This window comes from Copadichromis virginalis, linkage group LG15 (assembly GCF_057382275.1).
Source record: "Copadichromis virginalis isolate Kocher_CV1m ecotype Utaka linkage group LG15, C_Virginalis_male_GT1.1, whole genome shotgun sequence".
Classification (NCBI taxonomy): Eukaryota; Metazoa; Chordata; class Actinopteri; order Cichliformes; family Cichlidae; genus Copadichromis; species Copadichromis virginalis.
In genome coordinates, this window is record NC_140632.1 from 6,995,143 (window position 1) to 7,056,090 (window position 60,948).

The 60,948-nt window shown below is 41.2% G+C and overlaps 6 protein-coding genes, 1 long non-coding RNA gene and 2 pseudogenes across 7 annotated transcripts in view; 2 read left to right on the forward strand and 7 right to left on the reverse strand.

The window, feature by feature from the left end:
* Positions 1-332, reverse strand: part of LOC146691666 (terminal nucleotidyltransferase 5A-like) — a 3,003-nt gene extending 2,671 nt beyond the window's left edge. Inside the window, exon 1 of the mRNA XM_085431588.1 lies at positions 1-332. This exon is cut by the window's left edge and continues 782 nt beyond it. The gene's annotated coding sequence lies outside the window, so the exon portion shown is untranslated.
* A 23,429-nt stretch (positions 333-23,761) lies between these two features.
* On the reverse strand, positions 23,762-25,359 carry LOC146691667 (leukotriene B4 receptor 1-like; annotated as a pseudogene).
* Positions 25,360-25,707: 348 nt separating this feature from the next.
* Positions 25,708-29,257, forward strand: LOC146691668 (inactive serine protease 35-like). Its single transcript, XM_085431589.1, has 2 exons — positions 25,708-26,295; positions 26,767-29,257. Exons 1-2 carry the CDS (start codon positions 26,267-26,269, stop codon positions 28,208-28,210), a joined length of 1,473 nt encoding a protein of 490 aa, XP_085287715.1. The 5' UTR covers positions 25,708-26,266; the 3' UTR covers positions 28,211-29,257.
* A 1,985-nt stretch (positions 29,258-31,242) lies between these two features.
* Positions 31,243-32,271, reverse strand: LOC146691669 (leukotriene B4 receptor 1-like). The gene has a single exon (XM_085433529.1). It carries the CDS (start codon positions 32,242-32,244, stop codon positions 31,267-31,269), a length of 978 nt encoding a protein of 325 aa, XP_085289655.1. The 5' UTR covers positions 32,245-32,271; the 3' UTR covers positions 31,243-31,266.
* Positions 32,272-33,594: 1,323 nt separating this feature from the next.
* Positions 33,595-34,883, reverse strand: LOC146691670 (uncharacterized). Its single transcript, XR_014915083.1, has 2 exons — positions 33,794-34,883; positions 33,595-33,702 (listed from the first exon to the last, which is right to left on the reverse strand). It is a non-coding gene; the product is annotated as an uncharacterized LOC146691670 (long non-coding RNA).
* Positions 34,884-42,188: 7,305 nt separating this feature from the next.
* On the reverse strand, positions 42,189-43,393 carry LOC146691671 (leukotriene B4 receptor 1-like). Its single transcript, XM_085433530.1, has one exon. The coding sequence runs from the start codon at positions 43,391-43,393 to the stop codon at positions 42,461-42,463; it is 933 nt and encodes a 310-aa protein (XP_085289656.1). The 3' UTR covers positions 42,189-42,460.
* Positions 43,394-48,735: 5,342 nt separating this feature from the next.
* Positions 48,736-50,855, forward strand: LOC146691672 (uncharacterized). Its single transcript, XM_085433531.1, has one exon. It carries the CDS (start codon positions 48,888-48,890, stop codon positions 50,328-50,330), a length of 1,443 nt encoding a protein of 480 aa, XP_085289657.1. The 5' UTR covers positions 48,736-48,887; the 3' UTR covers positions 50,331-50,855.
* Positions 50,856-52,345: 1,490 nt separating this feature from the next.
* On the reverse strand, positions 52,346-53,581 carry LOC146691673 (leukotriene B4 receptor 1-like; annotated as a pseudogene).
* Positions 53,582-57,688: 4,107 nt separating this feature from the next.
* LOC146691674 (C-C chemokine receptor type 8-like) lies at positions 57,689-59,490 on the reverse strand. Its single transcript, XM_085433532.1, has one exon. It carries the CDS (start codon positions 59,456-59,458, stop codon positions 58,475-58,477), a length of 984 nt encoding a protein of 327 aa, XP_085289658.1. The 5' UTR covers positions 59,459-59,490; the 3' UTR covers positions 57,689-58,474.
* Between the last annotated feature and the right edge of the window lie 1,458 nt (positions 59,491-60,948).

Consider the following 60,948-nt stretch of genomic DNA (forward strand, 5'->3'; position numbering starts at 1 on the left):
GTAGTGCTCTGACGCAGCTATCTCAACCGAAAAATCCACTGGAGAAGTTTTACTTCTGTCTTCTTTGACTCGCTTTTTGTCTTTTTGATACGCACAGCTTATTGCGTATCCATGCTGAGCAACTTTACGCTCCGTTTTTTTTTTTTTTTTTGTTTTTTTTGTTTTTACAATGCGCGTTTCCGATCCCCACCTACTTTTCAAAAGCGGTGAGCGACTGCTGTTTGTCTTTTACATTTTGGCCGTTTTGGAGCTCGCTGATACTGCGCGATGCACGGAGGTCCCACTCCACGGCTGCTGGAGAGGTTGTGAACAGATCATTTCCAGTCCGAGAAGCGATGGGGCGGCTCGGTTTGATTGACAGCCCACACCAACTAACACCACCCCCTCCACCCCCTCCGCTTCCCATGGTTAATTTCAGTGGCTTCAAGCTCGAATGCTGAGGCGTGTCTAAAGAAGAATAAAAACTTTTAAATTAAAGTTCTAGCCTTCAAAATCGGGGATTCGTATCCACAAACAGTCACTTTTACTCAAAATCCCATCATTCCGGAGATGCAGCCAGCCTACACTTGTCTTCCTGCAGAGGGGAACCCTGGTCTCACTGGTCCAGTATCAGCTCCCCCTGTTCAGTTTGACATAAATCTATGCACGTTATCAAAATCGGGTACTTAGAATTCTTTCCAACCTTCCAAACAGATAAATTTGTGTAAATTACACAAATATAAAACACTACAATTTTACTACTACGCGAGGTTTCACATGCACCCTCTCTAGAGATGTTTGTTTTTTCTTCACTAGTTATCATCTTATCTCCAAAGTCACACATCGTGAAACCACATTTAATGCGCAAATTTAACAACAGTTTCTGTTTTATTTGTCCTCTTAACACCAACATGAATGTTTAATTTAAGCATATATGTGCGATGAAAGTTGTCGGTCATGTTCTTGACTGCGGTCCAGCTTGGGTATGGGCCACAGTCTCTCGGGTTAGTTGTCATAAAGAATCTGTCAGTGCGGAGCTGGGCGCGCATATCTGCGTCACTGCAGACGAGCCCATAAACCAGCTTATCGCAGATTACCCTCTATGTGCAGTGTCACACATGTTAACACCGACACACAGGAAGATGCGCTGTTAGCAAGTGCACTTTCACACATGAGGGTGAAGGTATTGTTATCCAAGAATTGTTTTTGTGCATGCGCAAAAAGCTAAAACACCGAAAAGAAGGAGAAACGTGATGATAACCGTGAGCCAAGTTTTGAGTAAGACTGAAGCAAAGATCCAATACCATCTGTCAGAAAAAGGGAGGGATGTAAATATGAAAACGCTACATTTTACAGAAAAAAAATAAGATATTTGTATCTGTTTAATATCTATTTGTTATTTTAAAGTCCGACATATGACTCGAGTGAATAATCCATGTCAGTTTACAATCTGATAGGCAGCATTGAGATCAAGTTTACTTTAACTATTCGCCTCAGTATCATTGTCAGTCGTTGATGCAGTGAAGCATATGGCAGCTGCTTTCACTTCTTTGTATTGTTGATGCATTAACAGCAGCTACTTAACATTTAAATAATACGGGAAGAATCACATTTATGTGCAAATGCAAAACTTTCAGCATTAGTGCTGCTGCTGCATTACAGGAAATACTGTGCCATTATTTCCACACTGCAAATACAGTACGTAGCTCTGTAGGTTAAGACATAACAACAGCAGGTCAGTCACACTCTTCACTTCCCCATTCACCATTTAGCTCAGTTTAAGCCTTACTGCTTACTGTGAAGCAACTACTTACCTGACCTTTGACCTGCCAAGTGGATGACACCGGATTGGTTTCCGATGTCTAACGACTATCCAGGATTTCAGACAGACCGCATGCCTGGCTGCTAAACTTATCTCCATATATGGAAACAAATTTATGCACACAAGAGTATCTTGAGGTGTGCACTAAATTGTAACCTATCTGTTTATGTGTGAATTATTATTGCACAGTGCCCTCTTTCTATTCAGGAACATGACAGTAAATGAATCAGAGAGTTTTTTTAATTAAAAAATTCAGATGCAGACACATGAAGAAATCTCGGCACCCAGGATTCTGATCACACTTAAAATATCTTTCCATATCTTCTGCATATTCTTTTGAAATGTTTCCATGTTTTCCTATTAACCCACTATGTCTTCAGTCCCTCTATCCTTTCCTGCTCTTTGCTCATCCTCTTCCCCTTTCCTGTTTTTACCATTACTACACGTGGAAGTTCATTAAGAGATTACAGTGAAGTAGTTAGGTGAATGTCCATCCGCTCGCTTCCTCCCACTCTTAACACCTTCTATTATTTTCATATATAGCATGCTGGATCATTTTAGTATCTCAAAGATTTTCCATTAAAAAAAGAACAAAAAAAATTTCCACATTTAACCCACATGTATTAGCAGCGTGCAGGCCTGCTGACCACCTCCAGATGTAAGACATTGAGACATTGTCCTGTGCTGAAGGTCACATTGACAGGAAAATTAGCCTGGCACAATTATGATGGCAGTTCTGTGAGTAGCTGCAGACATAGCAGCAGGGTGTAGAAAAATAAGTAAAATAAGCGTATTAATGTTGATGAAAGACCTCCAACCATCTGGGATATTTGCTGTTTTGGTTTTCTGGGTGTTGGAGAATCTCCTAAAATACCACAGGCTGCATGAAACTGCTAGGCTGAATGAAAGTATTCAAACCTATATGCATTTATAGTGCACCGTGTGAAAATGGCAAAAGTAACCAAAATACATTTGCAAGATTCAACACCTTCCCCAGGCAGCCAGGCATAAAAACTTTAGGCTAACAAGATAATAAGGTAACAGGATAACAGGCATAAAGTCTACTGTCTACACGGGCAGCTAAGTCAAGTGTAGGGATATGTACGGCTATCTAAATGGTCTCTGTGGTGAGCAAATGGAGCTACGGGAAGCCTGCAGGGCAACAGTATTTATCAAATAAACTAATTACGCAATTACAAGCTAAACTTTGTCACACAGTACTTAACTGACCGTTTAACACTACTGAACATTGTTTATGCTTCATTGAATGGGAGTTAGGGGGAAGAGTTTGTGATGTGCGACAAGAGTGTTTGCATTTGTTCTTGAATTGTTATTTGTGTCACCATCAGTTCTGGTGACTTCAGTGTGTTTTTTCTTTCTTTTTTTTCTGGTACATTTGCACAAAGAACTAAATAGTTCCCCAAAGAGATTAAATAATACAAGTTTTTATGATGAGGATTATTTCCTGGAGTATTTATTTATTCTTTTGCCAGGATCAACACTACATTAAAACCTCAGTGTTGGCGCTGCTTATTGGGAGGTGCTTTAGGGTCATTTGTAATTACATCAAACTCGTTTTAGCTCATGGGCCATATGCAGCCCAGTTGGATCCCAAATGTTTCAGACCAGTAAAACAATTGCATAATATATGTGTTAAGCAGTAGAATCTAAAATTATTTACTAGAGCTGAGGCTTCTTTAAAAAGCTGAAGTCAAAAGTAAGACACCTGTATCCCACACTTTAAACAATTTACCAGATATCAAAGGCATGAAACCTCACAGAAAAGTCATATTTGTTGTCTTTATAATTCAAACGACCTGTCAAGAGATAGAAATACATTTAAATTGCCAGGCACGTTAACAGTAGAAAAGCATTTTATTTAAAAACCAAAGTATTTAATAACAGCAATTTAATTTAAGTGCTTCATCCGAAAAGAACCACTTAAATTAAATCTGTCACTGAAAAGTAAAATATATAAAAAAGCTTCCTTTGCCTTCCTAAACCAAAAAAGAATCTTGTATCTCAGTGTTTTATTCAATTTTCTATGACATTTTTTGTCTGTTATGTCACATCAGGGCCTACTGAAATATTTTGCATGAGTTCCTGTTGTTTTGCCCACAATAACTGTTACAACTTTTAACAAACACTTCACTTTAGCACTGGCGGTGATGCAATCATGCAATTGCAGGCCACCCTGTTTCTGCTACTTGGCATGCAACGCTCAGTCTTTAGCCCGTTGCCCGATCACATACATATAGCACTGTAGATGTATAGTGGGTATCTGCTAATGTCGACAAAGACAAAACTCAGCAGTATTTCCAATCAGTTTTAACCTTGACCTTCTGAAGTGACCTCTGTTGGCCTCAATCAACCCTAAAAGAATATGCTCAGTAGCGTAAGCCCCCTGCTAAACTCTTCCACAGCCACTAATGAGATTCATTGCACTGCTGGAGTGTAAGTCATGCAGCGCAGCACTCGGAGAAGGTCCTCCACATGGTACTGTGCTAACAACAAGTTTAAGAATTTGTTGAAAAGAAGCCCTACCAGTAAAACCACAATGAACCTTTCCCCTCCTTTTATGCATTTCATACGATTATAGATTAAGAGATTTCATGATTAAAAGTTTCCATTTTTGAATTTAACTTATAGACGATGTGTTCTCTTATCAGTAAAAAACGACACACACTAAAAAGCCGACCACAATCGACTGTGTCACAGTGTCACAGACGTGCATTGCTCAAGAAAGAAAAAGATGTAAAATGGTGTTTAAAATAGTTCAAAGTTGTTCAATAACCATAAATATATTTTTACATATATGATTAATTGACCACATTAGACTTTTTTTGTACAAGGCTCCTGCTTTGCTTTTGGAAAAATGAAATGAATAATGTCTGTGAGCTGAACTCAGGTGAATGTTTTAGTGCAGCCCCCCAAAAATCACAGAATAGCCCACCACCCCGCAGTTTTTCAGACTGCTTTCTTGACTTGTCATAACAAGGGCCAAAAGACTGCTCTGATAAAATAAACAGGAAGTGAGTCGCCCAATCTGTGACTCAGCTTCCTGTATGATACCGTCGTTGGAGATGTTAATACCACAGCAAATTTCTCTGATGGTTTCTGTGTAAACAGTTGTACCGCTTGCACACACATTCATAAACATAAAATTGTGTGCATTAGAAGCCAAAGACTAAAATTAATTGGAAGTAGTGACAACATGCAAACATGTTGCAGTTTACACCTCATGAGGCCAGCCTTCCTAAAACAACTTTCACGGGTAGTCTAAAAACACAAAACAAAACTTGGTTTATTAGTTCCAGTTAATGATCATCAGTTCAACTTTAGTTAGAAACCGCCCTAAACCGGTGGTTTCCACAGTGCACAGTGCAGTAGTACACTAAAGTGAACTAATGATTTTTATAGTATACATTTTATTCAGCCTCTGAATGTGTTGAATATACCCAGGTTAACGTGTTTAATCATAGGGCCACAGAGTAAATTCTACTGTCAGGAATTATAGAAGCTATATAGAAAGAAATGTGAGACATAAAGGTTTTTAAACTCCTCTGTAGATTGATTACATGGCCTCACATGCAAACGGAAAATTATAAGAGAACATTACGTTGTATTAAAATGCCACAAGCCAAAAAGTTTGGAAACAGAAAAGTACCTGATGTTTTTTTCTTTAAATCTACTTTTTTTGTGACTGATCATTCTCACGCTGAAGTGTCAGCAGCAACCAAACTGGACATAAAGTGGACCAATCAGAAGCAGTACACATATAGGAAACTCACTCTTTGTCTGATAAATTTGCTTTGATCTCCTTCTCACATTGTTCTTCTACTTTCATGAGGAAACTGGAAAACCCCTGACAAATCCCAGCAAAGGTCATGCTTACGCAGCATCAAGGTACCACAGCGCCATCTGCTGGACCACCACAAACAGCCCGGGCTGAGCTGATCTGAGACTCAATCAGCAATTCTATTCACCCCCCCGTAGGTGGCGCTCTTTTCTACAAGTTAAAGTTAAGCGTATCTGTGTCAGTTTCTCAGTTTCCCACATAGCCGCACGCACAGAGACACATTGCACAGCTGTGCTCGGTAAACAGTGTCATTCAAGAGTCAAGTTAGGTCATTTGATCCCTTCATGCGGTGTATGATGATTCCGTTATTAAAAGCTGATTGAGTGAAATGCACTAATTAAATGCACGCAGCTATGACACAATCAAGCGCATTAGTCATCCATCTTTTGAAGCACGTCTCTTCTTCTCTCTGTTCATCATTTGCATCATATGTGCAGAGTGACTTGTTCTGTTTAAGATAGTGCTGATGCTCTAGATACTGTGGGTATCTGCTGTGGGAAATCTGCGTGAGCACTGCTGGTGTTGCATTTGATTCTAATATTGTTCCTAACCAATTAAACTTTGATACACGAGACCTGTGTCAGCGTTATTTGGTAGCTTTGTCTGCTGCTTTTCTGTGGGTCGGATGACTCAGACGACTAGTTGCACGTGCAGCAGAGGCGAATGCTTGGGATCAACCCCGTTTTGGCTCCGCAGCGTGATTCACGGGGACAAACTGTGCAAAAGTGGGAGGAAAGAAATTCCCTTGAGATATCTGTGAGGGCATATTTCCCAGATGATAATTAAGGCTTTTGATCAGCAGCATCTTTAAGTCAGGATTTCTTGCGTGTGCATGTGAAAATTGAGTGAAAAATGATATTTCCATTGAGCTTCACTTTGAAGCATCTGTAACCGGTTAGCTGCCACTACGCGTGAAAACCCCTTTTTCTCCAGTATCAGTGACAGGGAATGTTGAAATCTCATACAGAGGGGAAATCGAAAAAAAAGAAGAGGACAACAAACGCACATGTGCAGTCACACCCTGCTGCTGATAGCAGTCAGTCTGCTTTATAGGCTCAACATTGACGATGTAAAGTCAAAGTTAGGTTGAGGCTTATTGGTTGGGGGCTCCGGAGGAACAAAGAGGTTCTTAGTGGGAAGATCTCAGTGCAGCTGCAGGTGATGTGGCAGTAATTTTGTGTCTCGGTCAGTCATTTGGCACTTTGCTCTGTCATGAAAGGTTTAGGGTGGAGATCCACTCCTCTGCTCTTCTGAGTACGTCTTGACTGAGCAGTGATTTATTCAGGGTGAGGTGTACTTTTCTCACACCCACGGAGCAGAGCAGTGGTGGGAGATGTGAGGTAGCAGGTCAGTAAATGGAAGATAAAAAGAGAAAAATGCATTCTGGTGTGTAATTGAGGTCTTGGATGAAGACATACATGAGTGAAATACAGAGCAGGAGATGGGAAGAAAGCGTGCAGTTGGATGTCTTAGAAGGGTGGGGAAGAGGAGGTTGGAAAGCATAAACAAAACATTATGAGCAGAGGTGGATAAATGATAAAGAGAACCAAAGCCCCTGCAGACCACATGAATGCCTCACATTCAGCATCCAGCCTGATGTCACACAACACAGCTCTTTTCATTTACCTTACATGGGAGTGCTTTCCATTCTTACTAATACTGGGCGGTTTCTCATGTCTCTGCTTTGAGCTTTTCTCTACCTTTTCCTCTTCCTTGTGAGCCAACTTTTATCTTCTGCCTACTCTCCCTTCCTTTCTTTGTGTCCTTCAGAGAGGTATTTATTGTATCAGAAAAATTCTGATTAAAAGAACATCCAAAACACCCGAGGGACCTCATCCAGGTTTAACAAGCCACATAACACACATGTGGCATGATGCCTCAGTTTGTTCCTCACAGGTGTTAGCACAAGATTTTATTAAGAAACTAAGTGTTTTTCACAGCAAGTAAAACTGATACATATGCTTCAGAATCCTTTAATGCCCTCTTTTATTCATTTGAAACTGTAAATAACTCCATCTTTTTAATGTAAATATCTTATAAGCAAATAACATGGCAGCAACCCAGTGCATTTAGATGTGTACGCATTGTGGCTGAAGTCCAAATCGAGTATTAGAAAAAGAGAGAAAATATCCAGTGACATTTAAAAACAGACAGAGAAGAGGCCTGTCTAATGTGCAGAGGTGAATTGTTCCACACTTTAGAAACTTCAACACACAGGCGGTCCCCTCTGAGGTTATGCTTAGTTTTAGGTATGTGCAGGAGTAGCTGATCAGATGACCTGAGAGAAGAGGAGGGTGCATAAGGCTGACCATGGCTTTATGACTACAGGGCACCCAGCGTCTGATGGCTGCTTCCAGCAGGGTATCACTCCATGTCACAAGTTCACATCATGCCAAACTGGTTTCTTGAACACAACAGTGAGTTAACTCTACCCAAATGGCCTCCCCAATCACAAGATCTCAGCTAAATTAACTGCCTTTGAGAACAGGAGATTCATATCGTGGATGTGCAGCTGACAAATCTGCATCAGCTGTGTGCTATCATGCCAATATGGATAAAAATATCTGAGAAATGTCTCCTTGTTGAATCTATGACATTAAGAATTAAGGCAATAATAATAGTAATAATAAGCGACTGGTGAGTGGAGGTGTATAAGTTCTTTTAAGGAAAACAATATCTTGATGGTAATGAGGTCAAAAGTGATTACCAAAGTATTGATCACAGGGCCAGATGGAGGTTTTTGCAGTTTCTCTTAATCAGTCTATTTGATAAAGTGAGCAACAACTCTTTGGCTCTTGTCTTTGGATTCAGAAACATTGCTGAAAACCTTCTCACCACCATCCAGTGTTGTTTTCAGAAAATCTGACACTAAATGTAACAGTGATAAAGGATGTCTGTGGTTCATGTCCCAATTTCAAAGCAGCTGTGTGTTTATGTGACAGCATGTTTGTAATCTTTAATACACTGAAAAAATGGCCAGAATTCAACATTTCAGTGATCAATCACATTTCACAATCAACTCTTTCAACTATTTCTTTCTTTGCTCTTGAAAAATGTGCATTCCTGGACTCAGATAACAAAAAGTATTCTTTGCTTTTGCCTCAATAATTGTTACAGTCTGTTTGTAATCAGAGCCTTTCCTGTTTAGGGCAGAGAGGAATAATTCAGGAAGCCATCTTGGAGATGGAAGAGAGCAGGTGGAACTCTCTGGATATCAGACAAGAGACTGGGAGTGAAAATGTTGCACTGGAGACTGGCTGAGAAGGCTGAGATTGTTTGGGGGCTGGACTGGTGGTCAGCAACAGAAACAACCATCTTCTGAGAGCTTGATGTCTGGCCATCGACGAACTTATCAGGAGGCTGAAGGGGCAAACAGTGACAAAGTAGGAGACGGGATCCATGTGGAGGCTTGGTAAAAGTTGGCCAACCTGAAAGGCAAGAAGATAGCCAGAAGCAGCCTACTTTGGATGCAGGTACTGAGTACTGATGCAGGACTGAGTGGTGTTCAGTTAACAACCTCCAACTGAACACCACGAAAACTAAAGAACTTATCTTGGACTTCAGGAAGGGCAGAGCAGACCCGGCCCCACTTTACATTCACGGGAGCTGTGTGGAGAGGGTACACTCCATGAGGTTTCTGGGCGTGCAGATATCTGATGACCTCTCCTGGACTGCAAATACTACAGCGGTGGTTAAAAAGGCCCAGCAGCGTCTCCACTTTCTGAGAGTGCTCAGGAGGAACAACCTGGAGGAGAGGCTGCTGGTGACATTTTACAGAGCCACCATAGAGAGCATCCTAACGTACGGCATAACAACATGGTATGCAGGGTGCTCAGCTGCAGACAGGAAAGTACTGCAGAGGGTCATCAACACAGCCCAGAAGATCACTGGCTGCTCTCTGCCCAGCCTGGAGGTCACTGCAAACTCTCGGTACCTCAGCAGAGCTGGCAATATCATCAAGGACCACTCTCACCCCAGCAACCAACTGTTTGAACTATTACCGTCAGGCCGACGGTACAGGTCACATAAAACCAGGACAAACAGATTCAGGGATAGCTTCTTTCCCAGAGCTATCACCGTAGTAAATAAGCACAAAAACAATTGAACCTATTCCATACCGTCACTGTCATTATATTATGCTGCTATTCATACTGTCATTATATTAATGCTGCTATCCTGTATATATTGTACATACTATTGTTTGAGTACTTACGATTGTTTTTTTTGTACTTTTTATATTTTACATTTATATTTATTATTGAAACTTGCACCAAGGGAGTGGCACTCCAATTTCGTTGTACTCTGTACAATGACAATAAAGGCTATTCTATTCTATTCTACTTGGGGAACAGGTTCAAGCAACACGGGACCCCCTGATCAAGGCAACATGTGACTTTCTGTCTTATATTATGGCTGCTAGGGACAGACCTTGACTGACTCTGGCTGCTTTGGACTGCTTGAAACCTTCCAAATCAGTGTCAGGCTGCAGCAGCAGGGAAGTCACTGAAGGCTCTAGACACCCAGGCAGGGACTGTGGAGAACCCACTCCCCTTTTAGGGTCCATACACTTGGAATTCTTGGGCTGGGACTGTGCAGAGCGCACTGAAGGCTTTGGACATTCAAGGTAGGACTGTGCAGGAGCCACTCCCACTGAAGGGTTTAGGTACTTGGACTCTTGAGCCTCGGATATTGCAAGGTACACGCAGGACCCTCTGACACAGGAAATATGGGACCTTCTGGCTCAGGTTCCATCTGAGTTTGCACAGAACTCACCAAAGGCTCTGGACACTCACATTGTTGCTGTACAGGACCCACTCTCATTGGAGGGTCTTTACACTTGGAATCCTCGGGGTGTGGCTTACTGAAGGCTCTGAATACTCAGACTCATTGGGCTGGGGCTGCACATGGCACACAGGCTCAGCTGGCTGAGGCCACACGGATCCATGTGCATTTTTGGACAGCAATCTAAGAATTTGCAGCCATGCTAGAAGTAAAACAAGGATATTCTTTTACCAACAGGATAGCCTAAAGAGAACGGAGGTCAAAAAGAAAACCAGTGTTGATCACAAATAGAAGTTTTGTGCAATTTGTCTTAATCTATCAATTAATAAATTCAGCAACAACCTTCACACTACTATCCAGTATTGACAAACCGCCAGTGCCATTAATAAAGTTGTTGTTTTCTGAAAATCAGACACTAAATAGTGATAAAAGATGTCAGTGGTTCATGTCTTAATCTTAAAGCAGCTGCATGTTCATCTGATAGTATCATTGTTATTTCTAACGCAGTCAAAACATTTCCAAACTTTAACATTTCACCAATCATTTGCACTTCATAATCAAGTCTTTCAGCTATTTCTTTCTTTGCTGTTGAGAACGTGCATTCCTGCACTCAGATAACAAGTACTCTTTGCTGTTCCGTCAATACAGGGAGTGCAGAATTATTAGGCAAGTTGTATTTTTGAGGAATAATTTTATTATTGAACAACAACCATGTTCTCAATGAACCCAAAAAATTAATCATTAATCATTAATATCAAAGCTGAATGTTTTTGGAAGTAGTTTTTAGTTTTAGCTATTTTAGGGGGATATCTGTGTGTGCAGGTGACTATTACTGTGCATAATTATTAGGCAACTTAACAAAAAACAAATATATACCCATGTCAATTATTTATTTTTACCAGTGAAACCAATATAACATCTCCACATTCACAAATATACATTTCTGACATTCAAAAACAAAACAAAAACAAATCAGCGACCAATATAGCCACCTTTCTCTGCAAGGACACTCAAAAGCCTGCCATCCATGGATTCTGTCAGTGTTTTGATCTGTTCACCATCAACATTGCGTGCAGCAGCAACCACAGCCTCCCAGACACTGTTCAGAGAGGTGTACTGTTTTCCCTCCTTGTAAATCTCACATTTGATGATGGACCACAGGTTCTCAATGGGGTTCAGATCAGGTGAACAAGGAGGCCATGTCATTAGTTTTTCTTCTTTTATACCCTTTCTTGCCAGCCACGCTGTGGAGTACTCGGACGCGTGTGATGGAGCATTGTCCTGCATGAAAATCATGTTTTTCTTGAAGGATGCAGACTTCTTCCTGTACCACTGCTTGAAGAAGGTGTCTTCCAGAAACTGGCAGTAGGACTGGGAGTTGAGCTTGACTCCATCCTCAACCCGAAAAGGCCCCACAAGCTCATCTTTATGATACCAGCCCAAACCAGTACTCCACCTCCACCTTGCTGGCGTCTGAGTCGGACTGGAGCTCTCTGCCCTTTACCAATCCAGCCACGGGCCCATCCATCTGGCCCATCAAGACTCACTCTCATTTCGTCAGTCCATAAAACCTTAGAAAAACCAGTCTTGAGATATTTCTTGGCCCAGTCTTGACGTTTCAGCTTGTGTGTCTTGTTCAGTGGTGGTCGTCTTTCAGCCTTTCTTACCTTGGCCATGTCTCTGAGTATTGCACACCTTGTGCTTTTGGGCACTCCAGTGATGTTGCAGCTCTGAAATATGGCCAAACTGGTGGCAAGTGGCATCTTGGCAGCTGCACGCTTGACTTTTCTCAGTTCATGGGCAGTTATTTTGCGCCTTGGTTTTTCCACACGCTTCTTGCGACCCTGTTGACTATTTTGAATGAAACGCTTGATTGTTTGATGATCACGCTCAGAAGCTTTGCAATTTTGAGACTGCTGCATCCCTCTGCAAGATATCTCACTATTTTTGACTTTTCTGAGCCTGTCAAGTCCTTCTTTTGTCCCATTTTGCCAAAGGAAAGGAAGTTGCCTAATAATTATGCACACCTGATATAGGGTGTTGATGTCATTAGACCACACCCCTTCTCATTACAGAGATGCACATCACCTAATATGCTTAATTGGTAGTAGGCTTTCGAGCCTATACAGCTTGGAGTAAGACAACATGCATGAAGAGGATGATGTGGACAAAATACTCATTTGCCTAATAATTCTGCACTCCCTGTAATTGTTGCAGTGTGTTTATAATCAGAACCTTCCCTGTTTAGAGCAGAGTGATAAGAAATGTGTCTTTAATCAAAAGTAATCAGCTAATGATGCTGGCGTGTGCACACTGAGCCGAGTTGGACCCATACCTTCACCAGCAGCTGATATAACACCAATCCACTTCTATTTTAAGGATCCTGTGCTGAGAATTAGATAATTAGCTCATCCCAGCTTTGTACAGATACAAAATTATTAAAGTGACATAAAGTGCATTCACTTAAGGAAAGACAGGTCACTCTGAAATACACCAGCATTGCACAATTAAATCACTCAAACTTTCCTGCCAGCTGGCTGCTGCTGTTTTTGTGAAACTCAATCATGGGAATGTGTCAAAGGCTAGTAGATAAAAAGTTAGATTAGAATCAGCAGCTGCACATTATTTCACTTTAATATTGTTCTTACTAAAAAGCTTGCGATATCTACAGTTTAAGTATGGATGTCAATGAATGCAGAAATACGCATTATTATTCATTGGCTTGATTTTTTCCCACCTACAGCAATGAATTCACTCTCGTTTCTCTGTCCAGTTTATTAAAAATAATACAGTTTTCAGTCCACACGAAAGAAAGCAGTTAAACTCTACATTTTAAAAGCAGGAATTATTATTATTATGTTTTGTGTGTGTGTGTGTTTTGGCTGTTGAAAGTTTAGGATTGGAACCAGAAGACATAATATGAAATATAAAACGTGTGATGTTTTGCTTTCAAAAAGCAAAAAAACCAACAACCAACCCCCCCAAACAAAACAAAAAAGCACAAAAATGCAAATTCAATTAAAATCTAAAAGGTAAGAACACACACAAAGGTTACATATTACTTATATATAGTTACACAAGTACGATATCATCCTCCTCGAGCTGCAGGGGTTTGTAGGTGAGAGTATTACTGAGAGAATCATACACTGAAGCAACTGAGCACAGGACATACAGAGGTCGTGTAAGGACAGAGAAATTGCGAATAAAAATCAAGTGATGAGTGAAAATCTCTGGGTTTAGAGCCAGTTGTTTGTGTGTTGGCTACTTGGATACAATAACTATATTTTCCATACAGATGGATCCAGACAGACACAAAAATGATAAAGACCGAAGAGATAAACATACAGCTGGGAGGTGGATGATTTAACTGTGTGTCATTATCTATTTGGTGTGAAGTCTCGGCTTCGCCAAGCCGCCTCCCACTGTCTCACATGGCTGAGTGAAGTTTTCTGCCTCAACCCGAAACAGTGAATCTGGCTTTTTTTTTTTTTTTTTTTTTTTTTTAAGAAGTGGAAAGATCTGAAAGCTTATAGCATTGTCTGACAGCAATGCTAAGCCCCAGGACTGGGGGAAATGCCAGACACACTGAGTTAAAGTCAGATTGATAGAATCTAGCCCCATTAAAAGCAAACCTACCAGCAGTCAACCTCCTGTCTCAGTTCAATCACCACCATGGATTCCACACGCACTGGCTGCATGCTGGTAAACACAACTCATAGTCACCAATAGGTTTGCCAATTCCTCCCCGAGTGGAGTGCCTTGTTAATAAAGTTATAAAAGAGACATGTGGCATGGTTTAAACCTTTAAATGAACTGCACTGTTTCCACAGACGTTCAGATTAGTTAGTCTCTCTTTTTTGTTGCAGCTGAAACAGAAGCAAGATGGAAAGGTCATTCGCTCCACTTCCTGGTCCTAAAGCTCCATCAGTCAGAGGGTGTTGTCTGCAGTGAGATTACAGTGGAGAATAATTGTCCTCACTTTACACTGATAGCATAAATGATATGAGGTAGCATTACTTTTCAAGGTGCTAAATCTTCATTATCTTACTTACAACCTGTTATTTAGCACCACGCCCTGAAGGCAAATGCAGTTTAACAAAGCGTGCCTTCTGCACAGTAAAAATCAAAGAGCAATACCTATAGAACTAAGTAAACTTTAACCACCATTTTTCCAAATCAACATTTTGTTTCTTATGGAATACAATTATTGCATCTGCTATCAATATAATACACTGATTCTTTTTTCCAAGATGTCAGGAGTTGCAATTAGTGACAAAGGCTTAATTAATCAGCTTTTTCAGCTGTTAGGAAACACTTGCAGAGTCATTATTTCCACAGAATAGAGAGAGAGATATGTGTCCAAAAGCATGCAAACACTGAATATTACACCCACATGTGAGTTTTAAAGTAGTCGTTTGATCAAAAATGAGCAAGAAAATCAGTGAGGTTGCCTGCTGAATTTAGGTGAGAGGGCCTGGCTCAAACAGAGCGTTCCAATCTATCCCAGTGGTGCTCTGCAGGACCGAAGGTCAGTCTGCACACCAGGCTCAGAAACTAACTTCTTCATGGGCATCGGTTTGTGTAGATTGGCCTTTAGCAAGTGCGCATTAAGATTAACAAATTACAAAGTTACAAAGTACAAACCATAAGGAAGTGCCTCCAGGAAAAAGAAAATCCATAAATACATCTGGACAGGTGTTTCTGTTTGGCTGTATTGTGTCCATGTAAATGGCTCAATGTGTTGGCACTGGAGGTTTTCTGCTACGTAAACAGCGTTTTTGGGAAAGTGATCTTATGATTAAATGATTTTCACCAATTTTTCTTTTGTGAGTTTTTGAGACTTCAATTTCATCAGCAGCAGAAATAAATTGCAAAATGTATTTTAAGCGATTAAAAAAATGCCCGATGTAGCAAATTAACTGAAATAAAAGTCATATATGGGAACAAATTTGTCAATATGGTGATGTTTATTGGTGGTTTAATAAACTCTCCATTTTCAAAGATTCTTATTTTTCAAAAGCTTTCTAGCAATTATTTCAGGCTTTAAGGGGTTAAATTTGTAAGGCATTTTGTGTTTTTTTAATCAAACTTTTACTAGCAATGCTATGGATACAGGTTTTATGTCTTGGTGACCATCCATCCAGCCATTTTTTCCCCATGTGTCTAATTCAGGATCTAAGTGGATTCTATCCCAGCATTCAGAGGGAGCGAGGTGGGGTCTGTCGCAGGACTAACACCAAGGGACAGACAATCATTCACACCTTTGCATTTATACATGCAGTCATTTTAGAAATGCATGTCTTTGGACTGTGGGAAGAAGGCTGAGTACTCAAAGAGAACCCACAGAGGCCTAAGGAGAGCATGAAGATTTTTTAGTGAAACATGAGCAATTTGAAACTCTGAGACAAAGGGGAGTACATGGGTACTGTTTAGCTTAACAGAGCAAGAGGCCAAAAAGCCTAAGAGAGCATTTCATGCAAGCATAAAGAAGTCATCCTCAAACCTGGTTTGCAGCAAGTACTCACTATCTTGCCATGCATCACTTCGCAGCTTTTTAGTTTTAATTTCTTTTGTGTCCCATTGGTAAACACATGGTGCTCAGATTTCTAATGCACATTGCTGAGTGACAGAATAAAGAAAAAGAGCAAAGAAAAAAACAAGTGACCCTTACTGTGGAAGACAGAATAAATGCTAAGTATGCACCACACATTTGTGCTGGAATGGAGAAAACATGTAAAGCATGTACAAAACAAACAACCAATTCAAGGCCCACAACACATGGTTGCTTACACACACACACACACACACACACACACACACACACACACACACACACACACACACACACACACACACACTTAGAATAACAGAACAACAAAATCCTCCTCCTCCTGTTGGAGCGCTAACACGATGACAGAAACTGCACATGTCAGCCTGTTTATGAGATCTTTGCTTATTATAGCAGTGAGACATGACATAAAGGCTTCGCAGATGTTTCCTGATTCAAACATCACCACATGTTGTCACAATTATTTGGATTTCAGGTCGCTTTCAATTCAAATAACGATAAAGGAGAGGCAGAGTTTGTGCAATAAAGACAATTCAACCTTTGTAAATTTTTGACATTTTTGTACACGGACAAAACAAAGTAACTGATCTTAACATTTCTGCAGGTGATTATGTCGGTTAAGTTCCTTACGTTAATTCAGAGAGACAATTCTTGCATGTTTACTTAGAATGAACTGTGATGTAGAATTAAAAACAAACTAAACTGAAAAATATCCCATTGACAAAAGTAAATTATAATGTCTCTCTTGCCATTCAACCACAGTGTAGTTTTGAGTATGTGAAAATGTATATGAAGTTATGAAGTGGTCTTGTAACAGCAGTAGATTGTATTTTTTTTCCCTTTTTAATTAAAAAAAAACTTTTTTGAAGGATAGTTATAACAAACTGAAGTTGTAGTAATGCATTGCAGAAGTGCTGATATTATTAAATAAATAAAGATAATATTTTTAGTGTTACTTTTCTTTATGCCAGAATATCTTTTTAACAGTAAATAAGTAAGTAAATATCGATTAAAATACAAGATTTCTATATAAAATTACATCTAAAGACTCTGTGTATACTGACGTAATCATAATTTAACAATAGTTTGTTGTAATTATCAACCAAGTTATTGATTTTACAAAAGTATTCTGCCTGTTTTTTGTGTGTGATATATTATTTTATTATAGTAAATGTGGATTAAAGATAAAGGATTTTTAACATAAAATCCCCAAATAAAATCCAAATAATAACAGTACTTTTCTGTCATTTTAAACTTGATAAATTGCATTAATTTATACATTAACCGTAGAACGCTAACTGAAAGAAATCTCCGTCCCGGGTCATCCGTGGATCGGGTTTTCCTCCGAGGCGTGGGCACCTATAAGCAGAGTTCTGTCTTTACCCTATAAGATTCAAAATTATTCAAAGTAACACTCAGGTATGCCGTTCAGCAGGTTAGTTACAGCGCCAGGAGTAGCTTGGGAGAACAAGGAAACACAGACTGCTTCAGGTTGCTTTCCCAAAATCAACTCAAAGGTTTATTCATCAGACAACAGTTTATATAGAGGAAAAAGGTTTGTGTGTCAGCAGATTCTCAGTTCAAACCGGTACAGATCAAATAAGGAAGCGTCTTCCTGCCCTCTGAGCAAAGAAGTATCCTTTGTATAGTTTATCAGTTCAGCTACAATTTATGATTATCCCAGCGAAATAAACTCCTAGACATAGAATACAGAGTTCTTTCATTAGTGAATTCTGAAACAAACCACCTGGCCTTTAACAAACCCTTTTCTAAGAGATAAAGAAGGGAGGATGGGAGTAAGGAAGTAATCTCTGTGGTGTTTTCAACCTTGAGGTACCAGCCTGTGAATATCACTATAAAACAATATCCTGTAAATGCTACCATGGTATCAAAATATCACAACACTAACACTGGGTGATTTTCAACCGAGCAAATTTATTTACATGATTTTCAGTATGTTGCGTTTGGCTAAGTGTCATTGGTCCCTGGATAGCTTCAGCATTGTCTTTGAAGTCTTTGAAGGCATGGGTGTTTCCCGACCCCAACGCCTGGTGTTTTGTGTTCGAGTGATTTTCACAGTCTACAATGATCTCTTTATTCGGCTCCACGTTCAGGGAAAGGTTGCTGTCTCTGCACGGCTTGGCCAGATGGCTCACTTCACTCCTGTAGTAGGTCTCGTCATTGTTGCTGATGTGACCTACTACAGTTGTGTCATCTGCAAATTTGATGAAGAGGTTGTAGCTGTGTAATGGGGTGCAGTTGTTGCAGGAGGGCATGCAATGAGTTGGTGTGACAAAGGAGGATGGTGGGGATAAGGTGAGATGGATAGAGTCAGATAGGATCAAATAAAAATGAACATTATTAATTTAGATGCAGATCCTTTTCTTAATACATAACATGACACGTAACAGTTAACTTCCATAACCTTTTGTTAAAAAAGGATTTAGTGTCTGCTTGAAAAGACTGTCCCTCCTCCCTTTAAGCCCTCATTAAACTTTGTGGAGCCAAGAAAATATACACCTATTTGTCCAGAACAGCCCTTCCCTCGGCACGTTCTCCTCTGAGACTGCAGATTGCAGACAAAAACATGTGAGCTAAGCTGTCCATTGCACCAACGTTCTGAGTTACAGGAGGTTTGTTTACTTCTGTGAAATAAGCGTGATTCAAACAGTCACACTGAAGATTGGGAATTGATTTTTAAAGTATGCCAGGCCTCATTTTAATGAAAACAAAACATTTCTGGAAAGAATTGTTACAGTGCTCTGCTCTGTTATTTCCATGCGGTGCATACTTGATGAAGGGGAAAAATATAGTTAATCATGTAGTTTTTTCTTACGTGCTAAACTTGCACTTCTCAGTATCAGGTTTGTCTGCAAAGACTTGGAGCTGTGAAGGGGACTTCCAGCTTAGCCTCTTTGGCAAGTATTTATCATACTTGATCTTTGCAGTTTAAAGACATCAAGAAAGCCTGGAGAACTATTGCTCAAGAGCACTTTCAAGATTACAAGAAAGTCATGAAGAAATGAGGGCAGGCGCAAGACTTTCACACAGTACAGTATGAGCTGATACTATCAGTAAGTGAACGAAGTAATGGTGATAGGAGATGATGCAACAACAACAGCTTTGGTTGGCTTAAATAATACATTTAATATACAGAATACGCAAATGCATGCATCTGTATATCTGCATGGAGATTCTTCTTCACCAGCAGTGACATGTGCTGATATTTACAGACAGAATACAGTGTGAAACACAAGGCCATTAAACTGCCAACTCCTGCTTTTAAAAGTTAAAAGCAGGAGTTGGACATTGGCTGCTGTTTTAATCATTTTAAGTCCAGTTCTTGAACCTTAACATTTGCAGAGGAATGATATTTTTTTTCATGGGCTTTTTTTGAGCCTTTTAACACTGAGCTATGAATTATTCACTATTAAAAAGCGCCTAAATAATGTATACTTTATTAATCTTTTAAAGCACTTTTAATTCTTACTCTTATTTTTATTTTCATGTCTATTTAAGCGTTATATGACAGTATGTTTGCACTAAGCACCGCAGCAATTTCCTAATGTAAACCTGCTCAACATTTGGCAATAAAACCCTTTCTGATTCTGATTCTGAATCCTGTAGGAAATTAGTCTTCTGCATTTAACCCATTCACTCAGTGAAGCAGTGGGCAGCCACCAATCCAGCACCGGGGAGCAGTGTGTAGAGACGGTACCTTGCTTAGGGGTACCTCAGGGTAGCCGTTCTGTGGATTTGAACCCCCAACTTAGTAGGTAGTTCATGGGGTGAACACCCTACTTACTGAGCTATCCCTGCCCCTAACGCAAAGGATGAACCAGTTTTGTGCCTATGCATAACAGACAACTCTAAAGATTTGAAATGATACCCTTCTGTACTTTTTGCTAACAGCAACAACAAATAATTTGTTCTGACTTGTTTATTTGAACTGACAAAAAATGCCAAACATAATACATTTTTACAGGCATAAAATTTTATTTTTTTCTTCACCAAAAATGTGATTCTCACAGAGCTATTAGGAAAACACTTGGTATATCTCTGGTGTGTAGTGCATCCTTAAAATGTTTGAGGAAACTGAACAAGTGGAGGACTGAAGAAATGTGGCAGGCCTAAAAACTAGATACAGTCGATGAACTCGGTCTGAAAGTCATGACCTTTGACCACATGGCCACAGGTCTCATCGACTAATAAATTAAATCTGACATTTTTATTTCAAATTGTCATCAGAATATAAGGCAGTGGTCAACAGACTGGAACAACAGTGAATGTCTGCAGCCATCTTTTACAGATGGCTGCAGACAGTGGAGGCTCTTTCATGGTTTGGGGCTTCATTTGAGCCGGTGGTGTTGGGGATCTTGTCAAAGGTGATGGAATTATGAGTGCACAAAAGCACCATTAGAATTTGCCAGAGTTCAGACTGTGTTGAAGGCTAAAGGTGGTCATACAAAATATTGAAGTTCAAGCTCTGCACTGCTGAGAAAAAGCTAAGACGCCGTCAGATTGTTTGAGCCACAATAAAAAAGGTAAATATGAAAACATGATATGAATTTATCTCAAAGAATTTTAAGGTCATATTTGGTAGGCATGTTATGGCATAATTATAGCTGTCAGTGCAAGCAGTTTCATACCTATTAAACAAACCAATTGGAATGTCTGTCTAACTCACCCGGTGACATGTATGCACATGAAGGATTAACCAAACAGACAAACACACCCTGACACTCATTGCAAGACATTTCTTCTGTCTGCTTCATCCCACGAACCTATTCTCCTAACCAAACCCTTTTTGTCAAGATCCAAACAGTTTACTGCCGCTCTATTTACCTTACTTTGTTGATTTGTGCTTACAGCTGGAGATCTCAGACAAACTTTATCAGATTCATGTTTCTCAAGAGGTCACACTGAACCTGAAATCTCTTAGATTGGTGCTGTGTGTGTGGGGGGGGATTTCCATTTAACTGCAGTCTCCCACTAAAACTAAGAATTACAGCTGGACAGAAAACAGAAAAGCTCTATTATGAGACACAGAGTGAGCCAAGGTAAACCATCTCCTCTTCTCTTCTTTGCTTTTTCCTCAGTCATGTTTCTATCCTCACCTCTTCTCCTGGCAGCTGTAGCAAGTTTCTTACTGGGAGAGGGGGCTGCTGTTTTTGTTTTGTTGACTCTAGAGACGGTGTTCAGGGACGGAGGAATTGAAGACAAAAAGAAAGAAGAGTTAAATAAAGGGCTGGACAGCAGAGGAGAGATTAGTAATTGAGGGATGTGGGGGAAAGAAAAGCAAATCTGAGATGCGTGAGAAGATAGCACTGAGCAGGCAACAGTGAGTCATCAATTGTCCCAGGGCAATAAAATGCTGTTATCTCTAGCTCCCCATAGACTGGACTCCACTTACTGAATACATTTTGATAATTTCATATGGAGAACTGTGACCTTGTGTCAATGGCTTGTTTCCTTATTTCTACTAATTTAATCATCCGGTTTAAAAATAGAAATATTATTTTAGAAAGATCTTGCTACAGTCAGGAGCTAGCTGGCTTAGTTTTGCACTTAAGGGTTAAATGGTAGCATGGAGAGATCTAAGAAGGAACCAGTCTTCACACTTTATAGTCCTTTATGATTCTCTTTAAGTCGAGGATCACTTTAGCCCCATTTGAATCATTGTAATGTCCCCTTCAAAGCTTTGTCCATATATGAAGTGAGTCGCTCTCATCGCTTTGTAGTTAAAGGTTAAATTGCTATTGGATGTTCAAGCTCTGATCATGAAGGTAAACCTGTGATGTGTTAAACAACTTGTCAATCAGTGGTATCATTCACTCCTATGGGCAGTCACTTCAGCAATCAAAGCTGATCCCACTTTGCATCGCTGACAATTGTTCTGCCTCTCGTTGTTACAAATCACTGAGTTTCATTGATATTGTGCAGTCTGTAGTCACTACATCACTTTAAGCCTTTTTCTGCGACTCTTTAGATGTGTCAAGGGCGAGAATTAAATTTTCCCAATGAGAAAATTGACTCACATAAGAAACTGGGACTGCTGTGGATGCCCACACCAATAAGCTGAACCTGGCCCCCGGCAACTGTCCCAGTTAGATGAAATAAAATAGCAAACATGTAATAACATTTAAATTTGATGTTTTCTTTATTTTTTTTAATAGCTTGTAATGGTTTTTAATAGTAAGTTTGTTTGGTCCTCCCTAATTTTTTTTCAGTATTTTCTTTAGGAGAGCTGACGGATGATGCTGACTTTTTATAACTTTGCATTATTGGTCAGTGAGGAGTTAAAGGACTTGAAACATTTATTTTGACTAAAATAAATGTTATATTATTATTTTTTATACATCGTTTGGTTTTTTCTGTTCTCAGACTTCTTGCCAAGATATGTTTAGTTATCAACTTTTGTCATTTTGTTTTGTATTCAAGACTTTGCATCCAAGTTTAAAAATGATTCAGCTTTGTATGTTTTCCTGCTTTGCCAGTCCAGAAAACCCCCTTTTGATTACCAAAAGTGTGTGTTACACATTGTGAAAATCTTTAATGAGCATCTTGGCAGGGGTGCACAGAGACCAGACAAGTCAAACTTGGATGGGAAAGAGTTTCTTCTGTTCCTTACAAGAGGCAGGAGAAAACCTCGCCTGGGCCCAAAGGAACAGCTGGGGGAAATACTGAATCACCAACCACATTCTCTCCTGCAGTAGTCCTGACTCTTTGGGTGGGATGGATTTACCAGTAGTGTCTAGACAGAGTTTTGTACTGAGGTTACAGGTTGAACAAGACAGCTGTCCATAAAGCCTGAGAGCATAAAAAGGGTGACTTGGCTAATCAAACATATCAGTGCAAATATCCTGAAACATTTCAGTGGAAGAACAATGCAGAGTTTTATTGAGAATTTCCACAAATATAATCACAGATGCTGTGGAAGTAACAAAGTGAACCCTTTAAAAATACAAATCAATTTCTCTGGAAGTCATCTTTGCTGAACTGTGGGTTATATATACTACTATGAAGCGGACACACACACACACACAGTTACCTTGTAACAGTATATGTGTGCGTAACACTCTTGTATAATATGATAAACTGTGGAACTAAAACTATGCAATGGTTTTGGAACAAACTAGAGCTAATTTATAAATATATCACATCAGTATTAAATACAATTGAGAATTATAGGAGATCATTTAAGTACTTTTCTGTACCCATAATGATACTATATAGTATTTGAGAAATATGTTACCTTATTGTTGAGTTAGGTAACCTGAACCTGGGTTGGTCTCTAGCTAGCCAGCTGCTAGCTTTGCATTTACAGTACAGAAATGAAGGTGCTTTCAGTGTTCTCATCAAATCCTCATGAACTTAGATAAATATAAACATTCAGAATTCACAAAACTTTCTCTAATAAACATTTAAACTATTACAGAACATTTAAAGCTATGGAGAAATCATTTTTCATTGTGTTCCCACTCTTAATAGGAAGAACATACAGGTACTTCCTCTTCCTGTGATAACTACACTTTTGGTAAAACCATTCACCATTTTGAATTTTAAAATTCCCTTTATATGCTTTTAATGGCATGGTACAATGTGCCTATTTTTATACTATTTTAAAATGCCGATGAATAAAAACAAATGTATTAACAAAATAAAAGTGAAATGATGAGTTAATGGAAGGATAATTGAGTTTACACACATCTGCTTGCTGTATTAGAGCAGCACTCTCTCTGTCCTTTCTGTTGGTAACATCACAGACAGAAGGCTGTTCCTGTTGATGAAGGAGCTCCAGTGAAAACATTTATTCAATCTTTTCATTAATTGTTGTTTCTTCTGACTGGCTGATGGATATAAAGTCCACAAAAACACCCAAACTCAACATGAGAAAATTAAAAACATGTAGAAACTGCTTTGATTGTCATCAAGCCAGTGAATGGTTGATATCAGCTGGTGTCACTGTCATTGATATGATTACTTCAATTTCCCAGCTGTCTCAGATTAATGGAGATTACATTATAATTTCAGATGAAATTCTTTGTAATTATATGTAATTTGATAGGTACTTTGATTCTATTGAATGTTTGCCTCATTCCTTTTCAACAATCATGTGTTTTTAAGCTCTGGCTGAGGACCAGATGTAATCAGCGCACGATTGATTTGAGGGGAGATGTTGCTTAACCTTGAAATTCATCATTAAACCACCAATCACCAACAGTTGCCTGTGACAAATAAAGAGGACCCTGTGCGTATCAGAAGGAGAGAGGAGATATTTTGACTCAAAATATAATTTCCAGTATCAGCAGGGCAAAAATTATTCTCCAAAGATGTTCAACATTGAGGTGCTGCTTCTTCAGTGACATCTGTTGACTTAGACAGATTTTGGGGAAATCTGAACTTCTCCACTAAATGTTCAGCATTTTTTGGCAAAGACTGAACAAACGATTAGAAGTAAAGGCATAAAGGAGTGGATTTACGGCACTGTTTACAAATGTTACAGAGGCAAAAGCGTTCCAGATGTCCTCGCTAAACTTTAACAAGGATTTGTTATCGAGGGAAACAGCTGCAATCTCCACCACATTCATGGCACGATATGGCACCCACAGGACAAATACAGTCACTATGATGCTGGTAATCAGTCTGGTGGTCTGTGGATTGTTGAAAAAGGCTGCTCGATTCAGCTTTCTGTAGAGACTGATGTATGAAAAAGCCATGACAGAAAATGACACAACTCCTACCACGAGTCCTGTCAACACCACAGCTACCCTCTGACCCTTGGAGGAGTAGTGAGGTTTGCAACGTGTCCAGTGCTGATCTTTGTCCAGCCATCGAACCACTAAAGCAGGGATGGACAGGGTCATCGAAGCCAGCCAGAGAGGAGCCAGCAGCAACCTTGCTTTCACTAGATTTAAACTCCTCTGTAGGTGAACCACCTGAAGGTAACGCTGAACACTGAGCACAGTCACAGTCAGCAGACCGGCATAAATGCTGCGGTACCCAATGTACGTTACGAGCTTGCAGGCTACCAGGCTGAAGGTCCAGCCATAGAGAAAATAGTAAATCCACAGTGGAATGGTAACAAAGCAGAGCAGGTCTGACACAGCCAGATTCAGCATCAAACTCTGGCTCAGACTGGACATGTTCTCCCAGTTTGGCTTAAGAACGATGACAGCAATGTTTCCAGGGAATCCCAGCAGAAAGCAGATGGACAGCACCACTGCAGGAACAAGACTCCTGGAGTCCAAAGAAGGATGAGGTGAATCTCCAGGAGAGGAAGAGATGTTAGAAGTAACCGTGGTGGAGTTGACTTGTGCCATGCTGGAAACTTGGTGTGAGTGGCACGCACTAATAATGATAAATGTTGAAGGTGTTCACCTTTTGAGGAATCAAAGGGGAACTAATAACAAGGAAACTGTGATGCTAATGCAAATGAGGATTAATCCCTTAGTATCACATTGTCACAACAGATGGAACAACACCAAGGAAGTATAGATTTCACATGTATAAAGACTGAGAACTAATTTTCAGCGTTTACGTCATAGAACTGGATGTTTTCCACTTTCCTCGGAACTGGTCAGGCTATTTTGACTTCATAGAGGTCAACAAAGGTTGACAAAACATGAGAATAACACAATAACACAAGAATAAAATCTCTGCAGCAGCAACTAATAGGATAGGAATAACGAGTAATTGCCTGTAGCAGAGTCTTTGTTGACATAAACAGCAGGGGTTAAACTACAGGTAAGAGCTGCACTGGACTCATGTCTAGAAACACTTTGATAGGTCGTTTGAAATACATTTAATACACACACACACACACACACACACACACACACACACACACACACACACACAAACCTACACTCAAAGTTTCTCGAGGCTGATTTATATGTAAGAGCAATAAATGTTTATGTTTAAATACAGTTCTAAAAGAACGAAATAGCAACATAAACCGGAATCTGTGTCCACACGACTGCAACTTTGACCTCAAACATGATGTCATCACTTGCTAAAAACACAAAAGCCTTCGTGCTGCTGGGCTGGTTCATCCCTCTGCATGCCTGGTGCGGACTTTTTTTTTTTTATACTTCGGAGTGGGATGTGGATGCCTATGAGGACCCTGCACGCTGCCTCTCATTGCGATCCCCCTCTTTTTTTTCCTTTGAGCTCAGCAAATGATGGAAGCAGTCTGCGGGAAGTATTTCGGATAGAGAGAGTTTTTTTAAATCCACAGTAAGGACAACGCTAAATGGGAGTGCTTATTTATTTTATCTGCAGGTAGGAATGTTTTATATTTTTCATGCCGCTAACAACGAAAAGGTCACATTAGCTTATTTACATTAATATGTCCTTCCTAAGAATATCTGTAAAATGTATATATTTTTAAATTTACGGGTTATGCCGATTTATTTTCATAGCTTTCACGTTGTTTGTTATTGACCTGCTTAACTTTGCAATAAATACATTAGTTTGGATCCAAAAAATATGTTTTCGGTTTTATAGGAAAGGTAATGATTATATTTCGTGATTAGATTAGAAATACTTTTCAAAGTTAACGGAAATAACTAACTAAAATGTCATTTTAATTTAAAGTGAAATCTTAAACATTTAGCTGCCGAGCTATTTTCAATTCATACGTAAAGCTTGTGCGCCATCTGCTGGTCGTTTAACTCCTAGCCTCAGTGTAAAAATCTTTTGGTATTTCTCTCCAACTCTCAAATATTTTTTTTTTTTTTACTGTATTTTCAGCGGGATGGCCCTGACTCATTTGAAGTGTGTGCTGCTCTGTGTAGCTGCACTTTCAGCTTCTGGTGTTTTTGGCAACAGTGAGAGCAACGAGGTGCACAGGTGGACCAGACAGAGCCTTCCTGAGCTGGTGGCCACACGCACAGCACTTTTAAGAACACCTTTGTTCACAGGGAAGGAAGAGGAAAAAGAAGAATTAGAAAGAAGAGCGGCAAAGATGCTCTGTGGAATAGAATGTCAAAGCACCCTACCACCTGTAGACCAAACTGAGCAAGAGAGAAATCTGGGATATGAGACGCTGTATGAAAATGGCACTCGCACACATACAGACATGAGTTTGCAGGGAATCAAGAAGATGTCTACAAGACCACCGGCACATTCAACAGGTCTTCCCCGCAGGAAACGGCAGGTTTATGGAGCAGATGGTCGTTTTGTGATCTCAGACTCCCATTTCATCACCAACTACCCGTTCTCTGCTGCAGTCCGCATCTCTACGGGCTGTTCTGGAGTCCTGATATCTTCAAAACATGTGCTAACAGCAGCACACTGCATCCATGATGGCAGGGACTACCTGGAGGGTGCCAGGAAGGTTAGAGTAGGTTTGTTACAGCTGAAAACTACAAGAGGAAGTGGGGGGAGGAGAAGAGGAGGGAGGAGAAGACAAGGAAGGAAAGGAGGGGCTGAGAAAGGTGAGAAGGAAGGAGAGGAGAAGCTAATGGATGGAGGTGGGGAGATGAATAGTTTAGTTGGGGAGAGAGGGAGAAAGGGAGTTGAAGGTAGAAGACGTAGAGGGAGAAAAAGGGCTGAGGAGGGAACAGCTGATGGTGGAGACAAAAAGTCTGAGAGAAGAGGGAGACGAAAAGGCCTCAATCGTGTCCGCCGCAGTACTGGGGCCACACAGGAACCAGTGTTTCGCTGGACTCGAGTTAAGCAAACAAAAATCCCTAAAGGATGGATCCACACCCAGAACTCTACTAATTCTCTTTCTCCCGACTATGACTACGCCCTTCTGGAGCTGAAACGACCAGTAAAACAAAAGCACATGGAGCTCGGAGTAGCACCCTCGACTGCACCCCTCACAAGGATCCACTTCTCAGGCTATGATGCTGACAAAAACCTGCCTGACGGTATCGGAGATGAGAGGGTGGTTTATCGCTTCTGCTCAGTGGCAAAGGAGTCTGATGATCTGATGTATCAGCACTGCGACGCGCAGACCGGTGCTACAGGGGCGGGTGTTTACATCCGACTCAGGCAGGAAGCGGGACACACAGGCAGCAAGGGGAAGTGGAAGAGGAGGGTGATTGGAGTGTTTTCAGGCCATCATTGGGTGAAGGTGGAGGGGGGTGAGCAGAGGGACTTTAATGTTGCAGTGAGGATCACACCTCCTAAATACGCCCAGATCTGCCACTGGATCCATGGAGATCCAAGTCTTTGTAAAGAGGTCTGAAGATACAGAGAGACAGAGCAGAGGGTATGTGAGAGGCAAAGAGCTGAAGACACCTTTAAAGGGACTCAAAGATCAGGGACACTGTGTATAAAACCTGTAGAAAACTGTCTCATCATTGGTGCTAAACAATTAATCCTTGATTAAAAAAAATATATATATAAAATAGAGCTTTAGAAGCTTTGTAAAGACAAGCCCCACAACCCACCCCCCCAAAAGTCATTTTAGTAGAAGTATTTTTTAAAAGTAATCACATCTTCAAAGTGCAATATGTCAGAATGGAGCTGAATATTTCTCAGTGTATCCAATTTTAGATGTTCTTAAGATCATTCTAGGAAGAAAGAAGAAAACTTGAGGATGTTTTCTTTACAGATACATTCACAATACTGATTTACATATAAAAGAAGCAGAGTTTCCAGTAAAACATTTCCATAAAAGAATTCTTCATCAAATAATGTGAAAACATAATACCTACATGATCCATAATGCAATCCCACTGCCACAGTCTGGTTGGAGGTTAGAATAATAGTGATGTCTTTAAACTTAACTGCAACTTTTAACTGCAAAGGCTGAAGTCATGAACCTTAAGCACAGACAAGGAGCGGATGAGTTTTCTTTTCTTTTTATTATTTAAGTCACTTTAATTTCAATTTTAGCAGCAGTTGTTGTTTTTTCTATTTCTAAATTGTATATAATAGGATTGTGGGTTTAAAAGAGCTGCAGCTTTTAATAAATTGTAAAAATGTGAAAAAAATATGATCTGAAATCAGCTTCTCTCTTCAATGAGAGTTTGACAGACCAACCTTGAGTTGAAGACTGCTGCATTTGTCTCTGATTCTGGATCTGTATCCTGTTCAGCCATTTATTGGGTTATTTAGAGAAGTTGGTTTTAGTTGTACTTGTTAAGGAAATACTGGTCTACATAACATATGTATGGATTTTTTATTACTGTACTTTTGATGATTTTTGACAGTGTTGATGCAACAAACACGTTTTCTTGTGTAATTCTTTCTGTAAAGAAATGAAATAAAATTTCTGATACAAACCAAAGCAGACAAGTCTGAGCCACGAGGGTCACTGAGATCAATATATTGATGTATCCTTCATATTTCATATTCATCCACATTTTATACTTCTTTTATTTTTCTTTCAAAATTTTGTTATGCTACACTGGATAAAGATACAGTGACTTCTTGGAAATAATATGCAGGACATCCAGCATATACTCGAGCTCTTTAGACTTCAGCAGCAGCATGAACCAGTGTACTGATTTCTGCTTCACCACAAATCACCCAAAATAAACTGAGGCCCCTTTCTAATTACAGACACAACAAAAAAACTTCCTTGTTTCTTTGATTTCCAGCTTAACTTGAACTCACTGTACATGCAAACAGAAACAAGGAAAGGAGCTCTTCAGAGTACCAGATTCACCGGTTGCACTATATGATGCAGTACCACTCAACACCAGCAAAGGGCGACACAGTACACACTCTATTAATCAATGCCTTTGTTACATCTTAGATTAGATTAGATTAGATTAGATGAAACTTTATTAATCCCTCGGGTGGGTGCCTTCGGGAAATTCAGTTTCCAGTAGCAAAGCACCGAAAGAAGTTGCATGTTACAGATACATTAAGGGGAATGAGAGTAAGGATATAAGCATAAATACACCATATATACACATATACACATATATAGATACAGAATATGCAATATGGATAAATAGGATTGCTCATTTGAGTGAGTATATTGCACAGTGATTATTGCACAGTCAAATATAAGAAAGAGACAAAAAAAATAAAATAAAATAATAATAATATTGCAAAAATTGCACCGTGTAGAAAAGTCCTACAACTCAGTTTTCCCCGCCCTCCCTTGTCCCCCTGTTTCTCCTTCCTCTCCCCTCCAGTGAGGAGTTAAACAGTCTGATGGCGTGTGGGACAAAGGAGTTTTTAAGCCTGTTGGTTTTTGACTTTGGGAGTATATCTTAGAGGTAGAAAGTAAAGTGACTAAAGAGGATAGGTACTAACAGTGCGAAACTTTATAGTCTACTTGCCTATTTTTCAAACATATGATTTGATATAACAAAAAGTACTTTTTACAGTTTTCACTCAAAATAAAAAACATGTTTGATCTGTCTTTTAAAATAACGGATTAGGGCAAGAGGCAGGGTACAGACAGGTTTGTCGCAGGGTTAACACATAGACACAGGCAACCATTTGCACTCACATTCACACCTATAGGCAATTTAGAGTTTCCAATTAACCTATCCCCACTAACTGCATGTCTTTGGACTGGGGAAGGAAACCGGAGTCCCCGGAGAGAACCCATCCAAACACAGGGAAAACATGTTAGAATTGAACTCAGGACTTTCTTGCTGTGAGGCAACAGTGCTAACCACTGTAACAGTATATAAGCCAATGAAGCCAATGAAAAAATTTAAATGACTTGCAACATGGAAATTACTTCATTTACTTTATTCATACATCACCTAAAATTATCTAAAGGTATAGTTAACAGGATTGTCATTAAAATGGCTGTAAAGAACGGTTTGATTGTGCACTCGTGTCTTCAACCAACCGCAGCGCATTGTGCCAAGGTGCAAAGATCCAGACCACAGCAAGGATTGTCTCATGACACAGGATGTGATGTGAAAATTGTCCTGCAACACAAGGGAGTTTGCAGCAGTGGGGAAAGCGACCATTGTGGTGGGTATACTGGGGCTTTTTGGCTGCTTTCAGCATTGGTAGTGTGGTTGGTTAGGTTAGGCAGCAAAACTCATTGATTTGGTTTTGGAAAAATCAGGTTTAGCACACAGTCGATTTGACAGGAGATGTTGCTTAACCTCATAGTTTATTATTAAACCACCAATCATCAACAGCTTTCTGTGATAGATAGAGTGGACTGCACCCTGTGTGCATCAGCAGGAGAGAGGAGATCTCTTCACTTAAGATACAATATTCATTATACATAATCTTATGTTATCTTATTATTAATTATAATAATAATAATATTAGTAATATAACAGTGTGGTTGAACTCTGCCATGCAGGGAAATCACTAAGATGCTGGTTCTGTAGTGATATCTCTTGACTCAGGCAGGGTTTGAGCTATTCTGAACTTCTGTATTAAATTTTCAACAATTTTTTGCCACATTGTGGACAAACGATCAGAAGTAAAGGCATACAGGAGTGGATTGACTGCACCATTTACAAATGTTCGTGCTCCAACAGTATTCCAGCTGTCTTCACAAAATGTTAGCAGGGCCTCATTTTTTAGGGAAATGGCTGCCACACCCAGCACATCGATAACAAAATATGGGACCCACAGGATGACAAAGGTCACAATGATGCTGGTAATCAGTTTTGTGGTCTGTGGATTGTTGAAAAAGGCTGCCCGATTCACCTTTCTGTAGAGACTGATGTATGAAAAAACAATGACCGAAAGGGACACAAATCCTACAAGGGCCTCTGTCAACACACTAGCCATCCTCTGACCATCAGAAGAGTGTTTATTTTTGCATTTTGTCCAGTGTTGCTGTTCTACCAGCTGTCGAAATACTAACTCAGGAGTGGACAGGATCATCACAGCCAGCCAGAGCGGAAGCAGCAGCATCTTTGCTCTTACCCTATTTAAACTCCTCTGCAGGTGAACGACCTGAAGGTAACGCTGGATGCTCAGCACAGTTAAAGTCAGCAGACTGGCATAAAGACTGCAATACACAAAATATGTTATGATTTTGCAGCCCACCAGCCTAAAGGTCCACCCATAGAGGAATGAGTAAATCCACAGTGGAAGGGTAACCAAGCAGAGCAGGTCTGACACAGCCAGACTCAGCATCAAACTTTGACTCAAACTGGACATGTTCTCCCAGTTTGGCTTGAGAATGATGACAGTGATGTTTCCAGGAAATCCCATCAGGAAGCAGATGGACATCATTACTGCAGGAACCACACCCCTGGAGTCCAAGGAAGGATGAGATGAATCCCCAGAAGAGGAGATGTTAGAAGTAACCGTGGTGGAGCTGAATTGTGCCATGCTGCAAACTTGCTGACTGTTGTGCACTGAACAAGTGATGATGATAATAAATGTGCACCCACACAAACAAGATGTTATTTTTGATGAAGTGAAAGAGGAACTAATAATAAAGATATTGTCAGAGAATTGTGTCCTAATATGGTGTCATTGTGCAGAAGGAGCTAGACGATTAGAAGATTTATTTTCAGCTTTCTTAATTTTACACTGCAAACATAGCCAGCTGCAACTTCCTGTTTTAATAAGTTTAGCAACACTGCTCACTTCTGCTTTTTACATGCTTTGTACAACTTGGTATGTTAAAGGGTCACGCCATAAATGTAGCGACTGAAAGACTGAAAGAGGTTGTGCTATAGCGACCAGAAGTGTCACACACACATACAGTCCCTTAGAGCTTCTGAATAACTTTGAAAGGAACATTAATACCGATAATATGCCATTTTCAAGCTGCCAAAAAGTGATTACCGCCTACAATTTGTCACTGAAATACTGTTACTACTTCAAAGTTGTTGGAAATCAGTTGTTGGTGCTTTATATCTACATCATCATCATCAAGTTTGCTGATGGCACCGTGGTAGTAGGACTCATCTCAGAGTAGGCAAAAGGAAGTTCAGCATGTTACTAGGAAGAGATACCTCTTAAAGTGGCCATGAGCATAGCTTATGTAAGAACAAAACAAAACACAGTTGCTTTGAGTATCCTTGTATCCCAAATTATTCATTTATTCGTTTATTTTTTAACCTCCTAGGACCTGGCGTCCACATATGTGGACATCACATTTTGGGTTATTTAGACCAAAATACTCAATTTTGCTCTACAAGGGCCTGATATCCACTTACGAGGACATTATACTGCTACTGTTCTATCAAAATTTTAAACGAATATCCTCATATGTGGCTCTGATTTTTCATAAAAACAAAAATAAGGTAAAAAAAAAATCTGGTAATTCTTTGTTTTTACATTCATTGGGCCCCAATATGCCCAAATATCAAAGAGAAATTAAAAATGCATGCTGTGGAAGAGTTCAGGTCTTAGGAGGTTAATTCATTCATTTATGTGTTTGATTCTTAATGAATTTCATTATTGTTCCCAACTTTTGAGTTCAGCTTTGCTTTCGATTGGTTTAATTATTCCAGTATTTTGTGTTTTTTTACATGTTAGAGTTGTAGTTACTGGTGGCAAGGAATTTATATATATATACACGTAGTTCCTTGGTTTCCTTGTATTTTGCCTCCACTATACCCCCTGTTTCTGCTATGTTAGTGTTACGGGAAGTCTGTTAAGAGAGCCTCCGTGCAAAAAGAATAGGAATTCTAGTAGGGACCAGCAACAAACCACCACGCACACACTGCAATGGGTTACACAAAATTTATTTGTTCTTCCTCTAGGCAAACTACCGGCTGAAGACAACCCCGGCCAGGGATCCAAAGCCCAAAGACCACCGCGGTCCGAGTTCTTCGCCTAGTTACAAACAGGGGAGAGAGGGTCACTGCACGAACACGCAACCAACCGTATCAATCCTGCAGCTCCCTAAAACAGGTTTGCCACCCACCTTTTCAGGCTTTAACTTTGTTCGAGGCTGGGTCTCCACATTACCTCCCGGCAGTTAAACTTCCCCGAGCTGGTCCAGTTCTTCTTATCGGGGCGCAGGAGGTCTCCAGTCTAGTGCTCGTTTTCCTCTTTTCCAACACGTCCCTTTTTTTTCCAGCACGTCCTCTCTTTTCCAGCACGTCCTCTCACAGCTCCATAGGAATACGTCCTCCTTTCCACGTCCTCCGTTTCGTTAAAAGCAAAAACCAGGCCAGGCTAAAAAAAGAATCCTTTCTATTAAAAATGCGCACACTTTGTCCTGGATCTCCGGGGCTCTCCTACTTCACCGAGGTCCTACTAAAAACAACAACAACACTTCCTGCTTCCTCTCCCCTTTATAAAGAGGAACTCCAATCAGCCGCTCCCTGTATTCAACTCCGCCTCACTGGCAGCTGGGCTAGAGTAAAATCTCCCCTCCCACACAGGTGCAACAACCGTAAATAAACACAAAAACATGCAATTAATCCAAAACAAACTCAAAAACAAAACCAACAAAACTTAGGGGGGGGGGGTTTCTCTCCGTCCTTTCCCACCATGCTATACTCCGTAACACCCACCCCAACTTTTTCCTAGCCCGTCCTCGGGCACTCTACTAAGTATATCGAGGTGGGGGCTTCCCGAGATTTTCACGGGCAGATCTCCTTAAACCCTCCTGAGTTGCAGGGGCGGACTTGTTGGAGGACGGATAGTGACCTGGCCCTGGCATCTGCTGTGCCATACTCCATAGAAGTAACCACTGGTCTGAGGCTGTCGCTATATCATGCGCAGCTGCCGTTCCTGGTTCTAAGGCGCCACCTCCTGTTTTATCATTGACGGAAGGCAAGAAAGTACATATGCGCAGGCGATTACGATGGACCACTCTAACAGGCCCATCTTTACCTTCTGGCCGAACTCTGTAGACTGGGTTCATAGGGTTTGGCTGGCCAACTACAATTTGGATCTCTTCCTCCCAGTGTGCTGCCAGTTTGCCCTGTCCGTCCCTTCTTGTCGTATGGACTAGAACCCTTTCCCCCGGGAGCAATGGTGCTGCCCTAGCCCCAACATCATACCTGTCCTTCATCTGGCCTGCAGCCTTCTGGCTGCTCTTTTCCACCATCTGGTATGCCAGCCTCAAGCGCTCATGATGTCTCCTCACCCACTCCTGCGTCGTGGTTGACTCCATGGGTCTCTTCGTCCCCATAAACAGCTCGCCTGGCAGACGAGCATTCCATCCAAACATCAGGTAATGGGGGGTGTAACCTGTAGACGCATGGACAGAGTTATTATAAGCCTGGAGCAGTTCGGGCAAACATTGTACCCACCGAGTCCGCCTGTCTTCCTCTAGGGTGGACAGCATATTTATTAATGTCTGATTGAAACGTTCACAGGCCCCATTTCCCTGAGGATGATAGGCAGTAGTTCGACTTTTCCGACAATTATAATACTGACAGAGCTCCTTTATGAGGGCGGACTCGAAATTAGCACCTTGATCCGAGTGCAGTTGTTCTGGGCATCCAATTGGCTGAATAATATGTCTCAACAACATCTTCGCTGTAGTTGCAGCGGTCTGGTCCCTGGTAGGTATTGCCCAAGCATACTTTGTAAACAAATCAGTGGCGACCAAAATGTACTGGTATGAGTCTGCCGGTCTACCTAATGTCAGGAAATCAACTGCCACGGTTTGGAGAGGTGCGTGTGTAAGAACAGGACTAAGTGGGGCCCGACCGTCACCACGACCTTTATGACGTACACACCGTTCACAGGATGTTGTCCAGTCCCGCACTCTCTTCTCCATTTGAAGCCAATAAAAACTACGGCGCAGCATCGAAAGTATCTTTGCCACCCCCAAATGACCATTCCTTTCATGGAAAGCCTTCCATGTTGGTTGCTGTTCCTCCAAAGGAACAAGGATTTGGTAGTACGCCTCACAGGTGTTGGAATCCACCCCCCTGCGGACCAGAACACCCTCCAACAACTCCAGCCGTGACCATTGTTTCATGTAGTTTAAGACTGCAGTAGGCTCCTGGCGTCTTTCCTCCCCAGATGGCATCTTTCCTCGGGCCATGTAGTATCTCACTCTATGCAGCGTGGGGTCCTGCTCTTGTAAGCCTTGCCAGCATCCTGGATCCCAATCGATGTTCACAGCCTGAACCCATGCTTTTTCGTCCACACTCTGTGGAGGCACCAAATCCTGGGGTTGCACCTGCAATGGCATTCTAGACAGAACATCAGCATTCACATTTTCCTGGCCAGGCCGATACTTAATATCAAATTGATAATTTGCGAGCTGGGCTACCCACCGTTGTTCCACTGCGCCCACTTTTGCAGTCGATAAATGGACCAATGGATTATTATCAGTATAAACTGTGAACAGAGACCCCCATAGATAATCTTTAAATTTCTCAGTCACCGCCCACTTCAAAGCGAGCAGCTCCAGTTTAAAGGAGCTATAGTTTGCATCATCCCTTTCGGCGGGTGCTAAGCTTCTGCTAGCATAGGCTATCACACATTCCTTCCCATCTTGTACTTGAGACAGTACTGCACCAAGGCCCACTTTACTGGCATCCGTATAAAGCCGGAAGGGTAATCTGAAATCAGCAAAAGCTAAAATAGGAGCCTCGAGCAATTTCTGCTTCAGAAGATCAAAGGACTGCTGACAATCCTCATCCCAATTTATGGGGATATTCTGTTTTTTATTCTTCGGTACTCCCACTAGCAGCGAGTTAAGAGGCCTAGCAACACCCGCAAACCCTGCAATGAACCGCCGATAATAACCGGCAAAGCCCAAGAAGGAACGCACCTGATGAATAGTCTGCGGGGCCGGCCACTTCTGTACAGCGGCAATCTTATCAGGGTCCGGAGCCACACCCTCACTGTTCACCAGGTGACCCAGGAACTTCACCTGTTGCTGGAAAAGAACACATTTATCAGGTCGCAACTTCAGCCCATAGCTCTTCAATCTTGCAAACACTGCCTGCAGATGTTCTAGGTGGCTGTCAAAATCCGGTGAATATACTATCACATCGTCCAGATAGACAAAAGCGGACTCTGTGATTTGACTTCCCAAACAACTCTGCATCAACCTTTGAAATGTTGCTGGAGCATTACACAATCCAAAAGGCATTCTTTCAAACTCATACAAGCCAAACGGAGTACAAAATGCAGTTTTTTCCCTGTCAGCTTCAGAAACTTTCACTTGCCAATACCCACTTGCTAGATCAAGGGTGGAGTAGTATTTTGATTTAGTCAGCATCGTCAAGGTCTCTTCAATTCTAGGTAATGGATGGGCGTCTTTATGTGTCACTGCATTCAACTTGCGGTAATCCACACAAAATCTCAATTCCCCATTCTTTTTCCTTACCAGGACAATGGGTGCTGCCCAGGGACTTGTACTCTCTCGCACCACCCCTGATCGAATCATATTATTCAGCAATTCTCGCACTTCCTGATACATTTTAGGGGGGATTGGCCTATACCGCTCTCTAATAGGAGGTGCCATACCTGTCGGAATAGAGTGCGTAATTACATCTGTGTGGCCATAATCCTCTTCGTCGGCAGCAAACACATCGCCCCACTTCCTCAAGAGACCATTTAACTTTTCCTGCTCCTCCATAGATAGATTCGACCGCCCTTGTGTCATAACTTCAATGTGAGGAGCTTTACCAGATGGTTCCGAGCTCACCTGGGATACGCCCACTTCAACGATGCCTGGCCTGGTTTGCTCAAACGTGACTTCAAAAGGTTCCTGAATGTCGACATTTTCCGTGGAGAATGTAGCCAGGGCCTCATAACGTCGTAACGTAATAGGAAAAGGATTGAGATTCCTTACTTTGATGGGGACCCGGCCTCTATAGACAGTTCCTAGCGATCGAGCAACGGCAACTGTACTAGGCCCTTCCAATGGCTCCACCAAGATACATTGTCCTTTCCTCAGTGTCTGTGGGGCCCTAGCCCAAATCACCTGCTCACTGTGCTCAGGGATCTTCACCGGGTGGCGGTAAGCGGGTCGCAGGGTCCCTACTTGTGGTACGGGGACAGCTGCCTGAATTCTTTGACAGTCCTGAAAAGCAGATGCCCACGCTTGTTGAGCGTCTACAGTCGAGCCAACAGGCCAGGTCTGGGTCTGCGTCTGAGGTTTCAAAAAAAACACATCCCAACATGGAACGATGATGTTCATACCTAATATAGGTAATGCATTAGAATTATTGGGGTCGTCCTTTGAAATCACAATTCCCATATCTTTCAGGGTAATGTCTCCCACCTGTACTTCAGCTAACACATAGCCCACGTAAGGAATAGCCAATCCATTCGCGGCCTTCAGCTTTAGCCAATTAAGATCACTCTCTTTCCCCGGCTCCTGTTCACCAAACAATCTCCTAAAACAGGCTTGTGGCATTAATGTTACATTAGACCCAGTATCCAGCAAAAATGTCACTTCTTTACCATCAATGAATACTTCTACTTGACGGCATGCCCCTAAAAATTGAGGGTGGTTTAACTGAGTTGGACCACTATCATCCTTTCCAATCACCTGGCCCATAGCGACTGGATTTACTCGTTTAAAGCCATCTGAGATGAAGTGCCCCGACACTCTCTTGCCATGTGTCCACTAACTCCACACCTACTACAAATAGGCTGCCCATGCTCATCCCACTTGTGCCGTGGTCGCTCCACTAACCGTGGGGTTTGCTTTGTCACCGGGGGTGGCTCAGACACTTCAACACCTCCCCTATATTGAGGGGAACTAAGGTTCCACCTTTCTCGCTCACCTCTAGGAGCTGAAAACGTCCGTGGCATTGGTGCTGGTCGGACAAATTCCCTCAGCTCCTCCTGAAGAGTATTTTTGAGATCCATAATTTGCTCCTTCATTTCTGCAAGGATCTCCACTTTAAACTTATCTCTCCAATTCAGAGTATCCTGCCACTTTAAATCCCCTCTTACTACAGCACAAGCGGAGTCTTCATGTACGCCATACAGCGCATCCGCTTCCAATTGCAGAGCCTCTTTACGCACCTGTTCAAATGAGAGGTCAGGATCGTGCCTTAATAAACGCCGCAGATCACGCTGTATCTCACCCTCCCTAAGACCCAAGACAAACTGATCACGCAGGTGCAGGTCAGCCCGCCGAAACCCTTGTGGCTCTTTTGTCTGCAGGCGATGGCCCAACTCCCTTAAGCGTAACGTGAACTTTCTAATAGGCTCTTCTGTCCTTTGTCTACATTCATAAAACATGGCACGCAGGGTACCCACGGCTGTTTTGTCCCCATACAGTTCTTTAAGCTGAAGAAAGATTTTATCTGGCGTATCCCGCTCCGCTTGTTCCAGAATAAGAATTTCACGTCGTGATTCTCCTCCTAATGCACTCAATACAAAATCACATTGCTGTTCTATCGACCACTTTTGAGCACGGAGCATTGCGCTAATTTGACTCTCCCAATCTTCATAATTCGTATTAAGCCCACAAAATTTTGGTACCCAGGGCGCACCGATAAAAAATGGTGACGCCATATTCCTGGTTTCAGATAACTCATCCGCCATATTAATCAGTCTAAGGCAGGTAGGTTTGTATACTGGTCACAAATCCTGTCGACAAACGCCAAATGTTACGGGAAGTCTGTTAAGAGAGCCTCCGTGCAAAAAGAATAGGAATTCTAGTAGGGACCAGCAACAAACCACCACGCACACACTGCAATGGGTTACACAAAATTTATTTGTTCTTCCTCTAGGCAAACTACCGGCTGAAGACAACCCCGGCCAGGGATCCAAAGCCCAAAGACCACCGCGGTCCGAGTTCTTCGCCTAGTTACAAACAGGGGAGAGAGGGTCACTGCACGAACACGCAACCAACCGTATCAATCCTGCAGCTCCCTAAAACAGGTTTGCTCCCGGCAGTTAAACTTCCCCGAGCTGGTCCAGTTCTTCTTATCGGGGCGCAGGAGGTCTCCAGTCTAGTGCTCGTTTTCCTCTTTTCCAACACGTCCCTTTTTTTTCCAGCACGTCCTCTCTTTTCCAGCACGCCCTCTCTTTTCCAGCACGTCCTCTCACAGCTCCATAGGAATACGTCCTCCTTTCCACGTCCTCCGTTTCGTTAAAAGCAAAAACCAGGCCAGGCTAAAAAAAGAATCCTTTCTATTAAAAATGCGCACACTTTGTCCTGGATCTCCGGGGCTCTCCTACTTCACCGAGGTCCTACTAAAAACAACAACAACACTTCCTGCTTCCTCTCCCCTTTATAAAGAGGAACTCCAATCAGCCGCTCCCTGTATTCAACTCCGCCTCACTGGCAGCTGGGCTAGAGTAAAATCTCCCCTCCCACACAGGTGCAACAACCGTAAATAAACACAAAAACATGCAATTAATCCAAAACAAACTCAAAAACAAAACCAACAAAACTTAGGGGGGGGGGGGGGGGGGGGGGGGGGTTTCTCTCCGTCCTTTCCCACCATGCTATACTCCGTAACATTAGTATAGTTTCATTGCTGTTCTCTTATTTACTTTGATGTAATTGTTGGGGTTTATTTGTTTTTTTTTTAATTCAAAGGTGCTTTATTGGCATGACATTTGGTTTTCCCTTGTGTTTTGTCTTTACTATTACTTACTGTCCCTGATTTGTTTAAGAGGATCTCCTCCCACCTGTTTACATTAGGCCATTACTCCATTTTTTGTGTTATTTTGTGAATTACAAGGTTTTGACATTTGAGTTTCTTTGTTCTGTCCAATAAAGGCTAGCTTTAAGTTAGCAGTATAATGTGTCACATATGACCCTTCCGAAAGATATCCAGCAAGTTTGAAGCAGAAATATTGTTTCAGTGACAAGTTATAGGCGGCAATCACTTTTTAGCAGCTGGAAAATGGCATATTAGCAGCTTTAATGTTCCCTTAAAGGGTATTCAAAGGTTCCAAGGGATTGGTTGGGGTATAGGGTGTCATATATAACTCTTCTGAATGATTTCCAGTAAGTTTGGAGGAAAAAAAAGTATTTTAGTCACAAGTTATAGGCGGCAATCAGTTTTTGGCAGCTGGAAAATGGCATATTATCAGTGTTAATGTTCCTTTAAAAGGTATTCAATGCTTCAAAGGGACACTTTGGGGTATAATGTGTCACATATAACCCTTCTGAATGACATCCAGCAAGTTTGAAGCAAAAATATTGTTTCAGTGACAAGTTATAGGTGGCAATCAGTTTTTGGCAGCTTGAAAATGACATATTATCAGTATTAATATTCCTTTCAAAGTTATTCAGAACTTCTAAGAGACTGTTTGGGGTACTACTATGTGTCACATATCGTGAGTAGAATAAACCAAAGATTAGAATACAATGTGCTCAGGTTTCCTTAGATAATAGGGGCAGGTGCAGATCAGAAGAACAGGAAATGTTCCATAAGTTTGTTTTTTAAGGATGACTTGGTCAACCCTTGTTTAAAGGACAGTTGTGGACTTTTATTCTCAAAGCATTTAATGTGACCTTAAAGCTCTCAACCTCTGAATCCCAAATGAGTTGGATTAGCTATAATTCCTGGTGTGCAACTGTGTAAAGTAGGGACTTTATTGACAGTGGGGGTTTGCCTGTCATAAAATGAGGAATAAAAGTTGCCTCAGTAAGATAAACAGTAAGAGGCAGTTACAAGCCAGGTGAGGACAGTCCCCCTGTCCCCGGTTGAAAAGATGGTGTCTCAAACTGATGGTTCACAATCCTTTTATTAAACAGCCGTGTATGTGAACACACTGTAAGAGCTACAGCATACAGGACCATTTGTAAATCGAACCGTGTGTTACTTTTGCCCTTTTCCTTTTTCATTAATAACAATTAATTATCTTTACCTTACATAACATATAACAGTGAAACTTGTAAATCATTGCAATCATTAACAACCTTGTTCCCTCATCAACCAGGTGCTAAGGAACCACTTGCAACTCAGAATTGCACCTTAACAGCCGTTTTTTCTCGTTCCCGTTCCTTAACTGTCTCTCTGTGCATTAAAAATCTCACGCTTCTACTGTATAATTTACACCGCTTGATTTATCGCACCTTGTGGCTCTATAACTTTCAAAGTAAAAGCATCAGCTGGGTCCAAGCTGCAACAAAATAATAGCCAGTACAATACTTAGGTCGGCAGGGCATAATTGCAGATGCTGTGTAAGTGCATCCGCCTTCCCTGCATGTCACCGCAGACCACGCCCCACCACATACCTCCATAGGCCGACTGAGGTGGGGCAGCCATCCGGCCGAATCTACTCCCCTCCCCCCGCGAGCGGGAGAGGGAATCGGCTTTAATAATAAACAAGAATTCAGAAAGAAAAGAAAAACAAAACAAGAAATGACAAAAATGAAAAGAAAACTGAGATTATATATGAAGATTATATATGAAGATTATATATGAAGTAAATATATAAAGTTTGCATGCTGAATTCAATTTAATGTGTACATTGATTCTTTTTAATGCTTTTCCTTATTTCTTTTCCACAAACATGTAATTCCACAGCTGAGATGTTGCTTAACCTTAAAAATTTTATATTTACACCAATCACCAACAGCTTTAAAATGGAGAGCACCACACTCTGTGTGTAACAGTAGGAAAAACACGTCACCAAAGAGCTTTCACCTTCGAAATATTACTTCTGCACTGACATCACTTGACAAATATAGATTTTAAGGAATTCTGAACTTCTGTATTAACTGTTGAGTAATTTTTTCGCAGCAGGTGGCCAAACGCTTAGAAGTAAAGGCATACAGGAGTGGATTCACGGCACTATTTACAAATGTTACTGATCCAAGTATGCGCCAGCTGTCTTCAAAAATCTTCTGCAGGTTCTCATCATTTGAGTAAATAGCTGCCACACCCAGCACAGTTACGGTACGATATGGGATCCACAAGACAACAGAAGTCACAATAATGCTGGTAATCAGTCTGGTGGTCCGTGGATTGTTGAACAAGGGGGCCTGATTTACTTTTCTGTAGAGACTGATGTATGAAAAAACAATAGCAAACAGTGACACAGTTCCTACAAGAGTCTCTGTCAACACCACAGCCATCCTCTGCCCCTTGGAGGCGTACTGACTACTGCATGTTAAATGGTGCAGTTTTTCCACCGGCTGTTGAAAGACTAAAGCAGGAGTGGACAGGATGATCACAACCAGCCAGAGTGGAACCAGCAGCTTCCACGCTTTAACCTCATGTAAACTCCTCTCAAGGTACACTGCCTGAAGGTAACGCTGAACACTCAGCACAGTCACAGTCAGCAGGCTGCTAAAAATGCTGCAATAAATAAAGTACATTATGAGTTTGCAAGAAACCAGGCCTAAAGTCCAGCTTTTGAAGAAAGAGTAAATCAGTACTGGTGTGGTAAGCGTGCAGAGCAGGTCTGACACAGCCAGGTTCAGCATCAAACTTTGACTCAGACTGGACATGTTCTTCCAGTTTGGCTTGAGAATGATGACAGCGATGTTTCCAGGGAATCCCAGCAGGAAGCAGATGGACAGCACCACCGCACCAAGTGCACCACTGGACCAGAAAGAATGAGGTAAATATCCAGGAGTGGAGGAAATGTTCAAGGTAATCGCAGTAGAGTGGAGTTGTGCCATGCTGCAGGTTTGCTAACAATGTCACGCACCGAGAAAGAGATGATGATAAATGTGCAGTCAAATGAGTGAAACAGAAACTAATAACAAAGACACTGTGACGCCAATGCAAATGACAAAAAAACAAAAAGCCAAATTAAATATAACATTTGCATTTAGTGCAGGATTTTACATGTCATGCCGCTTTCTATTCTTATTCTTTGGAAACAACAATTTTGTTACGCTCTTTGCAGTCAGTTTGACATGATTATACTCAAGAAACAGAAGTTGACAATATGAAACTAAGACAATGGCATCTCCATATGATGATAACATGAAATTAAAACCACTGGAGCAGATCATAAACAAACCTTGAGGCGAGATTATTTTGCAAACTGTTGTTCACACAAAAATGTGCTCAATAAAACTGCATCAAACCCTTCTTGCGAATTCTTTAGGTATTAATGCATGTAGTACACATCCTTTACTATTCAAATGGAGTTTATGCAAAAGTTCAATAAGGAAGACCTGTAATCACTCATCTTGCTGCTTTCCTGGATGTTCGGCTGCTTTTCTGTTCTTTTAATGACTACCACTTTTCCACACTCAATCTCAATACTGAAATCATTACTCTAGTCCGATCATCTGGTTTCAGTTGTTGCTGTCAGTCATTCTCCTTTTCAGAATCCCTTTCCATTTAACAACCTCCTTCCAATCTCCACCTTAGACACCTCAGCCAGAGCTCCATCCAGCCTCATTCATCTTCACCACCACCAGTGTCTGGAGGGTCCTGTCCTAAATCCTATTACTGCATGGATTCTGTTCTTCCATGGTGGGTCATCAATATAAAAATTGATTAAAGCCAGAAAAAAGGTTGTGTTGTTGGATAATTGAAACAATGAGATGTTAAAAGGAACACACATCATTTTAATTATAAAAAAATAGTGTGCCATCTGCTGGTCACTTAACTCTTGGCCTCACTGTAAAATGCAGACAGTGGTATTTCTCCCAATCACTTTGCTATGATAATATATACTCAGCACGTTTCTGTAGAGACTGATGTATGCAAAAACAATGACATAAAATGACCCAAATCCTATCAGGAACCCTGTCAACAGCGAAGCCACACTCCGGCCCTTTGAGCAATAGTGAGATTTGCAGCATGTTATTGCTCATCTTTTACCAGGAGAAACACTAAAACAGGAATAGACAGGATCATTGTGACCTGCCAGAGTGGAAGCAGCAGCCTGCTTGCTTCAACTTCATCTAACTTCATCCCAATGTAGACCATCTGAAGATAATGCTGGACACTCACAAATCACAGTCGGTATAAACATTGCAGTAGCCGAGCTACATTGCTCGGCTACTGCAATGTCCAGCTGTAAAGGAAAGAGTAAAACCACACTTGAATAGCAAGCAGCATGCATAGCAGGTCTGACACAGCCAGGAAGCAGGTAGACTTTACCGCTGTGGGAGATGTTGAGTTGTTCCTTGCTGCAAGCCAGATGGCAGTGTTGTACACGGAACGACTGATAGTGATACATGTGCACTCAGGTGAACAAGATGTAGTCGAATAGGAACAAATAAAAAGGAAACTTTAATGCTGAACATTTGCCTTCATGGTTTCAGGATTTTTGCATAGCTCTTTCCATGAATCTTTATTTTTAATCTATAGATTCCTACAGAACACCAGTGTAAGAACACCTGGAAGTAGAAATCAAACACTAATTTTTATACTCAAATATTTATGGCTATATTTATTGGATCTTTTCTACTTTTTAAGCACTTTGAGACACATGGAACTAACATGAGGACATCTCCATCTGATGATCATATAAAAAAAACCCAGAACAGAAACTAAATGAGACTCAAGGTGTGTTTTGTGACCAAATTCTGTTTACACAGAATGTGCTTAATAAAACTGCATTAAATCCTGTTGTGTTTCCTGTAGTGTTAGAAACCAAACTGCACCACTGGTGTTGTTGTAAAAAGAGGAAGCAAAATGTTGTTGAGCGATATAGTTAAGATGGCGAACTGATGAACACACATGAAACGTCCTGCTGCATTATGTAAGTTTACGTGTTGTGTTCATTAAAAGGCACTTGTTCCTTGCTGAGGACTTGTGTCAGCTACCATCCTGCTATTCGTGCAAATTTTTTAAGCATTCATGTGTATAATACACATAATTTACCATTAAAACTATGTGGGATCATGTTCAAGGAGAGGGGAGGAGCTTGTGTAATAAATTGACTACAGCTGCATGTAGCAGCAAAACTGGCTGTTAAAATAAAACTGCAGGGGTTTCAAAAAAGGGTTACCCTTGGCTCATTTATGTGGCATTTGCATGCTCATTCAAACATAAATTTAAATTTAACATGGCTAACTGCAAAAATCAGCAGCAAATTTCCTTTAACAAAAGCATTGCTGTTCTATGCACATTTCTGTCACGGTTCTGGGTCGATTCGACCCAGTATTTTGAGTTCTGATGTTTTGGTTTATTTTTGAAGGTTTGCTGTGTTTTTCGGGTGACAATTTCATGTGTATATATTTGTTGAACCCACCCAGATCGGTGTCCACATGGCTCAGACTTTGACCTCAAACATGATGCTGTCGTTAAATTCAAACCTACATTCATTCTGCTGGACTGGTTCATCCATCTGCATGTCTATAGATTTTTTGGTAACTTTTGCCAACCAGAAGTATACCTATACAAGGTTGCCTCAGGGATTCCAGAATAGCCCCACTCTTTATGCAGAAGCTCTAAGAAAACCCATGTCATTTTGCACGCTTCCTGCCCCAGGTAAATTCCTGCTATACGTTGATGATATTTTGATTACAGGCTACACACAGACTAATTGCGTAGCAAACACACTGACAGTTTTGCAACATCTAGCGGAGCAAGGCCATAAAGTCTCACAGCATAAATTGCACTTGTGGAGCCAAGAAGTAACGTACCTTGGCCACAGACTGACAGGACAAGGCAGACAGCTGTTAGACAGCAGAAAAGTAGCTGTACAATACGCTTCTAAGCCTGTCACCAAACAACAAATGATGAGTTATTTAGGTCTCTGCAACTTTTGCAGATGTTGGATACCTGAATATGCACTGCCCAACCTTTGCAAAACTTGATCTATGGCAAACACTTAGCTCTGAAAGATGAAATAGAATGGACACCAGAGGCAGACAAAGCATTTATTGACTTAAAACTTGCCCTGCAAACAAGCACAGCTTTAGCTTTGCCTGACTGTGACAAGCACTCTCCTTCCTGCGGTAGTAGATGGTGCCGAACACAGCTGTATGCAGAAGCGAACTGAAAGAATGAAACCCCGACCAGACATTTTTAGTACACTGCAGCCTACTGTTTTAGAAGCGAAAGCCCTTATTTCCTCTTGTTCAGCACAGAGTGCAGAACTAGCGGCTATCATACGTACATGCTGCGCAAAGGTCGAGAAATAGAAATATATAAATATTCACACTGACAGTCAATATGCGTTGCACACCAAAAAAGATAATTCAGAAATTACTGAAGGCAATAACTTTGCAGACCGAGCAGCAAAGAAGGCAGCACAGCAACCTGTACAGACTTTGATGTCTGAAACCTCACATCTAATACCCCTTGGTAAGTCTAAAAAAAAGTACCCCTTATGAGGTCCTAGAGCCAAAAATCGACCACGCCATAAAAAGTGCTATAAAAAGATTATACATTAATATTTTTTCCACTTTAAATTAGCCAATCTTTTAGACCTACTTCTCCTTGAAATATTCATGTCAAGTTTTAATTACATTTCGCGGATTTTAACCCTCTATATCCCGGTTTTGTCACATGAGCGCACGGCCATTTTTGGCGAAAAAAATTAAATATTTTCCATAAAATACATTTGAAAGTTATATTTTATTGTACTTTTAATTAGGCCTTTGGATGGACTAAAGATTGGCACCAACAGTCATTTCGATCGCCTTTTATTTTTTTTGCAGGAGCGCATTTCATAAAATGCACACACTATCGGTCCTAATCGACCACGCCATAAAAAGTGCTATAAAAAATTTATATATTAATATTTTATTCCACTTTAAATTAGCCAATCTTTTAGACCTACTTCTCCTTGAAATATTCATGTCAAGTTTTAATTACATTTCGCGGATTTTAACCCTTTATATCCCGGTTTCGTCACATGAGCGCACTGCTTTTTTTGCCCCAAAAAACAAAAAACTTGAATATTTTCCAAAAAAAACATTTGAGGTAATATTCAATTGTTATTAAAATTAGGCCTTTAGATGGACTAAAGATTGGCACCAACAGTCATTTCGATCGCCTTTTTTTTTTTTTTCAGGACCAGAAAATGGTCTCCAGGCGGCAAATGCTCCTCCTCTAGGCCGAAATAAGTGCATCTTGCCGGGGTAAGTCGCGACGATTACCGGGGCACGATCACCGGGGACCCCTTTTTCCAGCACACGCCCGATACCACGTGACAACAAATACGTCATTTCCTGTTGACTAAAAAAAAAAAAAAGCACCCTCTCACGGTCCTAGGGACCGAAAATGGTCCCGCCCGATCAGCGGGCGAAACCGCTGCTGCACGCCGGAAATGAGGCTTCATTTCCCGCAGGTCTCTCTAAGCAGCCCGCTGTTTTCCAGCAAGGGCACCACCCGGTGGACAAATAAAAAAATTACAATTCTAAGGCCTCTTCTCCAAAACAAAAACGAAACCTAAGCCATCACCCAGATGTTAACGGTATAAATCCTGCAGTGAAAAATAGCGTTTATAATGGGTTTCAATGGGGCGATTTATGGCTCTAGGACCTCATGTGGATGGCGGTTTGTAGCTTAGCCACTTTAAGCTAATCTAATAAACGGAGACGGCAATTCTAAAGAAAAAAGGAAAAAAAAGGGTTGGAAGGTTTGGCTATATTCTATTCAACACAGTGAAAATGGCCTAATATTAAAAAACGCTGTGGATGAAAAATGGCTGTAGGTCCTACAGAGGGATACCACTTGATGTACTTAAAGACGAACAGAAAGCCGCACCTATTGCAGAGCGTAAGAAATGGCTAAAGTGTGGAGCAGAACTACACAATGACTTACTGACCTGTAATGGCAAACCAGTACTGCCAACATCCCTACACTAGACAGCAGCATTAGCGACACACGGAACAGCACGTGTGTCGGAAGGGGGGAATGTCAGATATCCTCCCTAAGCACTTCACGGGAGACCTTTTTTTCCACTGCCTCTCACTAGTGAGCCTATTAATAAGTCTATAAGAGAAACCACCCTAGCAGAGTGGATGACTAAATTATTTGAGAATAAAGAGATTCTCTCCAGTGTTTTGCAGGTTGCAACCAGGTGATTGGATCCACCGAAGCCACTGCAAAAAAGTGAGTGACAACACAAGCATAGACGCCGGTTCCCCCGACTCCTAGGTGTTCCCTGGTGGAGGAAAGGGCTGTTTGGGTATATCCCGCCCTTTTGTCTTCTCGCCAGTGGTCTACTCACCTGGAGCCCGGGTGTGCCTGGTCATCATGAAGAACCTTGTCCTCATAATGACTGGCATTGCGCTCCTAGTGAGCCTACTGATACTCACCTGGAGAGACAAGGACCCACAGCACCACCTGCAGAAGAAATGGTCATATGACAACTTACACCTGAAGGATATGGATAAAGAGCATAACCACCCCTGGCTGAACAATGCCTGGTACCGGTACGTCTACAACCGAGTACATACAGAAGACAACCACACTGGCTGCTACGTCTGTTCACACCTCCCAACAACAGCAATGCAAGCCACCCTATATGGAAAATCACCCAGCCTTTCCGAAGCCCTATGTATATTCTACAAGGCCACCAGCGGAACATGTTCCCCCGAAGACATCTTCGCCTTCAAGTTGGAGTTAAAAAGACAAGTCACAAAAATCGACCTGCGACGGTGTAATGGAACACTGATCAACTATAAACCTAATGAGGTAGTGTTCTGTACACCAGAGATCTCAGACTGGAACTACAGCTGTGATGACCGATACTGGGTACACCTGAATGCGACCAATGACAAGGGAAAATCTTTCAACGTCAGGAGGGAACCAGGAATACAACATCCAATGTGTTTCACCTTCGCATACGGCAACAGAAAGCTGGGGATGCACCAAAACTGCTCCCAGACTTTCCGCATGCCGCAGGACAGAAAGGCACGGATAAGCTTCCTGAATGGCACATATTGGGTGCAGGGTACAGCTTGGGCATGTGGCTCAAAGACATACTTCACCATCCCACCCAACAGCACCGGACTCTGCGCCCCAATTTTAGTGTCAGACCGCACATTCAGAATATTCCATCAGGACCAACCAAGACGCAAGAGGAGCACTGATGACGTGCAACCTCATGATCCAATCTGGGGCAGTGATGTGCCAGCGGAGTTCAAGTTGTGGACCACCGGACAGAAAGTCCTGCACTCACTTTTCCCATGGATCGGGAATGGAAAAAACATGCTAAGAATCGAGACTCTTGACTACCGATTTGGACTTTTCCTGAACAGCTCAACATGGATAAACAAGGCTCAGAATGAGGAAATCGACGCGATCAGAATAGTGGTCATGCAACACAGAGTCGCCCTGGACATGATTCTCGCTGAGAGAGGGGACCTCTGTGTCTTATTCAACACCACTTGCTGCACCTATATTCCAGATAACGTGCATTCTTTGACCATGACCACCGCCCTGGAGAAGTTACGACAACTGAGTAATGCACAGCAACAAGACTATGTCATGAACACAGAAGATTGGCTGACCTGGCTGCTGAGCGGCAGCTGGAGGACCCTCATGATCAAAGGACTTGTCTTGATAGGAGTTCTTCTTTTATTGCTTTGCATGTTCTCAACTTGCATTCTACCCTGTATCAGATCGATGATTGACAAAATGGTACAGGCCACAGTGATCACCTATGTTGGACTGCCACAAGAAGATTTAGTATAGGAACACACACTCTCACACATACTGAATGATGCTACAATTGAAAATGTTATAAGAAGCAAGTGATTGTTAGCTGATAATAAAGTATGATTGAAGTGGTGAAATACGGTAACAACAGGGAGGAATGTTAGGGAGTTTTTATTGTTTTATTTGCTTATGCTTCAAAAGTTATGTTATACATATTTCACCAGACAGTTTTCTGTAGAAACAGGAAGCTGACCCTGTGACACTGACAAGAGACCAGCACAGAAATACATATCCGCAGAAGTTGACTTGCATTATATTATTCTTAGAAATTGACCTGCAACACACATACTCTGTGACACACACACACACACACACACAGCTTGCATGCAGACAGACATCAGGACCTGCGTAACAGGAAATGTGATTATATTTGCATATTGACGATGTAACCTATAAAAATAAACGAATACTTCAGTTCGGTGTGATTTGCTCTGAGCTTTTCACCCGTGCAGCACGTTAACCTACACAAGTGTCTCATTGTTGTTTATTCACCTGACTGTTTGTTAACTGTAAATCTCTGACAAGATCAGAGTGGGTTGCCAGAGCGTTCTCACTCCCGAGGCGTAACATGTCGACGTTTTGTCACGTCCCGCGGCGTTCCTGAGGAACGCGAAAGGAGACCTTCGGCGTTCTTATGGTACGCGGCGGGTTATGGCTGGAATCCAGTGAATGACACTCCCGCGGTAATAGACGTTCCAGCCCTGTATTCCAGCCCTAAACCTAACCAGGTCTTTAATGATGTTAAATAGCGTGTTTCTAAGCGATTTGAAGAAAAAGAGCGAACATGTGTAGATTCAGTCCAGACGGTTCTCATATGTCCTCTTTTTTCCGAGGTCGTCATTTAGGAACGTGGTGGGTAGCCGAAAGCGTAATATGGTGACGATTTGTCACCTAGCGTAAAATGTTACGCTTTGGGAGTGAGAACGGGTTGGGGTTGCAGATTCCTGAGGACCTGCATGAAGCCTGTTGTTGTGCTTCATCTTTTTGCTTTGAGCCCGTGATGGAATTAATCTAGTAGTTTTTTTTCTTCTAATTTTTATTTTATTGACAAGGCAGACAAAATTTTATGTGTTTTGAATATGTTTATTTTGTTTGCATGTGAGAACGTTTTGAATTTTGCATTTTTGTAACACAACATATTTGAATGTTTTTCAGTGCTAACATAAAAGAAAAGAACCAATATTATAATGTTAGTGGGGTTTTTTTTTATGAATTTAGATGTCTGCATCCATTTATACTGCACTCAATGATATTTAGATTAACATTTTATATTTTCCTACAGTTGAATTGTTTTAACCATCACACCATACAAGCTCATACAAAAAGTTTGCCTGTAACCAAAAATTAACCAAAACTGTAAAATATTATAACTTTGACAATAAAAGTTCTAACTTCTATGTACAGTTGCTTGCACAATGAAAAAGTCCAGTCTTTATTTTTGGGTAGTGTGGCGGAGGGCCTCGGGTTGTCCCTGTTGAGCATCTACATTAAGTGTCATATCTCAGATGTGTGACCTCTGTAATAAGGAAAAATCCATAAAACATTGGTTCTGGGAATCCTGACGCCTCTAGTACTGGTTTGTCTATAAGTGCTGTAGTCTCTTCTGTGGGAGTTTTCCATACATTCAATGTATTTCAATGGAAGGTAAACTGCCAGCTCTCTCTGGCTGTACGAGAGAGAGGTGGCACTTGCACCAAAACCACATTCAGTTCAGCACCCCAGTAAGTACAAAGCTACCCCCCCCCCCCACCCCTTCCCTCTCCCTGCTAATAGCAGTGACAATGCTATAACTAAGAGAAAAAACAACAATCCTTGGATATAGAATGCTTTAAAAAGAAACAAGAATTGAGAAAAAAGAAAACCAAAACAAGAAAAGAAAAGAATCCGTCATTCCGTATTTCCATAAAAACTAATGTGCAAAAAAAGCAAAAAAAGAAAGAGAAAATGGAGATTATACCATAAATTAAGGTAATAATTGATTGCCTATAATGGTATTTCATTTAATATGTACATTGATTCTTTTTAGTGTTTAGTGTTTTCATAATTCTTTTCCACAAAGATGTATATCCTCTGTTTGAGGACCAGCTGTAATCAGCACACAGCTGGTTTGAGGGGAGATGTTGCTTAACCTCAAAGTTTATCGTTACACGAGCAATCACCAACAGCTGTCTGTGATAGAGTGGATGGCACACTGTGTGTATCAATGGGATAGAGGAGATTTTTTGACTTAATTTCCCAATCAGCTTTTGTCATTGAGTTGCTTCTCCAGCAGTGAGATCTGTGGACATAGTTTGGGAAAATCTGAACTTCTGTATGAAAAGTTGAGCAGATTTGTGGCACAGGCTGGACAAACGATTAGAAGTAAAGGCATACAGGAGTGGATTCAGGGCACTGTTTACAAATATTATTGCTGCAACAGTGCGCCTAATGTCATCACAAAATGTCAGCAGGCCCTCGTTCTTTAGGGAAATCGCTGCCATGCTAATTACATTACTGACAAGATATGGCGCCCACAGGACAACCAAGGTCACAGTGATGCTGGTAATCAGTCTGGTGGTCTGTGGATTGTTGAAAAGTACTGCCCGACTCACTTTTCTGTACAGATTGATGTATGAAAAAACAATGACAGAAAGCGACACAAATCCTACAAGAGTCTCTGACAACACCACAGCCATCCTCTGGCCCTCGAAGGAGTATTGATTACTGCATGTTGTCCATCGCTGATCTTCAGATAACTGTCGAAAAACTAAAGCAGGAGTGGACAGGATCATCGAAGCCAGCCAGAGCGGAAGCAGCAGCATCTTTGCTCTTACCCTATTTAAACTCCTCTGCAGGTGAACGACCTGAAGGTATCGCTGGACACTCAGCACAGTCACAGTCAGCAGGCTGGTATAAAGACTGCAATACACAAAGTATGTTATGATTTTGCAGCCCACCAGCCTAAAGGTCCACCCATAGAGGAATGAGTAAATCCACAGTGGAAGGGTAACCAAGCACAGCAGGTCTGACACAGCCAGACTCAGCATCAAACTTTGACTCAAACTGGACATGTTCTCCCAGTTTGGCTTGAGAATGATCACAGCAATGTTTCCAGGGAATCCCATCAGGAAGCAGACGGACATCACTACTGCAGGAACCAGACCCCTGGAGTCCAAGGAAGGATGAGGTGAATCTCCAGGAGAGGAAGAGATGTTAGAAGTAACCATGGTGGAGTTGAATTGTGCCATGCTGCAAACTTGCTGACTGTTGTGCACTGAACAAGTGATGATGATGATAAATGTGCAGCCACATGAACAAGTCGTTACTTTTGATGAAGTCAAAGAGGAACTAATAATAAAGATACTGTGATGCTGATCCAAACATTTGCATTGATGGTTTCAGGATTTTTGCATGACTTTTTCTATAAATCTTTGCATTTATTTCCATTTATTCAGAGAGCACCAGTGTAAGAACATCTAGAAACAAAAATTAAACTTTATCACTTTGATGTCATCAAATTGTAGATTTTCTACAATTTGAGCCATTAAACATCATAGAAGCCTAGAAATGTGGGTGGACAGCTATGTTTTTTTACAATGAGGACAGCATTTATTGGGAGCTGTGGATGTGTTTATTTTATTTCCAGCTGGGCATTTCTGGATTTTTGCATTTTCGTATCCAAGCATATTTGCATGTCTTTCGCTAACTTTCACATGAGCTTTTTTTAGACATAGAGTGGAAAATGAAACCACATCAAATGTTTTTTCCACCTGCAAATCATCATAAGATTTTTTTTTTGTTGTTGTTTTTTTAACCGTCATGGTCCTGAGTCTGACGACTCAGTGTTTTGTGTTTCCATCTGGCCGGGCAATAACATGAGTGAGGCACAAGCTCATTATTAGCTCATTCCCTCTCTTATCCTGTTCATCTTAGTCTTGTCTCTGTCTGTTCTTCCTACCATCCCCTATATGTAGTCTGTCATGTCCCCATGCTTGTTTATCTTTTGTCTATGCCAAGTTTGTGTGTCTTAGCATAAACACTCACTGTTTACTAGAGACAAAGACCATATCTATAATCACCCTCTTGGTTATCTGAATCTCCAAAGACTGTTATTTCTCCTGAGCTAATCCCTCCACTAATCTTAACCCCAGGGTGAGAGCAGCCAGGGCCAGGTTCCAGCCAGTCCCTGAACCTTTCCTTGTTCCTAGGGTGAGGCTGTCCCATACCCAACTTGTCCCTCCAACTCTCAAGGTGAGATCAATTGGGGTCTATTCTGTCCATACACTCGTCCCTCTTCCTCGGGTGAAGGTAACAAAGACCCAGGAGGTGAGATGGTGGTGCTCAGTGGCAAAGACATCTGATGATTTGATGTATCAGAACTGTTATGTGCAGGCCGGTGTACCAGGTGTTTACATCTGAGTCAGACAGGAAGCAGGACATGCATGCAGTAAAGGGAAGTTGCAGAGGAGGGTGGCTGGGGTGTTTTCAAGCCATAGGTGGAAATTGAGGAGCGTGAGCATAGGGACTTAAATGATGCAGTGAGATTCACACCTATTAAATATCCCAAGATCTGCCACTGGATCCTTGAAGTCTTTGTAAATACGTCTGAACATTGTGAGATTATTATATTATCTTATGCCACGTTAGACCCCTAATTAAAGATTGTGAAATCATTATGTAGTTTTAGTTTGCATTATTCTCCTGACTTAGAAGAAGGTGATAACTAGTACAGTTAACTGATTTGTATTACATTAGATTGCCGATTTATGGTGAATGAATGATATTGTTTTATGATGCATGCTACTGCTGCGTTATAAGAAATATCGTTTTCAGAGAATCATGGCCTTATTTGTCTGATTAGAAAAGAACAGAACATACTGCACAGGAAGCCAAGGTCATAACTTAGGCTCACTGAGAGAGAGAAAGAATGTGGATGTTTAGGTTTTATGACTGTGGAGGGGGGCTGAAGGTATAAGAATGTGAGAAACGCTCAGACACGACGAGATCAGGCGGACACCCTCCCGCGCTCATCTCCCCTCCGGATGGTTTATCCTCAAAAGTGTTGTATGGAATAATGAGAATTGTATGGAATAAAATGATTGTTGATTGAGCATTTATACACCGAGTGTTGTCCTTCCTTCAGCCCAAAGATCAAAGAACTGAGAATTTAACAACATACAAAGCAGTGGGTTTATGGGAGGCAAAGACCTGGTGTGACTTTGCAAGAAAGATTTTTGAAGCAGGACAGTGGTCACGGTCCTGGGTCTGTGACCCAGTGTTTTGTGTTGTTTATTATTAGTCTTTGCTTTTGTGTTATTTAGAGTTCTTAGTCTTTTGGTTTCTGTCTTTGTCTCCCCTGGCAGGCATATCCCCTTGTCAAGCCCGCGTCTCTGTGTTATGTTTCCTGTTTTACTTTGACAGTCTGCATCCTATGTTAATGTTTTCAGTTTTGCTTCCCCTTGTTCGTGTCATGTTTGATTACTCCCAGCTGTGCTCTACTCCTTTATCTCGTTCCCTCGTTATCCCACTGCGTATTTAAGCCCTGTGTTTTCCGATCTCCTTATTCCATGGTGTGTGTTCTGCCTGTTTAAGTTAGGCTACATTCACACTGCAGACGAAAGCGCATCAAATCTGACTTTTTTGACCATATGCGACCCATATCGGCTCATAGGATGACAGTTCTAACAGCACAAATCCGATATTTACAAATCCGACTTTGGCCACTTTCATATGTGGTACTGAATCCGATACATATCTGATGTTTTAGAAAGCGACTGCTGTTTGAATGGTCATGTCACATTAAATCCATCTTTTATGTCACTGGCACAAGACAGACACCAATTATCAGTGCCGGAGAAGACAAACGAGAAAGTATGGCAGTGGAAACTGGAGATGGAGCGAGTCAATAGACAGAAAGTGAGGTTTTGGACTAGTTTAGCATATGGGGAGACAATTCTATTCAAGCTAAACTTGAATAACTAGCACTGTGGCCGCCATTTTTACTTCCGTAAACAGAGCGCGTTGTGTGTGACGTCTTCTTTTGCGCATGCCGGCCACTTTGAGGGCCGTGAACCGTTCACACTAGAGCGTGTTTGCTGTCATATTTTATTTGTGGTGTGAACAACCAGACAAAAAAAATCGGATTTGATCAAAAAATCGGAATTGAGCATTAAGACCTGCAGTGTGAACATAGCTTTAGTTTCTGTTTTTTGCCCTCCTGCAATAAAAGCTGAGTTTTGCGTTCACGTTTGCCTCCTGGAGTCTGCATTTTGGGTCCTCCATTCCTGTCTGCTGCACACAGTCCATGACAACAGCAGAATCTATTTACAGATTTACTGTAAATAAGAAGACTGAGGTAAGGTAATTATTTTGTAGATTTATACATATAATACAACGGGAAAAAAAAGAAAATCAAGTTGTTTTAAAATGTGAACATGATTGAATGTAATGTTTTTTGATACAAGAATGTGTGGAAGAAAAATGAACATGGCTAAAAGAAATAAAAAATGGTGTAAAATTCTTTTTAATAACAAGATGAGGAAGACCCTGCAGAAAATGACTTTTGAGAAAGTCATTAATGGACACAGAAGTAGCTTTTCAAGAAAATAAGGGGAATTCATTTCTGCTGCAATATTGTTTTCTTAGGTAAGACATAATTAGTCAGTTGCTTTGTTTTTTGTTTTGGCTCATATTACCATGAAGTATCAAAGCCTCTACTGCGATCTAGTGGTAAAGCATAATATTGCTATACAAGAGGCCAAAAGCAGCGAAAGCAGATGATATTTTAAGCTGAAGAGTAAATACGCTAATAGAATAACAATTCTTTAACACGTCATGGGGCATTTCAGTGAAAGAACAATGCAAAGCTTCGTTGAGATTTTCCAGTGAATACAATCACAGAGGCGAGTGAAGCTGACAGTGAGTGAAGCTTTCAAAAATAAAAATACATTTCTCTAAAACCTTTTCTGAAGGAAGAAGAGAACACACACATGGTGCCAGATATAGTTGTACCTTTACAGGTTTTAGTTAAACAGTTGAAAATGTGCATAATATGATGCACTGTAAAAAAACAAAAAAACAAAACAAAACTGTGCAACAGTACATAAAACAATGCAAAATTAGTTCCACTGTAACCAATTACAACAAGGAAGTGATGTTAATCTTATTTACTGCATCAGTATTAATAATCTCATGCTATACAGAGTTGCAGGAGACGATTTAACTACTTTTTGTGTTGTTTCTACATTTAATGCATTTCTACATATTATATTACTTACATATGGTATTTGGGAAATTTACTTTATTATTGAGTGTTGTGGATGTTTTCCATTTAAATAAAGCCTGCAGACAAGCGGTGAGCGGTAGCTAACATTCTTTAATCACAAACAAAGAACAGAAAAACCAAGCTTGGTGGAGAGCCTGCATGACCGCGGGGCAGACAGTCAGCAGTCTATTCCTGAGCCTAGCATGGCTCCCAGTTAAATACCTACTCCAGGAACAAAAGGCAGTACACAGCTGTTTCACACCTTAAGGTTCACACTCCCTTGCTACCTCCCAGAGTCATCGAAGAGACAAAAGATTCTTCCTGTGGAGTTGTCTGCTTCCCCCCAACTTCCTTACCAGACCCCCACCATCTGTCTAACTGCATGAGTGTGAGACATGCTAAAATCCAGTGGCACCAAGGCATTATACAATAAAATAATGTGATTAATACATAAATAAAAGAAATTCCTATACACTGAGTAAGGTCAATCTCTAGTTAGCCAGCTGCTCTCATCAAATCCTCGGGAACATAGATAAGCACAAACACATCATCAGAACTGGCAAACATTTCTCTAAGAAATATTAAAACTATTACAAAACATTTTCAGCTATAGTGAAGTCATTTTTCATTGTGTTCCCACTCTTACCAGGAAGAACACACAGCTGCTTCCTCTAATGTAATTGGTCTTTTAATTCTTTCAACATTTGTCTGCTTCCCTGTCAACAAACATGTATTTTCACATTTAGAGCTTAAACCAAAAACTCATTGTGACAAATAGAGAGCACCACAACCTACATGTAACAGCAGGAGAGAAATCACTTGACCAAAAGATGCCTTTTCCAATGTCACAAGGGAAAATTAATTCCCCTGAGAGCTTTTAACATTGAGATATTGCTTCTGCACTGATATCTCTTGACAAAGTCAGATTTGGGGAATTTCTGAACTTCTGTATTAAGTGTTCAGCAAATTTTTGGTGCAGAGTTGTCAAACGGATTGAAGTGAAGGCGTACAGGAGTGGATTCACTGCACTATTTATAAATGTTAGTGCTCCAACAATGCTCCAGCTGTCTTCACAAAACTTCAGCAGTCCCTCGTTTTTCAAGGAAATAGCTGCCACACCCAACACATTTATAGAAAGATATGGCATCCACAGGACAACAGAGGTAACAATGACCCTGGTAATTAGTCTGGTGGTCTGTGAATTGTTGAAAAACGCTGCCCGATTCACCTTTCTGTAGAGATGGATGTATGTAAACATTATGACAGTAAGTGAAAGAAATACTACAAGAGTCTCTGTCAACACCACAGCCAACCTCTGGCCATCAGAAGAGTGTTTATTTTTGCATTTTGTCCACTGTCGTTGTTCCACCAGCTTTCGAACTACCAACTCAGGAGTGGACAGGATCATTGCAGCCAGCCAGAGTGGAACCAGCAGCTTCCATGCTTCAACCTGATTTAAACTCCTTTGCAGGTGAACGACCTGAAGGTAACGCTGGACACTCAGCAGAGTCACAGTCAGCAGGCTGACATGAATGGTGCAATACACAAAGTATGTAATGAGTTTGCAAGATGTCTCACCTATCATCCAGCTATTGAGGAAAGAGTAAATCCACACTGGAATGGTAAGCATGCAGAGCAGGTCTGACACAGCCAGACTAAGCATCAAACTCTGGCTCAGACTGGACATGTTCTCCCAGTTTGGCTTGAGAATGATGACAGCGATGTTTCCAGGGAATCCCATCAGGAAGCAGATGGACAGCACCACTGTAGGAGCCATGCCTGTGGACCAGGAGGTGATGGGTGAATATCCAGGAGTGGAGGAAAAGTTAAGGGTATTCACTGTGGAGTTGACTTGTGCCATGCTTCAAGCTTGCTGACAATGTTGTGCACTAAGCAAGTTATTATAATAGATGTACCATCAGGTGAACAAGTTGTTCTCATTTGATGCTGTCAAAGGGGAACTAATAAGAAAGAAACTGTTGTGTTGACGTAAACACCTGCTGTCATTGTTTTCAGGATTTTACATGCCTTCTGTATGCATTCTGTCAACACCCAAACTTGATTCATAGTCCATATCTCTTAAGCTTGAGCATACGCTTTCATATTTAGGAGTTCATGCTATACAATTGGAGATTTTGCCATTTTTTTCCAACACTGACACATTTAAAAAAGGGAGAAATGATAATATCATATAATAAATCAAAATAAAGGCTGACAACACGAGACAAACAATAAAATCCCCGTCTGATAGTGATGGGCCACAGTGTTTCGAGGCTTTGAAGTATGTGTCAAGAAATCCAGGAAGTCCCTTATCAAGCATGTATTGAGGCTCGCTTGCAAATGAGAAGTGTAGGGACTAACGCGTTATTAAGTAACGTGTTACAGTAACTACGTTATTATTGTGGTAACGAGCACGGTAACTAGTTATTATGCCAAAATGAGGAACGCGTTAATCGTTACTGGGATTTAGATAGGGTCGTTATTCGTTACTTCTTGTGGTGGCTATCGCGGAGCTTCCACAGATTCAGTAACATTAGCTAGTGATGGAGGCCAGCGGGTGGATGAGGGAAAGAGGAGGCAGGAGGAGGAGAGACCCAAGGCGGCCGCCGGTCCGAGTGTCAGGTGAACTGAACTTCAGGTAAGAAGTTATGACCTGATGTCTATCTGGGTCAGATATAAACCAAGTTTAGGAGGAGTTTATTTTCGTTATGCTGACTTTTTCGTGCAGGGTACTAGCTAGCATGACGGAGTTTCTATACAGCTGGGTGGGTGCCATGATGTTACTGATGTTGAACTTTATTATGTTCATAAGGTTAATTATTAGAGTTGCCGTAAAAAACGGAATCATCCCATATTCAGAGAAAATATTACGCGTTTCATATTGAGGTGAAAAGGAACGCAGTTTGTCCCGGACTTTAGCTAGAATGAAAAAGACACAAAGCTGGAGTTATTCTGTGTCTTTACGCTGTCAGCTGCCTGTTCTCCTCTAATTCTCTCCCCCTCCCTCTCCTGTTGCTACTTCAATCATGAAACTGATCAATGATCAGCTGATCGGATTTTCTCTCTTGTTTGTTTATCGCCCACTTTGCGCCAGAAAGAGGAAACCAGCAGATGTCGCGTTAAACAACAGCAGCATGTTTAAGCTTGATCAGCTGTTGTTAGAATTTATTTAATATTCATTTCTAGTATCAGCTGATGTTTGCTGGAGCCACAGCTGTAAAAGCTGCTGGTCATTATGTCGGTTTGGATATGTGGTGAGAGGGAAACATGAAGATGAAACCAGGAGATGTCTTTACTGAATCATCAGAGCTGAACAGGTGATGGAGAAACAGGTTTACCTTTTGGGTGACA

What these genes read in the sequence shown, in the direction of transcription:
- LOC146691668 (XM_085431589.1), top strand. Translation starts at nt 26,267, where the DNA reads ATGGGAGTGCTTATTTATTTTATCTGCAG. An exon ending in CTTATTTATTTTATCTGCAG is followed by an intron (nt 26,296 to 26,766) that starts GTAGGAATGTTT and finishes CTGTATTTTCAG; the next exon opens with CGGGATGGCCCTGACTCATT.
- LOC146691669 (XM_085433529.1), bottom strand. Translation starts at nt 32,244, where the DNA reads ATGGCACAATTCAGCTCCACCACGGTTACTTCTAACATCTCCTCTTCT.
- LOC146691671 (XM_085433530.1), bottom strand. Translation starts at nt 43,393, where the DNA reads ATGGCACAACTCCACTCTACTGCGATTACCTTGAACATTTCCTCCACT.
- LOC146691672 (XM_085433531.1), top strand. Translation starts at nt 48,888, where the DNA reads ATGAAGAACCTTGTCCTCATAATGACTGGCATTGCGCTCCTAGTGAGC.
- LOC146691674 (XM_085433532.1), bottom strand. Translation starts at nt 59,458, where the DNA reads ATGGCACAAGTCAACTCCACAGTGAATACCCTTAACTTTTCCTCCACT.